This window comes from Capsicum annuum, chromosome 1 (genome assembly GCF_002878395.1).
Source record: "Capsicum annuum cultivar UCD-10X-F1 chromosome 1, UCD10Xv1.1, whole genome shotgun sequence".
NCBI classification, from domain to species: Eukaryota; Viridiplantae; Streptophyta; class Magnoliopsida; order Solanales; family Solanaceae; genus Capsicum; species Capsicum annuum.
The window spans coordinates 199,867,061-199,939,149 of record NC_061111.1 but is presented as its reverse complement, the minus strand read 5'-3'; the positions used below and the strand labels follow the sequence as shown (position 1 = coordinate 199,939,149).

At 36.2% G+C, this 72,089-nt stretch overlaps 1 pseudogene; it reads left to right on the top strand.

Moving 5' to 3' along the window:
* Nucleotides 1-11,433: 11,433 nt before the first annotated feature.
* On the top strand, nt 11,434-36,113 carry LOC107844038 (annotated as a pseudogene).
* The last annotated feature ends 35,976 nt before the right edge of the window (nt 36,114-72,089 follow it).

Genomic DNA, 72,089 nt, shown 5'->3' with positions numbered 1-72,089 from the left:
ATGCACACTTGCTCCCAAACGCGTATAGTCACATGCTTGCTTAACTCAGCCATCTTAATGTCACATAAGTTTGGTTAATGGTCAGAGCGATTTAAAATATTGAGTTTTATAAGTTTAGGGATACGATTGTCAAAGAAATAAGTAGGAGGATTCAGAATATAAATTTATACAAGTACAATGATTCAATAGATCATTTTGCGAATTTTTAATACTACATTTATTTAACTTAATTATTAATTCAGTATATCCTTTCTAATATTACACTTTTTTGAGTTAAAATATAAAATTGGGGTTAAACCTGCAACTAATTCTTTGAATTCAATAGTTATAGATTTGATCTTCAATCATCATTGTTTCTTTCATCAACTTCATATAATATTTATTACAAATCAATATCTTGTTCTCTTGTGATACTACAAATCATCGCCTAAATTTGCTTAGATGGAGTTATGATTACTGGGACTTTTTCTATATTAGGAAGGACAAACTTGCCAAATTGTGTCTAATTTATATTAAGACAATAGTTTAAAATAATTATTACAAAAATATAGAAGTGGCAAACCTAATAACGCAAACCACAAAGTCGTGTGGAGCCACGGGATAGGAATCGCCTCCGACGAAAAATTACATATCTATATATGATTAAAATAATATTTTATGTATATATAATTGACGTTGAATCTCTATATTTACTTCTGAACCACTTGACTCCGCCACTAATCGCGTCGATATTATGAAGCTAAATCTGGGGGAGGTCTTTGAAATTATCGTTTCTTAGAATAAAAAATTGCAATACAATATTATAATTGCAAGCAATCGAATTTAACTGCTACTAATACATTTCAACGGTAAGCTTTGATTTGGAGGAAAAGATGGAGAAGATAATGATGATGAAAAGGAAGACGAAGTTCTGTAAAATTTAATCCATGTCGAGTGTATATTCTAGCCTTAATTTAACAATTTAGCATATTAACATAATTATACATCATGTATACAGTATTTATATTGATAAATTCTCTCTCTCTATATATATATATATATTTATACACCATTTATACAATGTACATATACATTAGATAACTATTTATACAATATCGATACACATTTATCCGCCATTATATAATTATATATACATTAAGTACACATTACATAACTATTTATACAATATTTATATATTACATATACATTATATATACATTACATACCATAAACCAATTTTTTGTTTATCTTTTTTTGGATAAAGGGATGAATTTTTATTTCAGTTAAGTACCATTAGTGAATTTTTTTTTGGAGCCACAAGTTTGGTGAAGGGTGTTCATATTTTCCCTTCCCTTGGGCAAAGAACTGTTTAAAAAATAAAATAAAATAAAGCACTGTTGCACGTGTCAAGGTTCGAACCCAAGTTGTTGATGTGGAAATGCACACTCTTGACCACTAAGCTATGCTTCTCTAGCTTGTCAAGGGTATGCAACAACATGTATATAACCATAAATATTTATATTTAACCTATATACTCGAAAAATTTTTCCAACGAAGGGTGTTCATCTGACCACCCTTCGTCGGCTGTGGCTCCGCCACTGGTTAAGTAGTAGGCAAACAGAGAGAGTTCACAGCAGTAGACAAAAACACACAAGAGTTCACAAGCAACTCAGAGGTTGCAAAACATGAACAAGACAATACAGAAAGATTTCCTAGACTAGCTAAATTATTACAAGCCGCTCTTGACAAAGACTTCCGGTAAGGAGCTTGATGAGAGTCAGCTTCGAGTAGTGACAGAACAACAGTAGGAGGACTAGGCAAAAAGTGCACTTGATTGTTCAGAAGGGCGGTGCCAATCTTACAAAGCCCATCAGCCATCATGTTTGCTTGTCAAAAATTATGGATTAGTGCTAGATTCCCCAGCTTCTTCAAGAGCAACCTGCAAGCGCAAACAATGGAGTTAAACAGAGGACGGGGTGTATCGAAAATGCAAAAAAGATCGGTAGAGTCAACCTCTACGTACAATTAGGGGTTGTATGGAATTTGTTAGAGCCATTTGCAGGCCTTGATGTAAGGCTAACTATTCAGCATGCACCACATTCCTAGCACGTTCAACAGCTCCTAAACTAAATCCGCAATTAGAATGAGAGGTTTACCACCACATTATTGCATGCAAGGGGAGCTCACTCGATTCGCAGATTGGTCTGACTCATAATTCACTTCTGACCCCCCCCTCCCCGAACTGAAAGATCATTTCGAGATCTTTGAACATATTCGAGGTTTCAATGTTACTATTGTAACTTCGGCCAACACACAAGATGAGACTTTACCACCGTGGAGCGGCTTTTTACAAAAAGATGAGGGGGAAACTCAGTAAGATGTCGGAGAAGGGAAATATACTTGACGAGGAATCCTTTCTCGCGAACAAACACAACCCCTACACACACCTAGGAGCACCCCTTCCTGCATATCTATACAAGATCCGAGTAGGCGGGTCGAGGTTTGAATTTGTTCATTTGGAATCTGGGTTCTTCTACTTCATATTTATTTAATATGAATATTTTTCCTTAGGGTTTGAAAAAAAAAGACTGGGGCTTTGTTTAGCTGCCTATGTAGTCTATTCCCTTTGGCTATATAATCGTGCGGTTTCTGGGAATTTAAAACCCGGTTTCCTCCATAAATTCTCCAATCGCATAGGACAGGTAAGGTGAAAAGACAGGATGTATTTCGATGAAATGCTCTGGATTCTAGGAGGAATATAATGAGAAGGACGACAATCGTGTCGTAAGACCTTGTTCCTTTCTACTTGACGTTCTTTATTTTCCTCAGTTTTTACCCCACGAAGCGGTAGCTTGCTTACTTACTTAGTGTTAATTTCTGACCGCACGGAATCTTCATAGCCAATATTCATTTTTGATAGAAGGTGCTGAACCGCACACGGGTCGGGCTTAGAGTGTGTGAAACTCATCACTACCTCGTAAGGGCGTTGAGACCATAGCATGTTACACGAAAGCACCACTTTCTTTGCAGTGTGGTCACACAATTGTCCGCCTAGAAGAGCAACTCGCTCTGTAGTGTTGTCACACAAGATAAGCATGCCCTTCTTACTTAGAATGGGTCGTCGATTCAGCATTAGATAAGGGGGTAAAATCCCCGTTTTTACAATTTACAATAAGTGGTGAAAATCATTTTTTCAATATGAGTATCTTATATCGATAAAATATTTATTTTGAAACCACTTCTATATTAACATAGTGGTTTGAATGGTACTTGGTTCATAAAGAACGATAAAGTAAAGGATAAAAAAAAAAAAGATGCATACTAGCAGTGCATAGTGCTGGAGAAACACCTTATCTCTTATTTGTGCTATGATCATTGATATTGTAAGCTTGTTGAAGAGATGTGCATTCTTTTTCTTTAAAAGAATAATTTTTTTTAAAAAAAAGAAAAGGAACAACTAAAAAATAGTGAATTGAATATATTATGATCTCAATTGTTTTCTTTTGGTAGTTTTAGATTTTGCGTTCACTATTTGAAGATTTTTATTGGCTAAGATGGTAACTTCTTGAGCTCCTTCAATATAATTTTCTTGATTATTTCAATAGAGAATAGCAGAAGAAAGGTATAACTGGAAAGACCTTTTGCTAGCCCAAGATTGTTAACTAAGATCGAAAGATTTAACTAAAGAAGAGAAAGCTATGAAAATAGAATTGGAAGATTCAACTAAAGAAGAGGAAGCTATAAAAACAGAAGGAAGATTTTGAATAAGAGAGTTTGGTTATAGAATAAGACTACTTTATATGTTTTGTATTGGATTTGTTTTTGGATGGTTACAAATGTACAAGACCTTTTCTATTTATATATATACTTGTTCATGGTTCTAGAAAATCTTCTACATACTTTTACAAGAAATATTTAGTGATCTTTATCTTCTACAACTCTAGAATATCTAGATAATTTTACTACTCTAAATAATTCTACAAGATGTTTATTCAAGATACTACACTAAGATATATTCTAAAAAAAAATCTATCATATTCCAAAAAATTATCTTTAACTTTTTTCACAATTTTTGTTGAAAATAAAAATATGATTATATTTATTCTAAACTAAATAATTTATTGTATATATTTGAAATTGTCTCTTATTTATATGGGTGTCTCTCTGGTCGTACTTTCTTTCAAATAATGATAAAATCTATGAAACAAGAGCTTCCCATTTATATAAATACTAGTCTAACTCCACGTGTCTCACACGTGTAATCTTTGATTATTTAAAATCAGATGATTTTATCTATTGCGAAGGATTTTAATGAAGTGAAAAAAGTTCAAATCACTTCTCAAAGGTCCTTCACAGTTTAATATAATAATGAAAACATAACATATATTACCACCAGAAGTTTCAGGTAGTTAATGGATCGTCATTTTTGCGTTTGTCATGCATTAGAGGCTATGTGATACGGGTACGATCACGAGGATACACGTATGTGAGAATGCGTTGGACCCATCCAATAAAACGTCCAAGTGAAGTGTGGAGAAGGCCTTGGATCACACCAAAATCGACCCTAAACTTGCACTCCAAGGGCGCCCTTGGTCGCATTTCATTAAAGAGACCTTTTGGTCATTTTACCTATTATTTGTAATACACTAAAAATAGAATGGTGTAGGATTTTAGTCATTAGTTTTGATGAATATTGAAAGTTGTAGACACTTAGACATTTCTCTCTTGTGAGAAAGGCCCCCTATGGCCAAACATTGTAACTAGGGATTTCAACTTGAGCGTGAAATCACTCGTGTTGGATTCAAGCTTGGAAACGTTGGATGTTTGGGAGATCGAGGTCCCTCTTGTGCCACGTAAGATATAGGTGAATTGTAGTATGTAGTGTTAAGGGTCCAAGAGTGGAATATGCTCTTGGGTTCTTAAGATTATGCCTTCATGTAGTTTATCTTTCTTTCCCTTTGTTTAGTGTAATCTTTTGTTGTTGTTTCTTGTGTCGTTGAAACCGTTGGTTATCATTATTGTAATCCTCTTGTTATTCACGTATTGATGCTGTTTTGGGTGCTATATACATGATTGAATCTTGTATTCTTCTTGTTGGTAGCGAATTCCGAGAGTGGTCTCCAAAAAGGTCTTCGGATCCTTAAGATTAATGGACTGATTTGAAGTGTGTTTCGTGTTCTCCTTGTTTGTCTTGTATCACTATGAGAGACGCGTCGTTTTGGACCATATTTGTAGTACGATTATTAGTATTTTTTCTATATTTAAAATTTTCTCTTGTTTTTCAACTTTTAAAATTTTGATGCTTACTATATTTTTTTATTTTAAAGCTTTCATATTTATTTTTAGATTCTTTCAATCTTCTTAAAAACCAACTTTAGTTGATTCAAAATTATTAAACTAATGAAAAATGTATTAGTTGTCATTAATTCTGATGATTTCTGATAAGGAAAGGTTTTACTATAAATATTTAATTAATTTTCAGCTCTTGAATATTAGAAAAATGGTGAAAAAATATTTTGATCTAAAGCGGAGACTTTTAGTGAAGGGCAAAAAGTTTAAACAATATTTCTAAGGTCCTTCACTCTTTTAATATATCATTATTATTATTATCTTATCAATATATATTATATTATTATTATTATTATTATATTATAGATTATAGGCATAGTTAAAAAGACAATACAGTTGCCCTATGAGAAAAAGGATCATATATATCTATCATGCACCGATAAATCCCTACCCTATGAGAAAAGGATCACATATAGCTCCCATGCACCGATAAATCCCTACCCTATGAGAAGAAGGATCATATATATCTTCCATGCACCGATAAATCCCTACCCTATGAGAAGAAGGATCATATATAGCTCTCATGCACAGATAAATCCCTACCATATGAGAAAAGGATCACATATAGCTCCCATGCACCGATAAATCCCTACCTTGTGAGAAGAAGGATCATATAAATCTCTCATGCACCGATAAATTCCTACCCTATGAGAAAAAGGATCATATATATCTCCCATGCACCGATAAATCCCTACCCTATGAGAAGAAGGATTACATATATCTCCCATGCACCGATAAATCCCTACACTATGATAAGAAGGATCATATATATCTCCCATATTACTCCGATAAATCCCTACCCTGTGAGAAGAAGGATTATATATCTCTCATGCACCGATAAATCCCTACCCTATAAGAAGAAGGATCATATATATCTCTCATGCACCGATAAATCCCTACCCTATGAGAAGAAGGATCATATATATCTCCCATGCTGATCATATAAATCTCCCATGCACTGATAAATCCCTACCCTATGAGAAGAAGGATCATATATATCTCCCATGCTCCAATAAATCTCTACCCTATGAGAAGAAGGATCATATATATCTCCTATGCATCTATAAATCCCTACTTCATCGGGCGATATACATATAATGCCTATATTGTAGGTTAAGTACAAATACAATTGACAGAAACACTCAAACAGATTATATAGAATTAATAGGATATATATCATAGGATACTCATTTTACATACCTTTTACCTAAGTATTCGGTGTTTTTTATCTAAGTATTCGATGTTATAGGAGAAGGACTATTATACAATATGATGTTTAGAATTTTTATTATGATGAAATTGTTAAAGCAGATACACTTTTCCCTATATTCTCTCGTCCATTTCAATTCTCAACCAATGTGGCATCAACAATTCTTATCACAAATTTAGACATTCTCGAATTTAAGTTGAGTTTCTCTTTTGATTTTTGGTTCTATAACTTGATAGTATATATTTGAGTGTTGTTTAATTATGTAATATTCATATAATTTTCTAATTGTTTTTGTTATCCTTCAAATCTGCGAACTTGTGCATGCACCGGTTCATGAAATTATGAATACTTTTAGTATATTTGCTGAGCTTAATCCCACTGAGTGGTTTATCAAAAGCTATGTTGCTCAGGAAAGTGATTGTGCTCATATCGGCTCTTTTAAAGATTACTATTTTTGAAGGATCCGACACATATCTGATGATATTTTTGAAGAATCCGAGTCTATGTCAGATTTATTTGAGGTGTTCTATTTACTTGCCAGCTTTGAGACTAAAATACATGATAAGAGAAAAATATATTTTAAAAATTAAGGCGTCCAAAATATACAATAAGAAAAAATATATGATAAGAGATATTAGGAAAATTAATGATTAAGGAAAAAGATTTAAATTTTTTACACTTCATTAAAAATCTTCGCAATAGACAAAATCACTTAATGTTAAATTATCAAATATTACACGTGCGGTTACACTAGTATGTAGTATAGATATATATCGCTTATGGAAAAGTAAAAATTTTAATCATTACGAGACACATGTGGTTATACTAATATGTAATATAGATATATATCGCTTATGGAAAAGCAAAAATCTTAATCATTAAAGGATTAATCAGTTATGTGATTTTTGTAAAAATCTTAACTAATATAGATTTATTAGTTATGACACTTAAGCAAAAGTTCTTTAATAAGAGTCATTTATGAAAAAGGAATCTTCAGATTTAAATGTATGGAGCAATTTAAGCATTTGATTATTTTTTATTTAACTCAACTAATTTGAGAAAAAAGGAACAGTAAATTTCGTTTGTATATGTATTTCGATAGCAAATTTTACCTAAAATATAAAATACAACTCACTATTTTGTGTAACTTACTATAAAACTCCTAATTATAAATTTAAATTTGCTACTTCTGAAATTTTTCCACGTTCAATAATTCGGCCTTGATATGGCCCATAGGCGTAACAACAATAACTAAATTTAATTTCTATATATTTAGTAGCACGTTCATGTATGTATAAATTACTAGCATAGTGTACGTGCATTACATGTGTGCTTCACGTCAATTAATAAAACTACACAAATGATAAAAAATTGCAGTTGCCTTCAAAATAAATATTGTACTCATTTATTTACGCGCATAATATAATCTGACAAAAAGCAAGTGATTGAATATTCAAATTTTCTCTTGGGAATTCTATACTAATGTATTTAGTATCTCACGCCAGTAACATAATATCTTTTAGAACAATTAATTACATACAATAATAAAATTGATATATTTTTCAAACAAAGCTAAAGATTTTAAAATAACATATGCAATTTATAAACAATCTACGACATCTTAAACTTGTTGTCGACCAAGGAATCTTTCACTTCTTTCTTTCTATTAAGCACAAATAAGGAGAAAAAGACTAAGATTGTGAAATAAAAAAATATGTGTGGACTAGGAATTATAAGAGTCTAATTGTAAGTTGAAATAGTAACTAACATGTTCATCTATGACGAGCCCTTTACTGATAATATTTGAACCTACATCTTTCACATGTTTTTTGGGTGCCTCAAGAGCAACTGATTTTATTTTTCAAAAGTTTTCGACAATGAACAAACACTTGTGAGATGATTTTTTGATTTTTCTCTTACCATATATCGCAGGACTTATCGTTATCGACCAACCCTATCATGCGCATAAAGGAGTTGATTTTTCGTTATTTCTTACACATATTAGAGAAATAGATATTGAACACAAATAGATACAAAATATTAAGGAGGAGCTTTAATCATACTTCCTGTTCACAAAAAGAAAAATATACAATCAATCAAACATGATAAACTACTACACAAACAAAACACAAAATAGATGTAACGAAGAAGAAATGCCCCTAAGTTTCTAGTAAAGTTTGATCAAATTATTATTTATAAAATTATAGAATTTTTTTTTATATAAGATAAAATTCTAACTGATTTAGAAGTATTAAATATTATAATTTTTTTATCTAAATTATACAACTAAACCTAAAAAAATTAAAAATTAAATTAATTGCAAAATTATTTCACAAAAAATTTAAAGGAAACATTTTTACCTTTTTTAACACATATTTTTAACAATGCAAAACCATAGACAAACAAAATCAACGTTTTAACTTTATACACTGATTTTCTTAACAATGCCGAAAATATAAAAAACAAAAACAATCCCTTTTTATCAACCAAGAATAAATAATCGAATTACCTAACATAAAAAATGAAATTAGAGAAATATTCTAACCAACTACAAAATATACCGACATAACCTTGTTTCTATCTAATTCGTCTTCTATATATTTAAGAGGTGTTTCTTAATTATGAAAATTAATTTTCCTAATACCGCTTACCATATAATTTCTTTTATCATATATTTTAGGATTTTTATTTTATTATTAATTAAAAAAATATAATAAAAAAATAAAAAGATGATTTTATCTATTATATAGAGTTTTAATGAAGGGTAAAAAGTTCAATTCATTTTTCTAAGGGTTTTCATACTTTTAATATATTATAGATTATAGATTATAGATTATAGATTATAGATTATAGATATATAATTGTGGTGAAGTATAAGTACTTCTTCATCCATCAGAGGTGTATTCTAATTAGTTGGGTCTGTATCAAAAAGAGTGTTGCAACCCCATACATATTTTGTGTTGCAACCCCATACATATTTTGTTTGCTTACTCCACGTAAAGATTGTATCTACTAACTAATTAATTAATCAAAAAGGGGTGAAAATTATTTTCGTCCGAAGTTTTTCTTAAAAATTAATCTTTCTCCGAACTATCAACAATAATCACCCTCCCTCTTTGTTTCATGCAATGTCTATTTTATCCTTACAATTTTAATTCTATATTTATGTAATATTTTTTTATATTATATGTAATGAATATTTTTTAACATGGATATTTATAGTATTTTATTTAAGTTTATTAACTTTATAAGAAAATTAATACTTTTATAAATTTATCACAAAATTCAATGTTATTTTTTAAGATCGTTATTTTAGTATTATATTTATTAAAGAGTCATTTGGTGTGAGATATAATTATAATAATTCAGAGATAAAGTTCATGATTATTTATCCTGCGTTTAATTAGATGTATTAGGTAGTATCAAAATTATTTTTCGCACCATTTATACCACAGTGATGAGATAAATTATCACACATATATGTTAGTACAACTTATTTTGTAATAACTAACCCCGGAATAACTTGTTTCCAAACAACCCACCCCTAAATGTGTATATATACATATGTATGTACATGCATATGCGTATATTTTCGTATTTTATCACTCTCTTATTAAATTCGTTTCGTATTACTTAACTTTTTGTTGATATAACACAATCCTTAAGAAAATTTACTTAGAGGTATATTTTGCTAAATTAACCTTATTAATAATAATTTGAAACTTTAAATTTGTCCATACTGTTACTTTATATAGTTATTTAACATTAACACTAAATGGTAGAAAAAAATATAATACAATTCTTTTGATTTCACAAATCGAGCAGATAAATTAAAAATTCTATTTTTAGTATGAGGATCAAGTGATAAGAAACGATATTATCTATTGTCTATATCAGTAAATAAGATGTGATTGTCATTAATAGAGTATTTCATATTTTATAATTTATACAAACATTATAATCTTTAAAATTTGACCTTATTTTTATTCGAGAAAAATATCTAGTACCCCCGAACTATGACCAAATTTGCTACGATACACGTCAACTTCGCGGGGGTCCTATTACCCCTTAAACTAATTTTTAGCATATTTTTGTCAATCTTTTTAGCTAACGTGATACCCTTTGTCAATTATTTTAGATGACGTAACACCTTTGATGTGGGCTCCATTTTATGTAATAAATATTTTACTAAAGGCTTATCTCTTTCATTTATTGTTTGTATTTTTTGCATTGAAATATGTTTATAAAATTAGTATTACTTATTATTTTCACTTGTAAAATAAATATTATAGTTTTGATTATTATTAATAAAACTAATTTTCTTATATCATGCTAATGTACTTCATAAAGATCATCATTAGCTTATATACTTAATTAGTATTTCTTTTTTTTTTTCCTTAGAAGATAATGTTTATGATTTTATGAAGATTTTGTTATATGATTTTTTTTTTTTAAATGAAGATAATGTTTATGTTTTTATGCAATGTCCATAAACATTATCATATTACAAGGACAAAATGGACATTGCATGGGATAAAGGGGGAGGTTGATTATTGTTGATGGTTCGGGGGAGGTTGATTTTTAAGACAAACTTCGGGGAAACAATTTTCACCCCTTTACATTAAAATTTCTTATGGCCGAGCTCTGGGTATGAAGAAGTTCTTGGTATTGAGATTAATCACCTGAAAAATCAAACAGATTAATTAATCAGCTGAAAAATTCTTATTTTTCGTATTGAGATTGAATCGAAGAAGATTTGGATTACAATTATAATTTTTCAAAAATCAAATTTTAAAGATTTGGATAAAAAAAAAAAGTTGAAGAAGAAAGAAGAAGAGGGGGGGATGGGGGGGAAGGCTTTTTTTTTTTTTTTTTTAATTTATAAATAAATGAAATATTTTTAGGTGAATCTGACGTGGCGTTGATTTGGCGGCGAGTGTATTACACTCTCCATTATGAGAGTGAAATTACGTTTTTGGATTACATATAATTTACTCGAAAGTTATTTAGGAATAAATAATTACAGGTTAAATTTAATGGATAAAGTAAATTTTTGTAACAAATTCAGAGGGGCTAAATATTTCTTTTCCCAAACCACCAAAAAAAAAAAAAAAAAGAAAAAAAAAATCTCATGGACAAAAGAAACGTGTGTAATCGGGTTGTTGGTAAATGGACGAAGTTTAGCCCCGTAGCTGCAGCCAATAAATATGCAGAGCTAGAGAGTCCTGAAACTCCAAAAGGAAGCTGAAAAATAAGCAGAATGGCTCAAGCCTTTTTTAATAATGGCGGAACCGATCATGTACTGTCCAATTCTCCTCTCATCACTCAATTTTTACCCTTCCACTTGTCATTCTAATCAATTAACTATTCTATTATTTTGATGATTTCCATTTTCCCATATCTTTGTTCATTTTATGCTTGTTCAAATTCAATTGTTGCAACTTTTTTTCCTTATGGTCATCAGGTATTGGTGGAGGAGAGAGGCAGTGTTAGAACATTCATATTAAATAGGCCTAAGTAGTTGAATGCACTTTCTTATCAAATGGTATGCCAACATATGGTATTTACTATGTATGATATTGGACAATCTTACCACTTTATAGAAATATTTTCATCGTTTTTATTATTCTCTTCAGCCATAATTTTACACTTGAAAAACCGACGGAGTAGCTGCATTGTGTCATATTGATGTAACTAAATTGCTGTTCACTTGATGAAAATAAGTGAAACGCATTTGTTTGTCCAGATATCTTGGCTGTTGGAACTTTTGCATGCCAGTGAAGGAGATTCAAATGTGAAGATGATAATATTGAAGGTATGTATGCTCACTAGTAGCAGGATCTTCTGTGATAGTTAACTTGTTGCCTTGATAGCTTAGCTGTGGTTATCTTGTATTTTTGGTATAAACAAATTATAAATGCTGGCAGGCAGTTTGTATTGATTTTTGAGTTGCTTTGTTCAAATTCTAAACTCTCATTTCTTTGAATCATCAATCTGCGATTTTGTTTCTCTTAGTTCTTGGTCATTGTGACTTGTGCTGGAAGCGGAGTTCAATGTAAAGAAAAATATCAGATTTGTCGGAGGAGGTTGGGTTGGGGGAAGGAGGATAATGGTATTCCGGTTAACCTTATAAAAGACAAGTATTTCTCTTCACCATATATACTAGGATTTGTTAGAAAAATGTCTCGACTTCATCACATTTTCTTAGTGCTGGAAATCACTAATGTTGCCCTTTACTGATCCCCAAAGAAAAATTCTTAGATAGAATGGGGACTTTTTACCTCTAATTAGCTGTTAATTTACACTTGACATAGGCACGTGCTTGAACCACTTAATGACATCAGAGAGTCTAGCTAGAGCATCAAGTAGTTAGTTATTTCCTGTAAATGTGAGCACAATAGGTTCGAAAATAGCTGAAAGGAAAAGTATTGGTTTCGTTTCTTGTGTTGAGTTTTATGTTTTAGTTCTCTTTCACAAGCTTTGGTGGTAACAAGTTATAAAACATCTTAACATCAGTCAAGGAACGTTTACTCCTTTTCTTGTTTCAATATTTTCAGGGAAATGGAAGGGCTTTTTGTGCTGGGGGTGATGTAGCCTCAATTGTTCATAATATTCACCAGAGTAGGTAGTCCACTAAATTGGTTATAGCTTGGTAAAGACAATCTTGATTAATTATAGATTATATTCTTAACTGGATCCATGATGGTGAAAATTTTCTTCCATCCTTATTTATGCACTAGATGTTTAATTTTAGACGTCCAAAAATATGTGCGACACACCTCTAAATGCTAACATGAAGAAGTTCCATAAGTTTCAATATTTTGAAGTCATTTCCCAATTCAAATGTATACCATAGGTTCTACACAGTTGTGGTTAGACCAGATATATGTTATGGGACGGACCATTAGTGTAACACCCCGACGTCTTCTTAGCTAAGTTCCGTTCATGGAAAGTCTAAGCATTAAATTCTAAAATGATCTAAATTATTTTTCATGTGGAATTTCCTAGATTTCAATCTTTCATTACGTAAATGACTGAATTAGCTTTCCAACGATATAAGATTCGTCCAAAACGGACCCTCGGTGAAGAAGTTATGAATAATTTAAGGTTTCAGTCGTAAACATCGTCATTTTGGGGTCTAGCGCGTCATGGAGAGGGTCAAATTGAAAATCGTCAAATTCCAGTGGGGCTCCGCGATGGTGGCGCATAGCGGAGGCACCCAATTTCCCACTCGTCGAATTCCAGTGGACCACCGCGATTGTGGCACGTCGCGGTGGTACCCGAAATCGGGTTTTTAAGTTAAAATTTTCATTTCCGTTCAGGATTCATTAAGGGTAAATTTGACTTTCCCCTAGCCTTTAAAACCGTCCAAACAAAGGATTTGGGGTATGTTTGAGCAACTTAACCCTATTTTCATTAAAATCATCAAGAATCCTCTCTAGGATTTCAAACAAGAACTTCAAGAAACCCAAGATTCAATCGTGGGTTTTCAAAATCGATTGAAGATTCGAAATCCCCATATCATAGGTTTCAAGAAGCACCCGCTAATTTTGTAAATAGAGGTACGTGGGGTTGTCCTAAATTTCATGGGCATATTTTCAAAAAGGAATTTACGCAAGACTTTAAATTTATACAAGTATATATATGTTCTTACAAATGGGGGTTTTCAATTGATACAAATAACATGTTTTGATATATGATTTTGAAAGAATTATTGAGATATCCTGGGGTTGTTTGTTTGAATGTATTTAAATGGTTGAATTGTGAACATGTGACCTGAAATTTCAAAAGGGTGCGATGTACATGAGTTGTGAATTTTCTAAATTTCCCATGATAATGTTTATACCCCATATTATACTAGTGTTAAACCATTGAGAGCATGAGTTTTGCAATTGATATGACATTACTCATAAATGATTAAACTTCTTGAATAATTGCATGTTGAGAACCATGGTGTATATGTTTTAATGGTGTGAAAGTCATACATATGTGTATGTGGCAAATGGTATGAGAAGTTGGAAAGTTGATGTGATATTGATTTCTTGCAAGTCGGGTATGACGATACCCTGTAGAGTATGACATGTGATTGATTAAAATGAGTTTAATGCATTGATTTTGTGAGATAGGTGGTTACCCGAAGAAAGCACGAGTCAAATGACTCTACGCTGGAAACCGTGTTTGCCGACTTAGGAACTTGGTACCCTGCTGTGTGATCTTGTGTACCTGATGTTATGTCATCCCAAATTGGGACTATGGTTAGGAACCCTGCTTTGTGATCTTGTGCACTACCATACTTGATTGGGTCGAGATACCCTGCTGTGTGATCTTTTGTGTCTTTTCCTCGCTTATACTCTAATCTCGGTGGCAACCGAGATTTGACAGTTGGTGAAAATGTGAAATTGTAGGGTTTACCACCTAGCTCAAATGTGTTGCATTTTTGTTGAAAAATCATTATACTATGCCCATGTATTTTCGAAATTATTTTGTAATAATGTGCTTTATATCATCTCTCATTTATTTTATATAAAAATCTCTACCTTGTTTTGGATTATTCTGCATACCAGTACTTTGTATTGACCCCCTTCCCTCCCAGGTTCGGAGGCACAGTCTAGGGGTTTAGAAAATCAGTAGATTCTTCAGATAGTTGTGCAGAGACAAGTGGTGAGCCTTCTATATTCTGAAAGTCCTGATGTCTGGCAGTTTATTTATCATTTAATAGTTTTGGGTCTACTGGGGTCCTTGTCCCAGTTTTTAGACAGTTGTTTGTTTTAGTTATGTAGTAGAGATTTCACAGACGGTTATTAAATGCCGATAGATGTTGTGGGACATTATTTCCATTATTGATTTCATTGGACTCATGACTATGTTTTCGTAGTATTGTGAATCTTCCGCATTTATTTTATCATATGAATTATGTACATGATTACCAGATAGATAGGGGTGTTTCGGGCCTTCATGGTTCGGAATGCTTGTCACGGCCAGGGCCCCGGTTCGGGTCGTGACAAACTTGATATCAGAGCACGATTTCATGATCCCAGGGTATCTGCAAAATCACGTCGGGTGGAGTCTTGTTTATGGGTGTATAGTGCGCCACACTTATAAGCAGAAGGCTACTAGGTGTTTAAGAAATGTTTCCCTTCTTTGTGATTTTGTTCGTGCTTCAGAGTCAAGTCTGTTCCTAATCAGTGATCTTTTGTCTTACAGAAATAACAGTCATGCCTCCTCGTCGCAATACTAATTAGAGTGCTCAGAATGATGAAGTCCGTCTCACTTATGGGATGAGGATACGTAACAGAGCTCCCACCCTAGACCTTGTCCCTACTCCGGGAGTCTCTCTAGTCCCGACCAGTTTACCTAGGGCTCCACGACTAATGTTAACCGTCCCCCGACTACTCAGAGGGATATTTCGAATGCTGAATTCAGATAGTCTATTCATATGCTATCACAGTTGGTGGCTAATCAGGCTCAACGATCGAAAGATGTTGGGTCTGCATCAGTGACGTCGGAGGCTACTAGGGTGGGACAGTTCATGAGAATGAACCCACCCAAGTTTATTGGCACCAAGATAGAAGAAGATCCGGAAGAATTCATAGATGAAATGGAGAAAATTTTCAAAGTGATGCATGTGGATCAAATTGAAGGTGTTGAGTTGGCAGCCTACCAGCTGAAGGATGTAGCAAACCAATGGTACAATGAGTGAGAGGATGCAAAGGGTGACAGTGCTGAGCCCACAGTTTGGGATGAGTTTGTAGAAGCTTTCCTTGACAGGTTCTTTCCTCTAGAGATGAGGAAAGCTAAAGTAGAGTAGTTCATGAACCTCAAGCAGGGTAAGACGAGCGTGAAGGAGTACACTTTAAAATTTAATCAGATGGCTCGTTATGCTCCTAAGATGACGAGTAGTATAAGGGCCCGAATGAGAAAGTTTGCTTCCGGCCTTTCAGATGATCTAGTTCTTGAGTGTCAGAGATTTATGTTGAATAAGGAGTTGGACTTTACTAGGCTGACAGTTCACATGCAATAGGTAGAGGAGAAGAAAAAGAAGATTTCTGAATCTAGGGAGAAGGAAAGATAGGCAAAAAGAGCCAAATCTACCGACCAGGGTCACAGTCAGCCTCAAAGAGGTAAGTGGGGAAATAAATGGAAGAAGAAGAAGAATTGGGGTAATGCACAGTCTGCTGCCAGCGCCCCAGCGCCCAGACCACCGGCAGACAGATAATCTTAGAGTTTTAGACTCACCATGGATCCAGAGCCCCAGTTACTCAGTCGTAGGGCAGTGTAGCCCAGCAGCGTTGTACTTATCCGCGGTGTGAGACTTGCGGAAAGAATCACCCAGGAAAGTGTTATTTTGAGGGGAGAAATTGTTATTCTTGTGGCAAGGTGGGTCGTCTTCAGAGAGATTGCCCTTCTGCTAGAGGAAATGCGGGGCGGGGAAGAGGGAGGGGGGTTATGTCCCAAGCGACCTCCATAGCTCCTCCTCCTAAGGGTGCCCTTTCAGCTGCCGGGAGCGGTCGCAACCGATTATATGCTTTGACCAACCGTTAGGAGGCAGAAGTTTCCCCAGACGTTGTCACCGGTATGTTACAAATCTTTTCCCATGATGTTTATGTGTTACTTGACCCTGGGTCTACCTTATCTTATATGACCCCTTATGTGGCTGTTGGTTTTTGGTTGAGCCCGAAGTTATTGTAGAACCCTTTACTGTTTCCACTCCTGTAGGTGATTTTGTTGTTGCTAGAAGGGTGTATAGAAATTATGTTGTGTTTATTCTTAGCCGGGATACTGTGGCAGGCCTTATAGAACTTGGTATGGTAGACTTTGATGCTATTCTTGGGATGGACTGGCTCCATTCGTGTTATGCCACACTTGATTGCAGAACCCGAAAGGTTACTTTTTCTTTCCCGAATGAGTCACCAATTGAGTGGGTAGGAAATTCTGTGGCACCTAGAGGTCACTTTATCTCTTATCTTAGAGCCTGAAAGCTCATCTCCAGAGGTTGTATATACCATCTAATCTGAGTAAAAGATTCCAGGGTTGAAAGTCTTCCTCTTCAGTCAGTCACTGTAGTGAATGAGTTTCCAGAAGTCTTTCCAGATGATCTCCCAAGAATACCACCTGATAGGGAGATAGAGTTTAGTATTGATGTATTACCAGATACCCGCCCCATCTCTATTCTGCCATATAGAATGGCTCCTACAGAACTAAAAGAGTTGAAGAAACAGCTAGCAGATTTTCTAGATAAAGGTTTTATACGCCCCAGTGTGTCACCTTGGGGTGCGCCTATACTCTTCGTGCGAAAGAAAGACAGTTTCCTTTGTATGTGCATAGACTACCGCCAGTTGAATAAGGTCACTATTAAAAATAAATATCCTCTTCCTAGGATTGATGATCTTTTTTACCAGCTTCAGGGTGCTAAGTGTTTTTCAAAAATAGACCTTCATTCGGGCTATGATCAGTCGAAGGTTAGGGAGTCAGACATTCCCAAAACAGTCTTCCGAACTCGATATGGTCACTATGAGTTCTTAGTTATGTCCTTCGGGTTGACTAACGCCCTTGCAACCTTCATGGATCTTATGAATAAGGTATTCTGTCAGTTTCTAGATTTTTTCATCATAGTGTTCATTGACGATATTCTGATTTATTCCAAAAGTGAGGAAGACCATGTCAATCACCTCTGAATTATCCTTCAGACCCTTAAGGATCATTAGTTATATGTTAAGTTCTCCAAATGTGAATTCTGGCTCAATGCTATTGCCTTCTTGGGGCATATTGTATCTAGTGACGGGATTAGAGTGGATCCCCAAAAGATTGAGGCAGTGAGAAAATGGCCCAGACCCAAGACTCCAACCAATATTTGAAGCTTCTTGGGTTTGGCAGGTTATTATAGAAGGTTCGTAGAGAGTTTTTCCTCCATAGCTGCTCCGCTCACCAAATTGACTCAGAAAAAGGTAAAGTTTGTGTGGTCTGACTTGTGTGAAAATAGTTTTGAGAGGTTGAAGGACAAACTAACTACTGCTCCTGTTTTGATTCTTCTCGAGGGGGTAGATAGTTTTGTGGTATACTGTGATGTGTCCCGTATGGGACTTGGTTGTGTTCTAATGCAGCATGGCAAGGTGGTAGCTTATGCGTCCAGGCAATTAAAGGTGCATGATCGAAACTACCCCACTCATGACTTGGAGTTAGCAGCCGTAGTGTTTGGACTTAGAATCTGGAGGCATTATCTCTATGGAGTGCATGTTGATATTTATACTGACCATAAAAGTTTGCAGTATGTTTTTTCGCAGAAAGAATTGAACCTCAGGCAGAGGCGTTGGATGAAGCTTTTGAAAACTATGATATGATCCTGTATTACCATCCGGGCAAGGCAAATGTTGTAGCCAACACTCTCAGCAGGTTATCTATGGGCAACTTTTCTCATGTTAAAGAGGGAAAGAGAGAGATGTTGAAGGATATTCGCCGCCTTGCAAATCTGGGAGTACGACTCTTAGATTCTGAAGATGGAGGGGTGATTGTTCATGAGATAGCTAAGTCATCCCTTTGTGCTGAAGTTAAAGAGAAGCAGGTTGAAGATCCTATCTTGGTGCAAATCAAGAAAGATGTGGGTCAATAAAAGGTAATGTCATTTAAAATTGGTGGTGATGGTATTCTGAGATATCAGGGTAGGTTGTGCGTCCCGAATGTTGATGGACTGGGGGAAAGAATCCTTGATGAAGCACACACTTTGAGGTATGTTGTTCACCCGGGATCTACTAAGATGTACCATAATCTGAAAACTTTGTATTAGTGGAATAACATGAAACGTGATGTAGTTGATTTTGTTTCCAAGTGTTTAAACTGTAAGCAAGTAAAGGTAGAATATTTGAGGCCAGGAGGTACTTCCCAAGAGATATCTCTGCATTTATGAAAGTGGGAGATAGTAAATATAGATTTTATTATAGGACTTCCGAAGTCCCGAAACTAGTATGATTCTATATGGGTAATTGTAGATAGGCTGACCAAGTCAGCGCACTTTCTTCCTGTCAGGAGTAACTATTTAAGAGAGAATTATGCTAAGATGTTCATCACATAAATAGTTCATTTGCATAGGGGACCTATGTCCATTATATCTAACCGAGGTACGCAGTTTTCTTCTCAGTTTTGGAGATTTTTTTAGAGAGGTTTAGGTACCCAAGTGAACCTAAGTACTGCTTTTCACCCCCAAATGGATGGGCAAGAGGAACGCACCATCCAGACCCTTGAGGATATGTTGAGACCTTGTGTGATTGATTTTAAAGGTAATTGGATGGAGCACTTGCCATTGATAGAGTTCGCATATAATAATAGTTTCCATTCTAGTATTAAGATGGCGCCATTTGAGGCATTGTATGGGAGAAGATGTAGGTCACCAATAGGGTGGTATAAAGTGGGTGAGATGCAGATGTTTGGGCTTGATCTTGTTCATTAGGCAATGGAAGATGTGAAGCTTATTATAGAACGACTTAAGACGGCTCAGAGTCGTCAGAAATCCTACGCCGATGTTAGAATGAGAGAGTTAAAGTTTGAGGTCGGAGATTTGGTATTTCTGAAGGTTTCTCCCATGAAGGGAGTTATGCGATTTAGAAAGAAAGGTAAATTGAGTCCTCGCTATAGAGGACCATATCAGATTTTGAGGAGAATAGGTGGTGTTGTGTATGAGTTAGAATTTCTTGCCAGTTTGGGTTCTGTCCATCCGGTATTTCACATATCCATGTTGAAGAAGTGCATTGGAGACCATTCTTTAGTGTTTCCCATAGAAGAGATCAAGGTGACAGCCTTCTTATCATATGAAGAAGAGCCTATTGAAATCCTACATCTTTAGGTTCGAAAGTTGAGAAGTAAACAAATAGTTTCAATTAAGGTGTTGTGGAGAAATCAAAAGGTTGAGGAAGCCACTTGGGAATCAGAAGACGACATAAGAGCAAGATACCCACACCTTTTTGACCCAGTAGATGGCGGAGTTGAAGGTACAAACCTTACCTAAATATTTCTATGCTTTAGTATTCTTGGAATCGTGCTTTTCTATGTTCCGCATCACCATTTGGGGACGAATGATCCCAAGAGGGGATATTGTAACACCCCGACGTCTTCTTAGCTAAGTTCCGTCCATGAAAAGTCTAAGCATTAGCTTCTAGAGTGATCTAAGTTATTTTTCCTGTGGAATTTCCTAGATTTCCACCTTTCATTACGTAAATGACTGAATTAGCTTTCCAACGATATAAGATTCGTCCAAAACGGACCCTCGGTGAAGAATTTATGAATAATTTAAGGTTCCAAACGTAAACATCATCATTTTGGGGTCTAACGCGTTGCGGAGAGGGTCAAATTGACAATCTTCAAATTCTAGTGGGGCTCCGCGATGGTGGCGCGTCGCAGAGGCACCCAATTTCCCATTCGTCGAATTTCAGTGGACTACCGCGATTGTGGCGCATCGCGGTGGTACCCAAAATCGGGTTTTTAAGTTTAAATTTTCAGTTCCGTTCAGGAGTCATTAAGGGTAAATTTAACCCTATTTTCATTAGAATCATCAAGAATCCTCTCTAGGGTTTCAAACAAGAACTTCAAGAAACCCAAGATTCAACTGTAGGTTTTCAAAATCGATTGAAGATTCGAAATCCCCAGATCATAGGCTTCAACAAGCACCCGCTAATTTCGTAAATAGAGGTACGTGGGGTTGTCCTAAATTTCATGGGCATGTTTTCAAAAAGGAATTTACGCAAGACTTTAAATTTATACAAGTATATATATGTTCTTACAAATGGGGGTTTTTAATTAATACAAATAACATGTTTTGATATATGATTTTGAAAAAATTATTGAGATATCATAGAGTTGTTTTTTTGAATGTATTTAAATGGTTGAATTGTGAACATGAGACCTGAAATTTCAAAAGGGTGCAATGTACATGAGTTGTGAATTTTCTAAATTTCCCATGATAATATTTATACCCCATATTATACTAGTGTTAAACCATTGAGAGCATGAGTTTTGCAATTGATATGACATTACTCATAAATGATTAAATTTTTTGAATAATTGCATGTTGAGAACCATGGTGTATGTGTTTTAATGGTGTGAAAGTCATACATATGTGCATGTGGTAAATGGTATGAAAAGTTGGAAAGTTGATGTGATATTGATGACTTGCAAGTCGGGTATGAAGATACCCTGCAGAGTATGACATGTGATTGATTAAAATGAGTTTAATGCATTGATTTTGTGAGATAGGTGGTTACCCGAAGAAAGCACGAGTCAAATGACTCTACACTGAAAATCGTGTTTGCCGACTCGAGAATTTGGTACCCTGCTGTGTGATCTTGTGTACCTGATGTTATGTCATCCCAAATTAGGACTATGGTTAGGAGCCCTGCTTTGTGATCTTGTACACTACCATACTTGATTGGGTCACTGTTGTGTGATCTTATGTGTCTTTCCCTCGCTTATACTCTAATCTTGGCGGCAACCGAGATTTGACAATTGGTGAAAATGTGAAATTGTAGGTTGTACCACCTAGCTCAAATGTGTTGCATTTTTGTTGAAAAATTATTATACTATGCCCATGTATTTTCAAAATCATTTTGCAATAATGTGTTTTATATCAGCTCTCATTTATTTTATATAAAAATCTCTACCTTGTTTTGGATTATTCTGCGTACCAGTACTGTAACGCCTCGATTCACTGAACCGGAATGCTGCATGGTGCTCATGACCCCGAGGGACCACAAGCTAACCTATGACTGATATTTGTACCTGTAAACTGCATAATATCTCATAAAATATGCGGAAACATGAACTGTAAGGCCATAAGGTTCAATACTGATACATATCTGAAAAATATGGTATAACAATACCAAAAAGAAACATAAATACTAAAGTTTGAACATCTAATCTGACATCTAGTCTGAAAGTCTCTAACTGAACTGAATAAGGAGTTGATGGGACATGTCCCCAACTAACTCCAACTACTGAAATAAACTGAAAACTGAAATAGAAATAAAATCATCATGTTCTCGAAGGATGAGAACTCACGTCTAACTCTGACTGCTGATCCTGGAATCTACTGCTAATTTGGAGATAATACTTCTGAACCTATGGTGTAACATAAGAGAAAGCACCATAGCGCAAATACGTCAGTACGTCTGAATGTACTGAGTATACGAGTGAAGTAGGCTAAATGCAAAGGGTTATATGCATGAAAAATACTGACTGATATGAACGTGAGAGTACATACATGCATACGTAACTGTAACTGAACTCGTGGAGATACTGACTACTGAGTCTGAATACTGACAACATGAGTACTAATAATGAGATTCTGAAAGACTGAGTTTACTGATATTGATATGTAAATCACTAATAAGTGATGGATCTGATACTGTATTACTGAATACTGGGAGACTGATACTATATTACTGGTAAAGAAATGATTGTTTCTAGCAATTCGAATTATGAAGAACTGGTCTGATTAACTATATCTGACAGTCCTGAAGCTGAGTACTGATAGCATGAGTTCTGATAACTTTTGTGATTGATAGCATAAGTGACTGTATCTGACAGTCCATAAATCTGAAGGAAACTATCTGAGTTCAATTTTATTTCTGAGTTGACTATATCTAATAGTCCTGATATACTAAAATCTGAAGAACTATCTGAGTTCTTTACTGAGACTGGGTAGCTGTAGCTGACAGTCTTGAAATCTGTAACTGAAACTGTGGGAAGTAGTTATCTAACCGACATGCCCCAAATATGCTATAATAGCTAAGCTGGGGTCCAATCTCTGCCCCGACTAGAGGGGTGTCAATACCGTGCCACTGGTAAAGACAGCTGTGAGAACTCTATACTGGCAGGTACTCAAATGAGAACAATGGAAAACCTAAACTGACGGGTTAATCCACCTCATCAACCCTAGTCTGACGGGTTAAGATGTCTCAACCTACGTTGGCTACGTAGTTCTGGAACATAAGGATAACTGCTAAAAATCATACCCTGAACTGGCAGGTGAGTTCCCATCCTTGGGTTCACTCGGTGCTAACTTCTACTCCCATCTGAAGGACACTGAACTGAATAACTAAGATGAACTGAACTGAACTGATTAGCTGAACTGATACTGATTAACTGAACTGATACTAGTGGTATTGTTTAGCGAAGCTAAACTAAGTTTACTGGATTCCGATGACTGACAGAATGTACTGAGTTTTGAGGACTGGTTGAGAGTACTGAAGTTACTAAGATTGACTGTGAATACTGAGGTTGCTGAGGTTACTAAGCACTGAGATTACTGAGATTACTGGACTACTGAGATTACTGAGATTTTTGAGTTTTCCTGAGTCACATGACTGACTGAATTCTATAGATCATGGCTTGACTGAAAGTATCGTGAAAACATGACATGGATCTAGGCACACAACTATATTTTCCGGGTATAAGTACCCCCAGGACTTGATGGAAGGAAATTGACACAACTTGAATTTCTTGAGTACATGACCATTAATAACAATCCATAATACATGAGTGGGGGATTTCATGAAGTACATGGTCATCATAATATCTATCATGAATAGGAATGCTTATAATCAAGTCATAAATCTCATATTCTAATATCATGGGCATTCCAACAACATATACTATTCATAGCAAGGGCATGGAAACCACTCAAGCGTAAGGGAACGGCAACATGTAATGTTTAGTTCATATTGTAATGATTTAGGGATATTATACTTCATGTATTTATTCAACATCTCAAACATGATAGGAAAAGCATAGATATAATTCGCATACATAATTCATATCTTCATCATCATACATGCTTCATGCCACTACCATAAGAATACATAATTAGCATGGAAATTCATATTGAAGTGTATAGCTAACATGGACTTGTCATGTGAATATCATGGAATCATGTAAATAGGAATTTCTAGCATCCTAGGCATTTTATCAAACACCTTGCATGCATTCTTTAAGGCATAGGTGGATTTTATACTTGCATTATATTAAACAACCCAAAGTTCATGATTTTCAACCAACAACCACATATATTTCATGAAAACATCCTTAGATATAATCTTGAAACTTAAACATCCATCATCAACATGTACATACTCATATCACCACAAAAAGTTTACAAAACAACATTTAAAAGCATGATTCTTGAGCTCTATGAACGAATTGAATCCATAGATGAACACTACGCATACCTTGGAAAGGAGGTTCTTGATGATTGACGGAGGAATTTCCTTGAAATTTGATCTTCAAGCTTGATTGCATAACTCTAGTTGTTTTTCTTCTATGGTTCTCTTGGATGATGAGCTTTGAGATGTTAATAGGATTGTAATGTGTTTAAAAGCTATATATTTCGTAGGGTTAAGTTTAGGGACGTGTAAGGAGTGTTAAAAGACTTAATTACCCTTAAAATAACTCAAAACAGAGTGTTTTTGGCACCTGGAACTGACTTAGGTGGCGCCCAAGTGATTGCCTAAGCTAGGTTGGGCGGCGCTTAACCAATAGCCTATGTTTGGGTTAGGCGGCGCCTAACCAATCGCCTATCCTTACTGTCTCTCACGAAAATGGGCATAACTTTTCGCTCCGGTATTGGATTAAGGTAAAATTAGTATTGTTGGAAAGCTAATTCGATTCTATACAATTTGGTGGGTATAAATCAACCAAAATACCACATTAACATTGAGTTATACTCATTCAAAGATGACCCTTGCAAAATTGAACACCAAAACTTGATGGATTCAAAAACTCTTAGCTTGTATTACCTTAAGTGACTCATATGAACATGCTTAATGCATCATAAGCTATCCTATCACTAGGATATTCATTGTAAGTCATGTACTCAAGTATGAATCATAGGATAGGAGATTTCATACGTAGGAATACTTATTTACTTCCTAGCTTAGAAACATGCAGGGTATTATAAGTACTTTGTATTGATCTCCTTCCCTCTCAAGTTCGGAGGCACAGTCTAGGGGTCCAGAAATCAGTAGATTCTTCAGATAGTTTTGCAGAGACAAGTGGTGAGCCTTCTATATTCCGAAAGGCCTGATGTCTGGCAATTTATTTATCATTTAATATTTTTGGGTCTACTGGGGGCCTGTTAAAGTTGAAATCAAACCAGATTCGATCGTATGAAGTGCAAATAAACCCTAACAAGATATGAGGAAATGAGAGAGATGAAAGAGATTAGAGAGAGAAAGTAGTCGATTGTTATTCCATCTGAAGGTTCGAGAAACCGGGTCCACTATTTTTATATTTTTGATAGTGGACCGGATCATGCTGAATGTATATAGATCATGTAAATCAGGCCCAAAGTAAAATGAAATTTGTAGCATATGAGTAAATATTAGGCCCAAACAGATGCTAAAATGTAACAATATACATCAAACAACATATATATACATTAGTACGTATGGTGTCACTATGTAACTCCAACACCCCCCTCAAGCTGGAAGGTGAGAACACACCAAGCTTGTGAAGAATATGATGATGAGATAGACCAGGAAGTGGCTTCGTGAAGATATCAGCTAACTGGGAAGCAGATGTAACAAAATGAAGAGAGATCAGGCCAGATTGGAAACAATCACGAACATAGTGGCAATCAATCTCGATGTTCTTGGTGCGCTCATAAAAAATTGGATTGCGAGCAATATAGAGAGCTTTCTGACTGTCACAATACACAGGAATAGGTTCAGTAACAACAACATCAAAATTAGCTAACAAACGCACCAACCATGATAATTCAGCTACAACTTTGCGGAGTGCACGATATTTAGCCTCAGCTGAAGAGAGCGAGATGGTGGGCTGTTTCTTACTCTTCTAAGAGACAGGGAAGCCACCCAAAGAGATGAAGTAACCAGAAACTAACCGGCGAGAATCAACACAAATCGCCTAATCAGAATCAGAAAATGTTGATAAGGAGAAGTCCATAGAATTTGTAAACAACAAACCAAGATCCGGAGCATTGAGCAAGTATCGCAAAACATGAAGCCCAGCCATAAGATGGGGAACTTGAGGATCCTGTAAGAAACTAACTCAAATGCTTAACAGCATAAGAAATGTCAGGTCTAGTATGTTGAAGGAAATTCAGCTTGCCAAGAAGGCGCCAAAATGTAGATGGATCAGTAAAGGGGGCATCCATATCAGCAGTAAGCTTCAAAGAAGCATCCAAGGGAGCAAAAACAGGGGAAAAATTTTCACAATGGAACTCACAAGCAAATTAGAAACAAACTTGTGTTGTGTCATAAGATAGCCCTGCGGAAGATGGGAAATCTCAAGTCCCAGAAAATAATGAACAAGGCCAAGATCTTTGATCTTAAATTAGTCATCCAAGAACATTTTCAAGGAATCCAACTCAGTAGTATTATCCCTAGCAAGGAGGATATCATCAACATAAATAGCCAACACAGTAAGGGAATCGCCAACTCACTTGGTAAATAGAGAATAATCATTTTTGCTGGAAATATACCCATGAAGGGATAAAGCTTCAAATAATTTGGAAAACCACTGTCGCGAGGCCTGTTTGAGGCTATAAAGAGATTTTCTCAACTTGCAAACCAAAGCAGCAGAAAGAGGATTAGAAGAAGATAAAGACAAGCCTAGAGAAGGCTTCATATACACCTCTTCATTAAGATCACCATGAAGAAATGAATTCTTGACATCAAGATGATAAACAGTCCAGTTTCTTTTAACAGCAATGGATAAAAGAACCTTGATAGTGGTAAATTTCACAACTGGGGAGAAAGTCTCGGTATAATCAACGCCTTTTTTTTGTGTGTCACCCCTAATAACCAGCCTAGCCTTATATCTTTCCACAGAACCATCAGATTTATGTTTGATCTTGTAAACCCACTTACAAGAAATAGGTTTCTTGTGAGAAAGTAAGGGAACTAAATCCCAAGTGTGATTAGCTTTAAAAGCATGAAATTCTTTAAGCATCGCATCCTGCTAGACAGGATGACAAACAGCTTAATGATAAGTCTGAGGTTCAAGTATGGGGGTTTCTACTGAGGAAACCTTAAAAACAGATGTGCAAATGTAATTAGATAGGGAAGTGGGTGTAGAGTGAGGTCTAGAGCACCTTCTAATAGCAGGAGTAAGAGAAACAAGAGGTGGGGATGGGTTTGGTAAAGTGGGAACATGAGAAAAAGGAATTGAAACTGAGTAAGAGGGAGGAGGAAAGTCTAAATCATGAGAAGAAGGTAAAGGTGAGATATTTGAGGAAGGGGAGTAAGGGAAAAGATGTTCATGAAATATAACATATCTAGAAAAGAAAATTGAATGAGCAGTGAGGATTAACAGTTTGTAACCTTTCTTGCCACATGGGTAGCCTATAAAGACACAAGCTAAAGATCTTGGATGAAACTTTTCGTTATTAATAGTAGGAGGATGGGCATTACATAAGCAGCCAAAAGATTTTAGATGGTCATAAGATGGAGAATGACCATGGAGCTTCTCAAAAGGAGAGATGTTATGTAGAACAGAAGAGGGAAGTCTGTTAATGAGATATGTGGCAGTTAAGACATAATTACCCCAGTATTTAATAGGTAAATTCGATTGAAACAGTAAAGCTCTAGAGGTTTCAAGCAAGTGCTTGTGTTTCCTTTCCACAACACTATTTTGTTGTGGTGTGTGAGGAATTGTGGTTTGGTGAAGGATTCCATTTTCAGAAAAAAAAAAAAAAAGGCAGCTTCAGTACTACTACCCAGTTCATATGCATTATCAGATTTGAATGACTGAACAGAAGCATTAAAGTGAACCTTCACCATGGACACAAAAGCTTTGAGGATGGAAAGAGCATTGCCTTTACAAGAGAGAAGGTGAGTCCAAGTAACTCTACTAAAATCATCAACTAGAGTAATGAAATATCTAAAACCATTATAAGTTCTAGTGTGATAGGGACCCTACATGTCTACATGTACTAATTGAAAAGGCATAGTAGTATGAATAGTAAGGGGAAAAGAAAGTCTTTGTTGTCTTGCTTTAGAACAAATATCACAAAGAAAAGGTTGTTAAGAGGAGATCTTGAAATGTAAGAAATGTAAATGCCTCATTTTCTGAAAAGGCAAGTGACCTAACCTTTGGTGCCAAAATAAGTCCAGTTTATTTTTATTACAAGGAATACCAGCAGTGTTATTACAAGAATTACACACAGAAGAAGTAGAAAATGAAGGTAAATCAAGACATGGCTGTTGAGTGGTACCGGCATGGTAGTAGTATAGTCTATTAGAAGCTTTACCAATTTTCAGTGGCCTCTTCAGAGAAGGGCCCTACAAATGACAAGCAGAATTAGAAAACACTGCTAAACAATGTAGCTGAGTAATGAGTTGGAATATGGAAAGTAGATTAAACTGGAAAGAGGGAACCAAAAGAACATTGGGCGGGATGATGTCATCTCTTAAGGAGAGAGATCCAGTAGACATTGCCTTGACCTTATATCTATTGGGAAAGTGATAAGAAAGTGTACAAGAAGAGGTTGTATGTTATGTAACAAGTGTTTATGTGGAGTCATGTGATGTGAAGCACTTGAATCTAAAATCCAAGAGTTTATACCTAAAGTGGAATATTTGGATACACTGTGAACTTCAGAATTAAAAACAAAACTAATCGACAAACCTGCAAAGTTAGCATGACCAGAAACATCACCAATAACAGATTGATTAAGAACCAAAAGGAAGACCTGAGCTTGTTGAAACAAACTCATTAGATGATTATATTGTTCCTTAGTGAAACCATTAGGTGATTCCTGAGGAGGTGTGACATTAGATGTAGATACATTACTGGAGGTTGAAGGATGCAACATTTGTACACATGATGCAGCTGGTTTCTTGTTCTTTGTAAACTTGAAATCAGCTGGAAACGCATGTAGTTGATAACATGTCTCAATACTGTGCCCAGTTTTCTTGCAATATTTGCACGTCAGGGGTACACTATAATTTTTGGAGTTGCAAAAAACCTTCTGATTATAAGGTTTATGGACATGTGTTAAGACATTAAAGGAAGCTGAATCACTGGAGAAGTGAGGAATTCCAGGTTGGGTTTCCTTTTGACTCTCATTTTGTCGTAGGAGTCCATACACTTTACTAATAGATGGCAAAGGTGTCATCATCAATGTATTACTCCTTACAGTGTTATATGTCTCATTCAGGCCACTAAGAAATTGGAAAAGTTGTTGGTTTTGAATGAACTTGCTTAAGGATCCACAGGTGCATTCAGGACCAACGTATGAGGCATTTAGTTCATCCCAAAGACTCATTTTTGTAAAATAAGCAGAAATAGAAGATGATCCTTGCACTGTGGTATTTATTTCCCTTTGAATATGTATATACCTAGACCCATTTGATTGACCAAATCTATCACTGATATCTTGCCAGACTTCTTTAGCACTAGACAGGCACATCACGCTGATAGCTATCTCTCTAGTCATGGAGTTGATAATCCAAGCCTTGACCATGTGGTCACATCTTTCCCAGAAAGGGAAATAAGGATTATTAGGTTCAGGTCTAGGATATTTGCCAGTTACCATTCCTAATTTGTTTTTGCCAGAAAAGGAAGTGATCACATTGTTCCTCCAAATAGCATAACCAGTTCCATTGAAAACTATAGGAACCAATTGAGAGCTAGGACTCTCAGAAGGATGAACATAGAACGGATGTGAGGGATCCACAGTGAATTCCTCAAAACCACCACTTGTGGTTGAATTAACGCTATTAGTAGTCTGCTGATTTTGCACAGTAGGGTTTTCCATATCGAATAGATCTACAATCAGCCTACGATAGATTGAGCAAGATACGACACTATACCATTCACGATACCCACGATATACAAGTATGAAGTTGAAAAAAATTGAAATCCTCACAATACAGTGGAGATATACAAAACTCAAAACATATTTCCAAAACTCATCTCACGCCTTAGCTAGAATACACTAAACTTCACAATAGATGAACACGGTATGCAGATAAAAGGCGTGAGATTTAGATTCAGTGAAAATACACCAATATGGAAAGAAGTTTCCGGAATTCTTCTTAAACATGAAGAAGTTTAGGTCTTGTTTGTCAAAAATCAGTAAAAGAAACTTCTGCTTCCACAAAACCTAGAAAATTTAGGTCTTGTTCGTCAAAAAACTCCCGAAAAAAAACTTCTGCTTGCACGAAAACTCGAAAACTCCGTGTGAGGGTAATATCGAACGAAAGCTCGCGTTGAGATCTACCGAAAAACCTGCTTTGATACCATGTTAAAGTTGAAATCGAACCAAATTCGATCGTATGAAGTGCAAATAAACCCTAACTAGATATGAGGAAATGAGAGAGACGAAAGAGATTAGAGAGAGAAAGTAGTCGATTGTTATTCCATCTGAAGGTTCGAGAAACCGGGTCCACTATTAATTATATTTTTGATAGTGGACTGGGTCATGCTGAATGTATACAGATCATGTAAATCAGGCCCAAAGTAAAATGACATTTGCAGCATATGAGTAAGTATTAGGCCCAAAACAGATGCTAAAATGTAACAATATACATCAAACAACATATATATATACATTAGTACGTATGGTGTCACTATGTAACTCCAACGGGCCTTGTCCCAATTTTCAGACAGTTGTTTGTTTTAGTCATGTAGTAGAGATTTCGCAGATGGTTATCAGATGCCGATAGATGTTGTGGGACATTATTTCCCATTATTGATTTCATTGGACTCATGACCATGTTTCCGTAGTATTGTGAATCTTCCGCATTTCTTTTATCATATTAATTATGTGCATGATTACCAGATAGATAGGGGTGTTTCGGACCTTCATGGTTCGGAATGCTCGTCACGGCCTGGGCCCCGGTTCGGGTCGTGACAGTTAGCCAATCAAGAACTCAAATATTCAAATGATGAAAGTTTCGTAGATGAGGATTTTGAGGTGGATGTCTTGGCATAATAGGAGAAATAAGATTAAAAATGAAGATAGCGGGACAAGGTAGGAGTGGTTTCCATGGTGGAAAATTTTTTCTAATACCAATATGATCTAAACTTTTCTCCTTGGCACTGATTCTGGCATCCTATGAACAAGAAGGAAAAGAAAGAATTTCTTCTGCCTGATGTTCAACAACGTAGATGCAGGAAACAATAACTAATTACTTTTAACACCTAACAGAGTAAATAATTGTCCTATAGTTAAATTTAGAGCACTCTACAACATTTTATGGGATATGATATTGTTCGATCTGTTTTCTTGTGTCTTATTTGATGTTTATGAGTGAGATTATGACCTTTGATAATGTTTGTGCCACCCAACTATGCTCTATCCGGATGATGTTCTCAAAATTTTGAACAATTAATTTAAGTGCATATAGCTTAAGGACTAAAAACTAGGCAACTACAATTAATTGTTCATTTATTTATTTATGCTTTCAGGTAACTGGAAATGGGGTGCTGATTTTATGCGCGAACAATACACCCTTGACTGTGATTTCAACATATAGTAAACCGCAGGTTAACATAGGTTATGTGTAATTTCAGTATTGTGATACAATTCTCAGAGTTGTAAGTTAATCTTATTTGGACTGCCCCTTGAAGGTTTCCATCCTAAATGGAATTGTCATGGGAGGTGGACTTGGTCTTTCTGTACATGGTAGATTTCGAGTTGCAACAGAGAAGTCGGTATTGCATCTCCTTGAGTAATAGATTCAATTCTTCAATCTAAATATCTTGGTTTCCTTTTAAAATTTGACGTACCACATTAATTGGCATTCACTTGAAATATGTCTCTATTTATTGTGAATGAGGCAATATCTAATATTCATGTGGAATAGTTTTAGAAAAATTAAAAGAAAACCTTACAGACGGTAAATCTTCAAGAGCTTATTTTTTCCTTGGCAAAAAACAATATCTAATACTTTCGACACATTCTGGTATTGCAAACTTCATGTCAACATATTCTCATGTTCATTTTTCCTGTAGGTTTGTGCTATACGTGAAGCAGCTTTGGGAGCCTTTCCTGATGTAGGTGCCTCTTACTTTTATTCGAGGCTTCCAGGATTCTTCGGTAATTCCACTTGTAACATTGTTCAGATTTGTAAAATAATATACTACTAGATATAGTTTATTCAATTTTCAGCATGGAGTTATTTACTTGTCAGTGTTTGAATTTATGTTATCACCTGGTCTAAAGCTTGGCTAGTTTGAGTCTATCTTGTGAACTATAATTACCCCCAGCTATTTGCTTTTAATTCTGCTTCTTCCCTGGTACCTTTAAAACCAAAATTGAAAAGATTCGGAAAAGGAAGATTGGTCCTTCCTCACGAATAGTTACCTATGTTACGATGCATGGAGAAATTTTCAGGTACAAATAGTTAAATACTGTCTTGTTTTTCTTAACTACGTTCTTATATTCTTTGGCAGGGGAATATGCTGGTCTTACTGGTGCTAGGTTGGATGGTGCTGAAATGATTGCTTGTGGTCTAGCAACTCATTTTGTACACTCGGAGGTATTATGATGCATTAATACCCATCACGTTCTGAACATTTGGAATTGCTTCTTTAACAAATGAAGTAGGTCTTCTGTTGCAAATATGTCCATCCTGAATGGTCTATAAAATGACAAAATTGATATTGCCGGACATGTAATAACTAAATTGCCAGTTCACTGTCTGCAGGAAGATATTAGGCATGTGGTGTTAGGACGGTGATCTTATCTGACATATGTTATATACTTATATTGGTCTCATCATCTTCTTGTTTTTTTCTCATTGGAATTTAATTTCCACCACATATCCAAAAAAGAGAAGTCTAATTTCCGCCAATTTTGGCCATGTTTCTCACATTTGGGGGTCTACTTTGAACCAAATGTAGTATAGATCTAAAAAGATTTTGAAGGTCTGTGGTAAATGTTACACCTCCAGTGGACCAGGATGTAAAGTACAAACTGAAATTTCGTTTGGGTGTGGCATCTAATAATTAGTCTCACTTCTTGTTTCTTTTCCCATCTATTAAGTAGTAGAGCTTTGCAGATGCATTATGCAGAGTACAGTATATAAGTTGAAATTCTTTTAGCACGATTGGGAACCCACAATATGAATTTAAATTATTAGGAGAAAAATTATTCAGTTCTTCTAAGTTACCACTGGTCTACTGATATGCTATATGGTCTGTTTTTGTGCTAAAATTTGTATTTATCTGACATGAATAATGGCATAGCATTTCGAATAATCGGTTTATAGACATGGATAGACATCTACACTCTCTGATTGAACTTGAATGCTTTCTTATTCTCCTCCTGTTCACAGAGGTTGCCATTTTTAGAACAAACACTTGCTAAAGTAAATAAGGGTGATCCAGATGTTATTTCTTCCATCATTAGTCTCTTCTCTAACATACCAAAGTTGAAAGCAGAAAGTTCTTATCACAAGCGAGTTCATTCAATATCTCTGTTACGGTATTTGTTTTCGCGCTGATTTATTGGAAGCATACCTTCTAAAGAGAGTTTTTTGAACTTATTAAAGAGCATATTATTGATAGCATATCACATAAATCATCTGTGCTCTTTCGTATTGGTTATTTTGCTGTTGTGTTACTTTTCTTTATGTTGTTCCAAGACTATGTTCACTCTACCTTTATTTGGCCATTAGAAGTTTAAAATGATGGATAGATTTCCAAGGTTTTCATTGACTAGAGGAAAAGATTGTTCAAATAAATACAAAACTAGTAGTCTTCGAAATTTCAGGACCCTTTCTCAACAGTGCACCGGTTTCAGTTCTGCAATTTTTGTGTATGTAGGATGAAGATTATTGATCGCTGTTTCTCTCGAAGAACAATCGAAGAAATTATATCGTCTCTTGTAAGTTTGAGATATGGATAGTTTTTAGATGCATTCTTTTCTGTGGTGACATTTTTTCTTTTACCCCTCGCTAAGAGCTCACACCCTTTTTGCTCCTTTGGTGACTCGAACTCACTACCTTCAGGTTGGAAGAGAGGGGTGCTTACCATCCAAGCAACTCCCTCTTGTCTTTCTGTGGTTAGATTACTTTGTTAAATTTTGATAAAATAAGTTATCAAACTACTGGATGTGAATTTTGCATGACTCATCAATAGGAAAATGAGGCTTTGAACAGTAAGGATGACTGGATCTCTTCAACACTCCAATCCCTGAAGAAAGCATCTCCGACAAGTCTTAAAGTTTCATTGAGATCAGTAAGTCAATCACTACTCGGTTCATTGCTTCTATATGTTTTGGAAGGCAGAGTTTCAGAGGCTGGAAATAGTTTTGGTTAATTATGTGTTGGACAAAATTTACTCCTCCTTCAACTGAAAGTTATGTAATGGAGATACAGATGACGCATGTTATTATTGTTTCCTCATGTACCGGCATGCTTCTTGCTTTGTTAAGTTTAAAATGCCTTTTAAACAGTTATCAGGTGTCAATTCATGGTAGTTAATTTCTGTGATGAAATAGAGGAAGAAAGGACAATGTAAAACTACTTTGTTTTATATTACGCTTCTGGAGAAGTTGGCCAGATCAGCTGTTTGGTTATGATCAGGTCAAGAACTTTACCAAAAGATTGTTAATGAAAAGTGACTGATCCTCAATTCGAAGCACAGTGACTGGTCCTCATACTGGTTCAACCGTTTGTCCTTTACAGATTCACCTCCGTTGGCTTTGTCTCTATCCTTGGGTAATTCAATTGAATTAAAAGGTCTAACTTATCAATAAAATGTTCTTTTCTTTCTTATGCTACTAGCTAATTCGTACAACTTATTAGCAACCCCTCCTCAACTTATTAGCTAATTCATACTCGATTTTATTTTCGCTGCCTCAAAAAGATCAATTGGATTATTTATTTTGGATTTTAAATTAGATACTAGATTAGTATTGCTGTGTTGCAAGTTCTCCACAACCACATTTTTACACAGGCCTCCTAATGCTTTATTTAGCCAGCATTTTAATTGGAGAGTTGTTGAGTATCTGCAGATTGTTAGTATTGGTTTCGTTTTTTTGGTAGTTGCGTTATTCGAGATTATAGGATGGGTTGTCATTTGTTGAGGGGAGAATTTAGCAAGGATTTTTTCGAGGTAAAATATGCTATCTTTCAGCCACTGATTTTACTGCATTACAAGACTGACAATTAACTTTTACTGCAGGGATGCAGAGCCATACTCATCGACAAAGATAGAAATCCTAAGGTGTGTTACATGCATTTGGTCATGGATAATCCTCAACTTGGATATCGAAAGCTTCTCTCATTCTTGTGGACCTTCCGCATGTTTTCAGTGGGAGCCCTCCAGATTGGAACTAATTGGAGATGATGATGTTGAACTTTACTTCTCCAAGATAGATGATGAAGATTGAGAAGACCTAAAGTTGCCTCCAAGATCAAACTTGCCTCCATATGTAATTGCCAGGCTTTAAAATTTGACTCCTTAAGATCTTGCAATGCTCTACAGCATGTTGCCCACTGTTCACTAGATCACTATGAAGGCCTAATAATCATTCAAACTGTATTACATTTATGTATAAATAACATAAATACCAACTGTTATAAATCAAACGGGAGAGTCCAATCCAATCCAAAATATTAGTCTAATAGATGGGAGAACTCATTTGGGTTATAATCCGCTTGAGAACCAACGACATCATTGGTCACGACGGAGCCCAGTTGGTCACGGCTGACACCCCTCTTAGGTCCAGGCCACCACTCCGAGTCGCGGCTCCACGCGTGGATCGATCCTCGTTGGTCACTACTATGCCCAGTTGGTCACGGCTGGCACCCCTCTTGGGTGGGAGCCCAACCCAATCCAAAATATTAGTCTAATAGGTGGGAGAACCCATTTGGGTTATAATTCGCTTGAGAACCAACGACCTCGTTGGTCACTGTTGGCACCCCTCTAGGTCCAGGCCACCACTCTGAGTCGTGGATCGATCTTCATTGGTCACTGCTATGCCCAGTTGGTCACGGCTAGCACCCCTCTTGGGTCCAGGCCACCACTTTGAGTCACGGCCCAACGCGCGGCTCCCCACACATGGGACTCTCAATGAAAACACCAATGTTATAAATCAGACGGGAGAACCCAACCCAAAAGACTAGTTGAATAGATGGAGAACTCATTTGACTTATAATCCGCTTAGCATTTCTTTATTTTTTCAATGTGGAACAATTGGTTCATAATACTAACCCTTTTGGAAGTAATTACACTCTCTCACTTTTTTAATTACTTTACTGTCTCTCCCTATTAATATACATAACATAGCTGACATATACCTAGCATTCTTTGTATATTTTGGAATTTTTGCAATATGTTTAGGAAGTTGGGATTTTTTATAATATTGAAAACATAAGTTGTGTATTTGTGTAATTTTTAGTGGTGAGTGGTACACCAAATAAATGCACATCGCTGCATTGTATGAAATGTCAAAAATCAAGCCCAAGGAGATAAATTACCATACAATACTAGCCAGATAGTCGTGTATCTATATACATCATTCTATTGATTTGAGATGTCGAAACTCAAGCACAAGCGCAGATTGACAATACTAAATAGTACCTTGCTATGAGTTTCTGTATTCAGAGATTATGTATATCGCGATCTTAATTTTAATAAGTGAAACAGAGAGATGATTACTACAGCTTTTGGGAAACCTCTCCAGTTCTCAACCAACTACTCTAGTGAAGCTCAAGCACTCCTTACATTATATAGAATTAATTGGTACCCTCAGCTCTGCACCAAGTGATCAAATTCCCTACTCCGTGGTGAATTAGAGAAATACAGGGAGAACCAAAGTAAAACTAAAGGTGTGCTTCATCGGAGTCCTTTAACAAATAATCCACAAAATTAAATTTTGGGATTCACTAAAGTTTATAATTTGACTGTAGGAAGATCTACATTGCGTCAATATTAATACTTAGTCAAGTACGATTAATTTGTGAAGCCACTTATTTAAGAAGAAGGGTTGATAAAGATAGTCAAGCAAGGTTGATAGGCTTCTAGGTTGATAAGTTTTTGAAGATGAGATGCACATAACATCTTAGATGAATACTACATCGAAATGAGAAAGAAAAGATAATTAGGATAATTAGCAAAAGGTTACTCTGCGCCTTTTAATTAATGAGTCTAATTTGCTATTTATGAATTTTTTTGAAAATTTATCCCCGCGAATTTTATTTGCTTAAATGTGTAATCACTTCTTATTTTTGTTAATTTCACCGTTATATTTGTTTTTTTTTTTTTTCATTTGGATCGGATATGAAGCGTATGTAAAACAAACTGATGATCTAATATTAAAGCCACACCCACTCGATATTTTTGGAATTAAAAAGAAATAAGTTCTAGTTTTTTTTTTATATTCCAGTAAATATAGGTTTGTGAACTAAAATGATAAATATGCACCATTTGTTAGATGGTGGGGTATATATACACCATATTTTTAATGACTACAATATTAGCTCTACATCACAAAATTGAAAGGTAAATTTGTCCTTGTTTCCAACAACTGCATTAACTGATTAATGAACTTGAATATTTTGAAAATAAAAATTACTTCAAGGGTGTGTTTGGTATGAAATAAAATAATTTTTAATTTTCTCATGATTAATTGACTTGAATATTTTGAAAATAATTTATAAATGAACTTATTTTTCTTTCATTTTAAAAAAATGACTTCTCTATATAAAGTAAAATAAATTAAATCCAGAAACTCTTTTTCAACCTCACCACCACCTAATCCACCCAGACCTCATTTTGGGATTTGACCGATATCGAACCGGGATTCCACTCTTGACTTTAACCCCAGCCTCGAGATCCAACCTTAACATAGGACTCGACCTGATACAAGTTAAATGGTCGTCTTAGCTTTCGATGCCATCATTCAAAGTCACTACGTGAAGAATCAAGCTTTGGTCGCATGGAGGGCACGGGATCATACTTGGAGGGGTCATTTTGAGCATACCACTAAACAAACTCGAGTGTGGAAGATTGCTTGGAGCCTTGAAGACTTGAGGACTCTTGGGTTTAGATCCCACTTGTTGGTTCACGATTTTGGTTCCCTTTATTAAGGGCGTTTTGGTCACTTAGCCTTAAGGGCATTTTGGTTTCTTATCCTTGTCCAAGTGACACTCCATAACCGCCTCTTCTCATTAAGGGGTCGTTTGGTAGAGTGTATAAGATCAATGCAAAATACAGTGTATTAGCAATGCTTGCATTAGTAATGCTTGTATTACTTATACTTGTATTAGTTATGCATGTGTTATTTCTTATACATTTTTTGGTTTGATGTATAAGAAATAATACATCTTACATAATTTCTATAAAAGAAATATTTGTCTACAAAAATGCCCTTCTTTGATTTTGTATATTTTTTTGCAACAAAATTTTTTTGTCATCTCAAATATAATTAGTATTATTGAACTAGTATATAGAGGTTTCGGATTAATTGCAAGACCTTCATCTTTGCGCATGAAATATTATGCCAACGGATTAACATAGTCGAAACAAAAATAAAATATAAGACGTAAAATTAAGTAATAGTCTCAATTTTTTTTAATCTTTTTAAAGATCCTCGAAGTAAAGCAAAAATATGCTACAATTATTTAAATCAATTATTCATTGTTATAGATTAAAATTTTGGGAAAAAATATTGTGAAATATTTTGAAAAGATTCACTATTGCAAATTAAAATGACGGAAAAAGGAATGGTGAAATATTTTGAGAGGAAAATTGAGGGGTATTAAGGTCATTTAATAAGTTAATGCATGTATTAAAGACTTTGCATTACTAATACATAGAAAATGAGTGGTATTAGTAATACACACCTTAATACACAATAGAGTGTATAACTAATACTTGCATTAGTTATACATTGACTAAAAATTATACCAAACAAGGTATTTATAATACACATTAATTAATCTATGCATTATTTTTGCCAATACACTCTACCAAACAACCCCTAAGGGCATTGGAGTCATATTGTCTTCTATTATGTAATAAGACTATATATATTATCTTTTAGGTCTTCTCTCTTTAGTTGTTGAATGATGAAACTATGAGACATTGAAAATCATCTCTCTTGAGAGTAGACCACCTTAGTGTAGTTTCTAGTTAGGGCTTGGATTAGCCATTGTAGTTTAGGGCTTGAAAAAGCCAATATTGTTCTTTGCTTGGAAAAGGTGGATCTTGAGGTGAGTTGATTCCCTTGACGGTCACTGTAAGGGTGTGGTGTTATTGTTATATTAATTAGGTTTTTTGGAGTTTAATATACTCTTTAGTTCCTAATCTTTGTAATAATCTATGTCTCACTATTTATCTTTACCTTTCTTGCAATTGTGTTAGTATTTGTATCTTGTAATCGTTTGTTCTTGTTGAATCCGAATCTTGTGTGTGTTGTGTTCATTTTGTTCTTGTTGTATTGTTGTTGTTTTGGTGTTAAAAAACCTTGTAAACTCTTGATACTTGTGTTGTTGTTGTTGGTCGAAACTAGCACTCAAAGGGGTCCTCGGTTGCTCTCAATGTGTAGACTGTTTTGTGTAGTTTTTGTGCCTCCCGTGGTCTTTCTTGTATCATTTGATATCAGAGCCATCATTGATTTCGTTCCCACGAGATCAATCTAGGGCTTGGTAACTTGAAAATACAAAAAAAAAGTGTTAGAAAACTAAAAAATTAAAAAAAAGTAAATCTGTCCATTTTTGTGTCTTGGCCGAAATTGTGTTGTTATAGTTGTCTTGGCCGAGTTTGAGTCTAGATCTAGGTGTATTTTTACTTGTTTTGTTGTTTCTTGTTTTAGATTCTTTCTTCACTAACATCGTTAAGTCAAGATTCAAGTTGAGCTTGAACGATTCTTGTTGGTATTGTTGTTGCGGTTCCAAACTTGAACATTGTTGGTGCGTTTTGGTGTTGTTTCTATGGACTAAAATTTAAAGGTGTGGTTTGAACTCATGTTGTTGGTATTTTGTTGTGGGTTTTAAGTTCGAAAAAGGTGTTGTTGGTTCTTGGAGCTTAACGTGAGACTTGGTATTCAAACTTCTATTGAATGTTCTTGTTGTTCTAGACCAATATTCATGTATAGTTACAAGAAGACTCTTTAATAGTGTTGTTTGATCCAAACCCAAGTAATGGGAAGAGACGCCCTTGTGTTTGTCTTGAAACTAGTCCCCAAAAATCTACCAAAAGGAAAGGGAGACAAAAGATCTACCAAAAAGACTAGTTAGCAAAAGAAAGAAAGACCACTTTCCTAGGTGTCCAAAAGAGTAAAGGTCCACTAACCCTTCAAAAAGGTGTCTTGCCTAAAAGGTGTAAGACAAGTCAAACTTTTTTGAAAGGTGAAAAGGGCTCCAATCTTGTTGTTGTCTTCTCTAAGGGCGGGTAAACCACTTCAAGAACCGAAATTTGAATCAAAATTTCAAAGTTGGGGAAAATAATAACCTTTCAAAAATCTCAACCAATCCTAGACTGCCACATCACCAAATTGCGTACAATACCGAAACTTTTGGCTCAAATCTTGAATTCTTAGTTTCTTGTTGTTTATTCTTAGTTTCATTTTATTGATTGTTACACTAATTGGCAACTAGTTAATACCTACTAAGTTGTAAATTAGTTTTTGAATATGTTTCTTCGTGTTAGCAATATTTGTGTGTTTTTCTCGTTTTTAACTCGTAGTAACTTCTTTGTTTCAAGTTTGTAAGTAAATTTTTTTTTGTGTTTTGAGTCGATTAAACAAGAATCCATTCCGGCTGCCAAGTACAATTGACATCCTATTGAATACCGGAGTATAAGCATCTTTCAATATTCACCGCTCCAATTGTGAGAATCACAAAAGTGAGTGTATACGAGTGTTGGTGAGGAGCTTTTACTACTAATCTTGTTTTTTCATTGTGTAGGTACAAAAGTGATACAAAGAGAACATATCTTCTATAGCTGAGAATTATTGTGACTATAACATGAGAGACTATGATTATAGTGAGGGCTTTTATGGGTACGAAGTTGAGGGAGATTGCGGAGGCTATGAAAATAGCCATGATTAAAACTTGAGCAGATTTGAGAGTTACGGTTTTGAGAGAGAAAATGAGGTGAATGAAGTGCCTAGTGCTTATGGTGAATCTAGAGATGATGTAGGGCCTCGTGATGGATCTTATAATGACGTTGGGGCATGTGAGGAGTCTTACACTTCTCACACCGAACCTAGATTTGGTGTTAGGTATAACCCTTTCGTTCACAAAGCTTATGAGAGCTATGACGAGAGTGCACATGAGGAGTGTGAAGATTCATATTCTCCACCTTATAGTACTTCTTACCAAGGTCGATATAGTATGAATGGTTATACTAGCTCTAGTGGAGGTTGCACAACGAGAAGAAAAGAGTATGCATCTCCAAAACCGAGGGGGACTCATGTGCCTTACAATGTTGATTCGAGAAGGAGTCTACACTCCAGAAAGGTGACCATTTATGGGATACCGAGCTGCCTCGTTGTGTTAAATGATAGGTACTATAGAAACTATAACCTTCTATCCATGGTTGATTACGGGGGGTTATTTTGCGAGCCTTTACTTATTCCATACTTCTTGGACGGGCTTAAGGTTACCGAGAGGGTCAAAGTTGTCTTCTCCCAATATAAATACCATGAGAAGGTATGGTGCGATATTCTTCCCTTGACATATGGTCATGTATGCTTAGGTGTCAATTGGTTTGCACAATATAAAGTTCTAAATGTGCAAATTGGCCTAATATTGCAAGAGACTAATGGGGAAATCGCCTCATGACGTACATTCTGCCCGGGCCGCAAAGAGAAGTGCTCACCTACTCCAATGCAAATGATGATGAGAGACAAAAGATTGAGAGGATTAAGGGTGTGGAAGGTGGTAATCCAAGAGTGACAAAAAAGAGGTTGTGTGGAGCGAAGTGAGAGAATTGCCACCAAACCGAGCTATCATTGTTTGTCCTTCTATTTCTATGGACATTTGTGTAGGTACCGACATGGAAAGTGAAGGAGAGCAATGCCTAAGTGAATTTGCTGCCCAAGCTTGTAGAGGACCTTTACAACACGGCAAAGGAGAGTGGACTCAAGGACTTCAAGGTAAAATAGCTAACTCTTACACTTTTGTGCATGTGAATGATAATTGTGTGGCTAGTCCCCCATTGAGTGTGAGTGGTAGATTACTTACTTGTGTGTCTAATGATTCTTTGCCTTTTATTGATGATGTACATGTTGTGAGTGTGGATACACTAGTTGATCCTATTGATGACCAAATTGACTCTTCTTGTAAGATCAATTTATGTATACCTAGTGTTGAAGCCTATATGTTGAATGAGATTACATCGTCTTGTGTAATTGGTGTTGATCAACCTATTTGTGAAAATTATCCACCACTTGAGTATGCGTGTGATGTGATTAATCAAAATTAAGTAAGTAAAGTATTTGAAAAATTTGGTCAACAAAAGGGGAGTGAACCTGAGAGCAATTCTTGGGACGATCTTGTACTTGAAACCGCTTTGAAACTTGATGTTGATCTCTTAAAGAGTGAGGAACTTGCTTGTTCCAAATCTGCCCGTGGGTTCGATCATGTATTCCTTAGGTATAATGTCTTGTTTGAAAATAACATAAACACTCCTAATGAGCCTAGTGGTGAAAAAGATGGTATAGCTTACCTTGGAGGCTATAACCTATATGTTAACCCACTATGGTGTGACAACATTCCTCCTAAAGATAAAAATATCTTCTTGGTGTTGAGAGTACTCATGGTGATGATTGGAAAACTAGTAGTAAGTACACATATGAGGGAACCTTAGTAGAAATCGACTTGAGTGATACTTTTCTCTACTTTCTATTTGCTTTGGGTGACATGTCTGCTGTTGTAGAGAGTATGTCATTTAGTTTGGGTGGAGACCGCGGAAAAGAAGATTGTTGTCTAGACCCGTGTCTATGGCCACTCTTCACGTTTGACCCCGATGCCAAATATGGAAATGGTGATGTTGGTGCACCCAACTTATTGCTTGGTCTCCATGACAAGCAAAGTGTCACTCTTGGTAAATCCCATAACCAAATCCTTTCTACATCTTTCATTGAGTTTTTAATATTCCCTACAAAGGATCCTTGGTTATACTTCAATTATATGCCACCTTGGTGTGATGATGTTTATTATTGTGCTAACCCTAACCCCATGCCATGAGGATGTCGTGCTTGTTTGTCCTTTCTCTAGTTTTGTAAGGAATAAATTCGAGGTTGAATCTTTTCCAAGAAGGGGAGGATGATACAAGTCAAATGGTCTCCTTATCTTACGATGTTATCATTCAAAGTCACTACATAAAGAATCAAGCTTTGGTCGCATGGAGGGCACGAGATTATACTTGGAGGGGTTTTTTGAGCATGCCACTAAACAAACCCGAGTGTGGAAGATTGCTTGGAGCCTTAAAGACTTGAGGACTCTCGGATTTAGACCCCACTTGTTGGTTCACGATTTTGGTTCCCTTTATTAAGGGAATTTTGGTTACTTAGCCTTAAAGGCATTTTGGTCACTTATCCTTAAGGGCATTTTGGTCACTTATCCTTGTCCAAGTGACACTCCATGGCCGCCCCTCCTCATTAAGGGCATTGGAGTCATTTTGTTTTCCATTATATAATAAGACTATATATAATATCTTTTAGGTCTTCTCTCTTTAGTTGTTGAATAATGAAAATATGAGACATTGAAAATCCTCTCTCTTGAGAGTAGACCACCTTAGTGTAGTTCTTAGTTAGGTCTTGGATTAGCCATTATAGTTTATGGCTTGGAAAAGCCAATATTGTTCTTTTCTTAGAAACGGTGGATCTTGAGGTGAGTTGATTTCATTGGCGGTCACCGTAAGGGTGTGGTGTTGTTGTTACATTAATTAGGGGTTTTTGAGTTCAATATACTCTTTAGTTCCTGATCTTTGTAATAATCTATGTCTCACTATCTATCTTTACCTTTCTTGCAACTATGTTAGTGTTTGTATCTTGTAATCGTTTGTTCTTGTTGAATTCGAATCTTGTGTGCATTATTTTCATCTTGTTCTTGTTGTTTTGTTTCTCTTTTGGTGTTAAAACACCTTGTAAACTCATGATACCTGTGTTGTTGTTGTTGGCCAAAACTAGCACTCAAAAGGGGTCCTTGGCTTGCTCTCAATGTGTGGACTGTTTTGTGTAGTTTTTGTGCCTTCCGTGGTCTTTCTTGTATCACGAACTCAAATCAAGTCCTGACCCTAACTCTGAACTTGACCTTGATCCCTACTCGAGACAAAATTTTGACTTTGATCCAGACTTAAGACCTTGCCTCGACCCCAACTTTGATCAAGACCCCAACTATGGACCCAACCCAAACTCCTACCATCGACTAGGGACTCCACTCCCAACCTTGAAACTCAACCCAACTTGGGACTCGACCTGGAGTTCAAGATCGAACCTCAACCTAGGACCCGGTCCTTAAACTCAATTAGGGAACTAACTCCCAACTCGACCTTGATCCTAACTGGAGACCTAATGCCATCTTAATTCTAACCCAGGACCCCGACCTTGACCTGATCATGACCTAGCATCCAACCCTGTACTGATATCCAATTTTGACCCTGATGACTCGATATTATGATCTCGATCTTGATCCTGACCCCAACCCTAACTGAGACCCAACTTAAGACCCCAAACTCATCTCCTTGTAATTTCTGTTTTCTTCATTCTTTCCAAATTCGTGGTTCGATGTGTGATACCTATGTTACTTAAATATTAAAGGTCTAGATAATTTAGTTTTCTTGACCAAAAAAGTATACTTATTAAACATGAATAAAAAATAGATGTTATTTAAGTTTCCAATTTCGATAAGAAAATGTCAATCTTTTAAAATTTTGGGACCGGATGAATTTACATCAATTAAGTAATTGATATAAAGTGAGACTTTCCATAATTTATACAATATAGAGTTGTATTACCATAAGGGCATACCACCCCCAAGCTTACTTAAAGGCTACATGAACACAACTATCTTTTTTCACTCAAAAGCTATCATCACTCTGACTTTTAAACTTGAGACTTCATATCACTAACTTTGGTATTATATTACTATTCATAGGTCATAACACCCCAATTTATACTACCTCTAGGGTGGAAATACTATTCCAACATTAAGATGCATACCTTCCCCCTTAAGTGAGACGTCTGCAATAAAGTTTTTGAAAGGGACTGAATACACATCATACCTTGGGCTGAAATCATGATTCATAAAGATAGAGGTATACACTTTAATCAATAAACTTTGACACACTAATGGACTCCTTTCAAGTCCCTGTGTAGTTTCACAGCTTTTGATGACTCATCTGGAAAGGACCACATCATTAGGAAGCTAAGCCTTTGCCCTTGTATCACCTCGATAATAAGGTATATCTCACAAAATTAGAGCAAGGAAGAAATTTGGATAACTTTCATATGGACAACACTATTGCACGATCTAGAGTATGAAAGAATGAAAAACATCTCTTAAATGCCCGGTAGCCTCCTGATTATAAGTGTGGTGTACAACACACCCATAGCAAGACTCTACTTGACACGGCTTTGTAGACACTCTGGGACCTTGACCCGTGCTTTGATACCAAGTTTTTCACGACCCGAGGCGAGGCTCAGGCCACAGTGTGCATCTCTAACCACGAAGGGCCGAGATACCCCTTAGCATACCATCATAAGCATAATTCACATGAAAATGAAGCGCGGAAGATATAATGAAGTTCAAGAAAATCTTATAATTAAACTATGTCAATAAAGTTATGACAATATAATAATCAAATCTCGTCTACGAAGCCTCTATTGAAGATTAACTGTCTAGACCAGGACAAGGCCTCCGGCTGGACTATAAACTAAAAGAAATAAACATATGAATAAATGCCTTCCAAAAGATGGATAGTTCACCAACTCAATTATATTTGAAGGTTCTACTAGTATGATGGACCACGGAACCGAGTCTCAAAACCTATATTATGAGACAATGTAGTTGCCCGAGGGCGGTCAATACTTGGAATGTATTGGTACACAGAACAATCCAAAAACAACATATATTTCATACAAAATACCCAAGCGCATTGTGAAAATAACTTAACAAAATAGAGATAAAAACACATGGGCATTATTAATGAGCTTTAAAATATTCTTTTAAAATATTGACTCAACTTTATGCTATTCTGAGCTAGATGGTATCCTTACAAACATAATACCCACAGGTTGTATGAGTCCGCCATTAACTCATCGGCCAATTCCCCAATCCGAGTTTGCTGCGAGGATTAGAGTATCTGCATAATGGTACACAAGATCATAAAGCAGGGTACCATAATGACTAATTAGGAACAATATGATGATGGTACGCAAGATCACAAAATAGGGTACCAAAATCCCTAATTGGAACAACATGATGATGGTATGCAAGATCACAAAGCAGGGTATCATAGTCCTTAGTTGGGACTACATGATGATCCCGTGTCAGCAAAACACAGTTTTCAGCAATGAGTATTTCAACTCGGGCCTTTTTCGGGTAACCATCTAACTCTCATGAAGCTCATTTTTAACCTTTTAAAATAATCATGTTACATGCTTATAAATGTTCATCGCTTGCATTTTAAGGGAATTCCATAATAAATATCGTCATATCTAGACTTACAAGCCATATCATATCATATCATGTCCATAGCTCTTTCTTTCAAAAATATGTTAATGACCACCAAAAGATTTAAACATCACATGAGATTTCTTACTTCAAAAGCACATGAAAACTTATGCAAAAACACTCTTCTTTCAAGACTTTAACATAGGGTGGTCATCTCTTTCATATATCACATGCAATTCTCCATTACAAAAGAAGAACATTAAGAAATAAGAAACACCACATTGAAAACATGTAGAATAACAATGTATTTTTTGATAAAAAGGCATTTAAAACCTAAGCTTATCATCATTTATTAAACAACCCCCCAACACTAGTCAATGAATAAATCTCATGATCAAAAAAATGAGTTTTATAGTTCATACTCTCAAATCCATTTCAAAATTCATAACACATGCACCTGAACATAATTTAAAGTTTATAGAAAACCCCATAGTTAATACATAATTTCATCATTAAAAGGGGTTCATAATTCATGCTCTTTAAACAATTCCAAAATCCATATCATATACATATAAATGCAATTTAGAGTACTGTAAAATATACTATTTAAGATCATGAACGTTAGGATAGTTCTACATACCTTTTTTGATGAACAAAATTTAAAATGTCTTGAATCTAAGCTGTTGAAGTATGAGTTTTGAAAGAAACCCTAACTTTTTTCTCTCTTGAGAGTGGAGAAGAGAAAGAGCATTGAAAACTGACTAGTAATGAATATACAATGCTTATTGAATGATTTAAATCATGGAATGGGGTTTAAGGTGAAGAAAAGACTAAAATACCCCTGAGAAATTTTTTAAAAAATTGCAGGAATTTCTCAGTTGAAAACTAAGTCGACAACTTGTCAACTTAGTCGTCAATCCCTAATTGGATTTGGACACTTTCTGGTTAAGATTGATGACTTAGTTGACAACTTGTCAAATAGTTGAAGGTTTGTCAACTTAGTCGTCACCTTCTCTAAATAATTTTATGTGTTTTCTGGTTAAGGCCGGCGACTAAGTTGACAGCTCGTCACTTAGTTGACAGCTTGTCAACTCAAGTCGTCACCTTCTCTCAGATAGACACCCCCAGGTAAAATGAGCATAACTTTCTACTCCGATATTGGATTAAGGTGAAATCAGATGCATTAGAAAGAAAACTCGAAGACATTTCATTTGGTATATAGTAGGCTACCTAACTCGTTATATTTTAGGAGTAATGGTCATTGGATGTTGACTCAAGTTGAAACTCCCACTAAAACTCAATCGGTAGAAAAGTTCTCAACTCAACTTTGAGTTAGGAGATTTTTATGATCTCAATTCACTTTAAAAGATATTCTCACATAATAGAATTGATCGTTACAACTATTTTGATATAGAATTATTGAATTCGGATCTATACACGTAGGAACAACGATCCGAATTCTAACCCAAAAATTTGAGGTGTTACACCTTTCTAATATCACACTTTTTAAGTAGAATAAAAAGTTGGGGTTGACCTGCAACTAATTCTTTGAATTCAATAGTTATAGATTTGAACTTCAAACATCACTGTCTCTTTCATCAGCTTCATATGATAAGTACAAATCAATATCTTGTTATCTCATGTACTACTACAAAAAGGGTTGTCAAAATAGGTGGGTTCAATCCAACCCAACCCAATTCTTACGGGCTGGAGAATTAAACGAGTTAGGACGGGTCAGCCCTTTTAACTAAAGGGCCTTTAAAATTGCAGCCCAACCCAATCCTAAATGGGACATGGGTTGGGACGAGTTGAGTCTTCAAAAAAAATAAAAGTAACTCAAAATATGACAAATGAAAATATTGTAAGTACTAGACAATCACCAATATTTATGTTGTCACTCTAATATGTCACCTACTAGTTTTTAGCATGTTATAGGCATCTATTTAACAATTTTAGTTGTAATAAGCTCGTGACATTTATTGTAATAAGCAGAGAAAGGATGATTAGCTACAAATTTTATGGGAAAATTCTAATATGGTTAAGATAATAAAAACAAGTATATAGAAAGTATCTACATAAAAGCAACAAGATCATAACAGAAGAGAGTTTAGATTTAAAAGAACAGAATGTTGCATTAAGCAAAGGCAATAAGTACTAAACCATCACTAGTAAAAGCAACTTTTTAAAGTTCACAACTAAAAATAACTTACCATAGAAAATTAAGTGGGAGGTGACAAAAAAGTCTTTAAATTAAAAATGGTGACAACTTTGACAAGCTAAGGTCAAAATTTTATTTAAATTGTGATTAAATTAATTGGGGTTTAAAGTATAATTTTTAAAAACTTTTTAATTTTTTAAAAAGTCCTCCAACTCCAAATTTCAAATTTTAGAGTTTCCCCCCTTTTCTTATCTTTCAATTTTTCTTCTTCTTTTTCTTTCTCCCCCATCTTCTTCTTCTTCTTTTTTTCTCTCTCTAGGTTTTCCTCTTCTTCTATCTTCTCTTTTTCTTTTTCTTTTTCTTTTCATTTCGTTCTTCCTTTTTTAATTTTCATGGACTATTTTTTAAAAAAAAAATTGAAAAGTTTGAAAAGAAACTTTTTTAATTTTTTTTAAAAATGAATGAAGAAATAATTTACTAAATTCAGTAACTACGAGCACTGCTTCAGCAACTACGAGAGTTGTTTCAGCAACTATGATAATTGTTGTAACAACTACTATTAATTGTTGTATTACAACAATTATCGAAGTTGTTGTAGCAATTATCGAAGTTACTGCAGCAACTTCGACTGTTGTTGCAGCAATTACGATACTTACTTAATTTATGAAAAAAGATCTGATTGGAGGAGCCCACGAAAAAGTGATTTTTATGGTAAAAATGGAGGTGGTGGTGCTGGTGATGACGCCAAAGAGGAGGTGGCGGTGGCGGACGGCAACAAAAAGGGTGTGAAGGAGAAATGGTGATGATGGTGTAGGGATCTTTGTGTAAATATGGGATAGGGATCTTTGTGTAAATAATAAAACTTGGGATTTTAAAATTAGTGTCATTAATACTAATCTTAAAATTATCACCTTTACTCAATATTTAAGACTTGTGTCACTCTTTTTAATTTTGAAACTTTTTTGTCACCCTTAATTAATTTGCCCAACTTACCAGTCAAGTCATTTCAAACACACACTAAGAACTTTCAAAAAATTAGCATCAACCAAATAATGGATAAAATATAAATAGCTAGTCAGAAAAGATTGACAAAATATTAATTCCTAACAAATAAATCATCAATTTAAAATTTTTAATAATTATTTTTAATATTTTTGGCCCATGGGCTGTCCTCTAAGGCTAACAGGTTAAAGCTATGAGGTTGATGGGTCAAGTGAAGTTGGACTTATAAGCCTCGTTCCTAAATGGGGTGAAAAAAGTTAGCTCAACCCCACTTAATTTAAAAGTTGGGTTGAACCTACCTCACTGGCCAAATCCATTCTGACAGCTAAACTAAGCAAGTTGCTTCCTCTGTCTCTCCCTCTATATCAAGGAGATAGATAGTAAAAAACGTAATCGTCGCCGAAATTTGCTTAGATGGAGTTGTGATACTAAATTAAAGGCCTTAATGGAAGTTATGATTTACCGAGACTTCTTCTAATTTATATTAAGACAATTGTTTAAAATAATTATTACAAAAAAAAAAAAAAAATAGAAGTGGCAAACCAAATAACGCAAGCCACAAGTCATGTGGAGCCACCTTTAGCTCAAGGGGTTCGAACCCCTTCGATGAAAAATTATATTATTTATATATGATTAAAATTATCTTTTATGTATATATAATTAATGTTAAACTCCCTTCGATTAGTTCGTATATTTACTTCTGAATTTCATCTGGTCATGTCGGTATTATGAAGCTAAATATGGAGATCTTTGAAATTATTTTTTATTAGAATAAAAAATTGCACAAGTAATCTAATTTAACAACAACTAATACATTTCAACTGTAAGCTAGTTAAAATATATATGAAATTATTTATATTCGTTTCCCTCTGGTCGTACCCATTTCATTCAAATGATGATAAAATCTATGAAACGAGAGCTTCCCACTTATATAAATAAAATCCGGCCTTGATATGACCCATAGGCGTAACAATAGTAACTAAATTTAATTCCGATATATTTGATAGCACGTTCAATGTATGTATAATGGTGAAATGTAAGTACTTCTTCACCATCCAGAGGTGTATTCTGATTAGTCGGGTTTTTATTGAAAACAACATTGAAACCCCATATATATTTTGTTTGCTTACTCCATATATAGATATAAAGGTTGTATTTACTCACTAAATTGAAATTTCTCATGGGCAGAAGAAACGTGTGTAATATGGTTGTTGGTAAATGGACGAATTTATCCCCGTGGCTGCAGCTATATAAATTTGCAGTACTCAAAGCTAGTTTAGTCTTGAAATTCCCAAAGAAGCTGGGAATTAAACACAATGATTGAAACCAATCCGGTACAAATCAATGAGATGCAATCACATGTCTAAACGCCTACTTAGTTTAGGTGATTGCTGTTTCTTGATGGATATCTTCTTTATTTTTGGTTGGTCAGGTATTGGTGGAGGAGGTAGGCAGTGTTAGAACATTCATATTAAATAGGCCTAAGCAGTTGAATGCTCTTTCTGCTCAAATGGTATGCCCAACATATGATATTACTGAGTATTATTTTTCTGGGTACTGCTTTGTACTTTCTCCGTTTAAAAAAGAATGATCTACTTTCCTTTTTAGTTCATTTTAAAATGAGTGACCCTTTTCTTTTTTAACAATACTTAAATTTCAGCTTTACACATGGCATGCTTAAGACCACAAGATTGAAGGCTTTTTGGTACATTTGCCACAACTTTAATTTAGGACCATAAGAATTAAAAGTCTTCCTACTTTCTTAAACTCGGTGTCAAGCCAAATTAGGTTATTCTTTTTTAAACGGAGGGAGTATGTTATTCCTAATATAAAGTTCCTAACTTTTTGATTGACTTCATTATTTTCTGCCTTTGCATATTGTTATCGTCTCATATGGAATAGACAACACTTGAATGTTTTATTGTAACTATCAATAATAGAGAAAGAATTCTTGTATCAAGTGTTGTTATATGTTACGTACATGTACCCGTTTACATCTTATATACTCATAACACGTATCACTGTTCTCAAATACCTTAATTCTCTGTTATACTTCCTGTATTTCAAAATAATTATCCCTCTTATTAAAAATATTTATTTCCATTTAGTTGTTTCATTTATGAAATCAAGAGAATTTTATTAGTATGTTCTTCCAAGGTTACTCCTATTATTAAATGACTGCATAAAGTGTATATACTCAGATTTATATTTTCAAAGCATAATTCAACAACAACATACCCAGCGTATTCCCATATAGTGGGGTCTGGGGAGGCTAGAGTGTACGCAAACAATACCACTACCTCAGGTGAAGTAGAGAGGCTATTTCTGATAGACCCTCAGTTCAAGACCTACAACAATATAACAAACATAAAACATATATACATGTAAACTAGTACAGTATGCAAAATTAAACTAACACTTCTAGCCACAGGATAATACAAATAAATTATCTATCCTAAACCAAAGACAACACTCAATACCACGAACAAGAAACATCAGACACAACTCTGTCAAGGATCCTCTACCCTCTACCCTAAACCACCCCCTAATCTCTACCCTAGTCCGCGTCCTCCACACCTTCCTATCAAGGATCATGTCCTCTGTAAGCTGTAACTGTTCCGTACCATGCCTAATCACCTCCTTCTAATATTTCTTTGGCCTACCTCTATCCCGCCTAAAATCATCTATAGCCAGTGTCTCACACCTCCGCACTGGAGCATCAGAGCCCCTCATTATCATGTGACCAAACCATCGTAACCTCACTTCTAACATCTTGTCCTCCACCGAAGCCACTCCCACCTTCTCTTAAATAATCTCATTCCTCACTCTATCTCTCCTGGTATGTCCACACATTCATCGCAGCATCTTTATCTCCGCCACCTTCAACTTTTAGATGTGAGAGTTCTTAACTGGCCAACACTCCGCTTTATACAACATAGTCGGTCGGATTGCCACTCTGTAGAACTTACCTTTAAGCTTCAGGGGTACCTTCTTATCACATAAAACTCCCGAAGCAAGCCTCCATTTCAACCGCCCTGCCCCAATACGATACGTGACATCCTCGTCAATCTCACCATTGCCCTGAATCATAGACCACAGATACTTAAAACTTTCCCTCTTCTGAATGGCCTGAGAGTCCAGATTCACAACCACGTCAGCCTCCTGCGACGACACATCACTAAACTTATACTCTAAGTACTCCGTCTTGGTCCTGCTCAACCGAAATCGTTTAGACTCCAGAGTCTGTCTCCAAATCTCCAACTTATCATTGACTTTTCCTCGAGTCTCATCAATTAGAACCACATCAGCAAATAGCATTCACCAAGGCACCTCCCATTAAATATGTCGAATCAAAACATCTATTACCAAGGTAAATAAAAAAGAGCTAAGAGTCGATCCCTGGTGCAAACCTATCAAAATTAGAAAAGGCTCTGAATCTCCACATACCATCCTCACACGAGTCTTCGCGCCATCATACATGTCCTGAATCGACATAGTGTACGCCACGGGCACCCCTCTAGCCTCCAAGAACCTCCACAAAATCTTCCTGGGTACTCTGTCATATACCTTCTCCAGATTAATAAACAATGTGTAAATCCTTCTTTCTCTCCCAAAACTGCTCCACTAACCTCCTCACAAGGTGAATGGCCTCAATAGTCGAGCGACCAAACATGAAACCAAACTGATTCTCAGAGATAGTCACAATCTTTCTCAGCCACAACTCAACCACCATTTCCCAAACCTTCATAGTATAACTCAACAGCTTAATACCTCTATAGTTGGAACTCTGGATATCTTCATTGTTATTATATAATGGAATCATCTTACTCCACCTCCAAGCTTCAGGCATCCTTGCCACCCTAAAAATGATGTTAAACAACCTTGCCAACTACTCCAAACCTGCCCTGCCAGTGCACTTCCAAAAATCTACCAGAATTTTATCAGGCCCCGTTGCCCTACCCCGACGCATCCTACGAATAGCCTCTTTAACCTCCTCAACCTCGATCCGCCTACAATAACCACAATCGTGATACTCCTCAGATTTCTCTAAGTCCCCCAACACAAAACCTTTGTCCCTCTCGTCGTTCAAAAGTTTATGAAAATAGGACTGCCACATCTTCCTAATAAGGGCGTCCTCAACCAACACAGTACCATCCTCTCCCTTGATACACTTCACTTGGTCAAGGTCACGAACCCTCCATTCTCTGTCCTTGGCAAGCCTAAACAACTTTTTATCCCTGTCTTTCTCCTCTAGAGCCGCATATAAGCTCTCAAAAGCTGCTGACTTAGCCGCTGTTATTGCTAACTTAACCTCTCTTCTAGCTACTTTATATTCCTCCTTATTCATTTGTCTCTCCTCATCATCCTTGCTCTCAACCAACTTGGTTTAAGCCACCTTCTTCAAATCCACCTTCCTCAGCCACCTTTTTCAACTCCACCTTCCTCTTAACCTCGTAGTTTCACCACCAGTCCCCTCGATCATACCAGATCGATCTCTCGACATACCCAACACCTCTCTAGCGGTCTCCCGAATGCAACTGACAATCATCTCCCACATACAATCACATTCCCTCTAGCCTTCCAAGCCCCCTTACTCTTCAACTTCTCCCCCAACTCCAAAACACTAGCCAAAGTCAAGTTACCCCATTTAATCCTGGATGGAGCCTCCACATTTCTCTTCTTTCTGCCCTGATTGATTACCAAGTTCATTACCAACAACCGATGTTAAGTTGAAAGATTCTCGCTAAGTTTGACTTTACACTCCTTACATAGCGCTCTATCACTCTTCCTAAGGAGCAAAAAGTCAATCTGAGTTTTGATCACTGAACTATGAAAAGTAATAAGGTGCTCCTCCTTCTTCGGAAAGCTCGAATTCGCTATCCACAACCCAAAAGTTCAAAAGCATAATTAATAAGACCAATATGATAAGATAAACAACTAATTAATATTTTTTAAAGAGAGTGTCAAGTCAATAAGGATGAACTATTTTTTAAACGGAGGAACCTTTCATTTAAAAATTTATTTGGATTTGTTGATTATTGATTATCTACTTTTAATGATTGCCTTTTCATTAAGGGTGTGTCCGAAATGAAGGAAAATATTTTCTAAAAAATATTTTTTAGGACTAAAAATTTTGAAAAATATTTTTTCTAAAAGAACAAGTACCTTCAAAGTAAGAAAAGTGACTTCCTTAATCAAAGCATAAAATAACCACGCCCATTCCAAAATAAAAAATTCTCTCCCACCCCCTACCCCAACCCCAACCCCACCCCTCATCACGCCTCTCCAAAAAAAAATTTAATTTATATTTTAAAAAGTTTTTAAAAAAATTTCTTACCCAACCCCTACCAACTCCCCCCAACCCAACCCAAAAAGAAAATATATTTTTTAAAATTTATTTTTTTAAATTTTTTTACCCTACCCCCCGCCTCCCCCCCCCCCCCCCCCCCCATTTTTTTTTTTAAAAATATTTTTATAAAACTTTTCCATTTTTAAATTTTTCCTACCCCACCTCCTCCTTTGTCCTGTCACTTCTCATTGTTTTTGTGTTAAATATAAACAAATGCTTTTAAAAATTATTTTACTACTTGCATAACGAACACAAGAAAATAAGTAAGAAGCAAGTTATTTTCCTAGAAAATAAGTAAGAAGCAACTTATTTTCTTAGAAAATATTTTCTTCCATACCGAATACACCCTAAATAATACATTTTCGATTTCATAAATTTTTTCAGCACTTAACAATAAAATTAGATCATGTTTAGATATGTAAAGTTACATTCTTTGCACATATCTACTCGATAAGTATTTTATTTCTCTGATACTAAACTGTATTTATTTAAAATACATACAAAGTGACCAACACAAAAAGTAGGAATATGATCATTTCTATAATCAAGATTAAATTATATTTAATTTTGTGCCACAATCAATCAAGATATTTGTTCAGCGTCATTTTTATTGTGAACTTTGATTAAGAACACTCTATTTGTTTAGCCGAATATATACAACAACAACAACAACAAACCCAAAATATTCCCACATAGTGGGGTCTGGGGAGGGTAAAGTGTACGCAGTCCATACCACTGCTTCCAAAAAAGTAGAGAGACTGTTTTCGATAGACCTCCGGCTCTAGACAAAGGACCGTAACAAAAAAAAAGTCGGAAGTGAGCAACAAGATAAACTAACAGTGATACGACATCCACAAATATAAAGTACAATAACAAACTAAGGACCCCCCTCCTTCAATCCTTAAACTACCAACTAAGCTACACCAAACCCTCCTAGCTATAGACTACAACTCGACCCCACACCTTAGCTTTCTACCTTAATACTTTTCCTCTATACCTTTCTATCGTGGGTCATGTCCTCATTAAGCTATAATTGCTCCATGTCACGTCTAATCACTCCTCTCCGGTACTTCTTCCGTCTACCCCTACCCCGCTTGAAACCTTTTAAGGCCAACCTCTCACACCTACAAACTGGGGCATCCATGCCCCTTCTTATCACATGATCAAACCATCTCAACCTCACTTCCCGCATCTTATCCTCCACCGAAGCCACCCTCACCTTCTCCTGAATAATCTCATTCCTAACCCTGTCTGTTTTCATAAATCCACATATCCAATGCAACATCCTTATTTCTGCCACCTTCAATTTTTGGACGTGAGAATTCTTAACAGGCCAACACTCCACTCCATACAACATTGCCGGCCAAATCGCAACTCTATAGAATTTGCCTTTAAGCTTGGGAGACACGTTCTTATCGTATAAAATTCCTGAGGCGAGCCTCCATTTCATCCAACCTACCCTAATAAGGTGAGAGACATCCTCATCAATCTCTTTATTTCCCTGAATCATAAACCTAAGATACCTAAAACTATCCCTCTTACAAACTACCTGAGAATTCAACTTCATTACCACCTCATTCTCTTGCCTCGAATCACTAAACTTGCACTTCAAGTATTCCATCTTAGTCCTACTCAACCTAAAACCTTTAGATTTCAGGGTTTGTCTCCAAACCTCCAACTTATCATTAATACTTCAACGAGACTTTCAATCAAGACTACATCATCCGTAAAAAGGATACACCAAGGTACTTCTCCTTGGATACTCTGCGTCAATACATCCATCACCACGGTGAATAGAAATAGACTATGAATCGATCCCTGGTGTTACCCTATCAAGATTGAAAAATGCTTGGAATCCCCTCTCACAGTCCTTACCCGAGTCTTCGCCCCCTCATACATGTCCTTTATCGATCGGATGTACACCACTGGGACTCTCCTTGCCTCTAGAAACCTCCAAAGGACCTCCTTAGGAACTTTGTCATACGTTTTTTCCAAATTGATAAACACCATGTGGATATCCCTCTTCCTCTTTCTATACTGCTCTACCAGCCTCCGCACTAGGTGAATTGCCTCAGCGTCAAGTGAACAGGCATAAATCCAAATTGATTTTTTAAAATAGACATAATTTTCCTCAACCTTCTTTCACCACCCTTTCCTAAATCTTCATCGTGTGACTTAGCAACTTAATACCACGGTAGTTATTACAACTTTGAATGTCACCTTTGTTTTTATATAAAGGAATTTTCGTGCTCCATCTCCACACCTCGAACATCTTGGCGGACTTAAAAATATTGTTAAATAGGTCGATTAACCACCTCAACCCTGCCCCTTTAGCAAACTTTTAAAAATTCACCGGGATCTCGTCGGGCCCCTTTGCTCTGCCCCTTTGTATCTTATGAATAGACTCACAGACCTCCTCCACCTTAAAATACCGACAATAGTTAAAATCACGAAACTCCTCGGTGTGCTCCAACTCCCCTAACACACTACCACTGTCCTCCTCATCATTCAAGAACTTATGAAAATATGACTGCCATCTTTTATTAATTAGAACGTCCTCTACCAAAACTCTGTTATTCTCTCCCTTAATGCATTTCACTTGGTCTAAATCCCGGCCCTTATGCTCTCTAGCTTTAGCAAGCCTATATAACCTCTTTTCCCCACCTCTCTCCTCTAAACCCGAATAAAGTTTCTCAAAAACTGCTAACTTAGTCTCCTTCTTAGCTAACTTGTACTCCTCCTTGCTCACCCATTTATTCTCTTCATCTTTACTATAGACACCTAATGTCGTCCCTACCCGATATTATTTTCACCCATTTTTACCATATCCTACTGCGTACCCTACCCCGTATGTTAATTCCTTCGCAAAAAGACAAAAAATAACAAACCAACAACCTACCCTATCAAATGGCAACACCTTACCTCACTACCTAAACTATCCCACCTACCCCACCCCACCTTATGTTACCTCTCTTACCTAGCTTTCTTTATACATTTTACCAATTCCATATAGACAAAGGATTAAAGGAAAAGCAAAAAAACAAAAAAAAAGGGCCCACAGTGAATACTCTTTCATGACCAATTTCAATTCAGTAACAAACTAAAAAGATTCCAAATAAAGGGGCCCCACTACTTAACTTCATATTTATCTAATTCATACACATAGAGGAGGACAGATCCATAACCAAAACAGAGGGGGGCTCACTGGAAAGGCACGAAATTGCCACCTTCATTTCTTGGATCTTCCATCATCAATCACACTCTCAGAATTCTAGACACACATAATCTCACTCACAAAAGCTCACCCTCATAATTCTTACCCTCACGCACTGCACACACATATACCTCTCAATTCTCATTTACACCACCATACGCGGAGAGAAAGGGAGACGTAAGAGCAGAAAAAGACGAACATGAGGGAGATAGTAGAAAAAGGAAAAGAGATCAAAATCAGAAATGGAAAAAGAGAAAGAGAGTGAAGGAGTAAGGAAATCAGCGAGGACAAGTTTTTTCGATGAACCATCATCGGAATCCCAATCGAAAAGCATCGTCGGTCACTCCTTCATCGCACCATCGCCGAAAAGGGGCCAAACCATCATTGTTCAAACCCCAAACCCACCAATACCACCCATATCCCACCAAAAATATCGTTAATCGAGCAAAAATTTTAGTGATTGGTCTCATTCATTCTCAATGGGTCATATCAATGTTATCTCCATCTTTTTTGTTTTGATTTCGGCTAGATTTGGGCTTTGTTTTGCGATGTGGAGTGTTATGAGACTGTTTGGGGTCGAGTTTGGTCGTCGTTGAGGTTTGATTTGAGGATTTCAGATGCGGTTCCATCTCTGTTATATTGAAATCTCCAAGTTGAGGTCCAATTCTATCTCTTCTCATTTTATTTCGTCATATGTGTTGATTTGTGTGAGATATAGTTAAATATTGGGTGATATGAATTTTTTTTGCTCAATTTCGTTGAATAGTTGGTTGTGAATTATTGAAATTAGTAATCTTGAATTTTGTTGAAATTTGGTGTTGAAAAAGGAGTGTGGGGATTAGAGGGTAGGAATTGATAAAATGAATATTTTTTAGTCTTGATTTATAATCATTGGTTATTTGGGAGAAAAATACGAAGGTTAAATGTGATAGTAATATGATTAGGCAACCGATTGGATAGGCAAAAATGTTTAGGTTCGGGTAGGCAAAATTTAGGATTGATGTGTTGTTGAATGCGTCAACTGTTTAAATGTGTGTTGAAAGTTTCTTCTAGTTTTATCGTATTTCATTGAATGTGTTCATTTAGCCGGGGAATGCCCCGTGGTCATCTATATTTATTCACCGGGGAATGCCCCGACGTATTATGTTGGCAGAAGATATTCATGGTGAAGATCCGAGGCACCGTATGGAGCGTAGTTTAGGATTAGTGTAGGTTTACATTTATATACCTTTTTATTTTGGGTTTGTAATAATTGGACTAGACATTAACTTTTGGATTCCTGTTTGTTTTGTTTAAATTGTTGTGTGTCTTATGTGGTTTATACATTCGTAATGTCAAATTAGCCGATATGCACCACCAAGCGACCGTGGTTAAACCACGGGATCAAGGGGTGCCTAACACCTTCCCCTCGATCAACAGAATTTCTTAGAAGAAATCTCTGTTCGCAAACCAGTTTAAAGAGTCAAATCGTTTTGGAAAGGATTTTTCAATGATGACTTGGCACACCCAATTTATGCCAAGTGTCAACTCTGAGTTTTGAAACTAATGAATCCTTTACAAAACAATCATTTTCTTTTGTCACTTAATAATAAAAACCCTTTCGAACTTAAAATGAATCTTTTGGAGTATGAAAAATGGGTGTGACAACTCTGGCAACTATGCTGCGAAACCTTTTCAGAATTCAAGCTTATTTTGACATTATGGGTGTGTAAACATTGTTTGTGTTATCGTTTGTTGTTTATTTTATCATTGTTGAGTGCCTACGTGCTCTTTGTTTACAGTTTTTATCTTATGTGTTACCGCTTTATATCTGACATCATGTGGATAACCCGAGTCATTCTTTCTGCAACAAGTTCTGTAGTTCACGCTGTGTACGCGACCTATATTTGAGTCACCCGTATTTTAGGAGGGGGAGTCGTCGGCTGGTATGGAGTAGGTGGACAGCCAAATCAGCCACTATCGACCATATGTTTTCCCGAACAGCCTTATTAGTAAACCCCAACATAGGTCAGCCTTTAGGTCATGCTTATTTGCATCATATTGAGACCTAGCAGGATCCACTTGGTCCTTTGTAGGAGACTCACCTCTAAAGCATCCCTATGTGCTAAATGTTGCATCTTTGAGGGTAACGTGGTCATTTAACAGACTGATATGGGGGGAAGCATGTGTTAGAAGTAAAGTGTGTGGGCATGAAAAATCAAAAAAAAAAAAAAAGAAAAAAGAGAAAAGGCAAATCGAAAAAAAAGTGTTTGATAGTTTTTTTTTAGAGTTTTTTGTATGGCTTTTGTTCCTCACAATCCAAAAATTCAAAAACATTTTTACCTTTTGAACTCATTTCTCAAAAACAAAAACATCAAAAAGATTTTTCTTTGTCTCGTTTAGCATGCATTCACAATTCAAAAACTTCAAAAAAGATTTTTCATTCATAGGAGTTTTTTATAAAAGAAAAATGCAAAAAAAGATTGTAGAAATTTTATACATTTCATATAACGAAAATACCAAATAGATTTTTCTTTTATAGTTGTTGATGCCATTTTTTTGTGAAGTGTCAAAATAAAAACTCAAAAGATTTTATTAACATGGTTCATCGTCTGCCTTTAGTCGCATCTCTTAAGTCAGGGTCTAGCTTGTTATTTAATCATTAATTATCCAATCTAGACAAACTACGCACCCCTGATTCTCTTCTTTTAGGATGTGAGATATATAGGCTGCCTATTGTTGGTTCGGGGATTGTATTTAAGAAATTCAAAAAGATTTTCTTCACTCTTCACTTAGAGTAGGTGTTTCATATACATCTCTAAAAGAAAACTACAAAAAGATTTTTCTTTAATAGATTCAAGTTCCATTTTCATATGTAATTTAAAACTGAAAACCCAAAAGATTTTCTTTGGTAATCATAGGTTTCACTTTGTATAGGGATGTTTAACCTGAAAAATTCAAAAAGATTTTCGTCAATTCTTTTGACAATTTCTTATTTTGTTTTCTTCATAAAGTTTCAAGAAAAAGAAAAAAAAGAGTTTGATTGGCCATTTTGGCAAGACTTCACGAACTACGCACACCTGATTCTCCTCTCTCGGGAGTGAGATACTTAGGCGCCCTTCTTGGATTCGGTGATCTTTTCAAAAAAGAAAAAAAGAAAAAAAAGGAAAAAGAGGTTTTGAAAAAGTGTTGAACTCTAACATATTTGTTGCCTCTTGTTCAGTTAGTTTAAGGTGGTTGGTTTGTGGCTTCCTAGCTGGTCCTCCATATCACACCAAATTTAAGGAAGGGTTAGTTGTGTCCAACAAGGATATAAAGAGTGGCATCATAGATGAAACAAAGAGTCGGGAAATTGAAAGTTTAAAAGAAGAGAATTTGAGACTGAGACAACAAATGATGAAAATGTACCGAGCTTGGGCCAGTGGGCTGCCGCTACCTCAGTTCCCCACTTTTGACCCTATAAATACCTTGAGTCTTCTACCAAAATCACAAAGTCAGTTTCCAAATATGATTGATGCACCACAGCATGCCTCAGAATCCATTCCACGTCAAATGCACCTCAATACTTCCACCACTCTTTCTTTAGCTCCTCAGTATGAGTCTACCACATTCACATCACCAGATACCATTTGTGCTTTTGTTGCTCAACCTTCTATTAATGCTTCTACTTTGGCTATCAATCCAACGATTGTGCTTCCCCAGTCCACTAGTGAATCCACGTTCAATACTCGTGATGATCATTGTTATAATCTTGAGCCTACAGTTAAGTTAAGTGGACCGCCAAAATTTCTTACTAAGAAGCCTAGCATGCTAGAAGACCTAGAGAAAATGGTTGGGAAAGATAAGAGTGTAGAAAATGATATGAAAAGTTCCTTGGGACTTGTAGGCTATGAAGATGTTTCATATAAAAACTGGGGCATGTTTTCAAGTGTTAACCTTCCTCCAAGCTTTGAGATATCAAAATTTGAGGAGCTTGGTGGACAAAATAATTCTGTGAAACATTTGGGCTGATATTGCAATCATTCAAGGGAAATTGAAAGAAAGAAGAAGGAAAACATATTTGTTGTCGTGCCTGGGCCAAAGCAAGTTTGAGAGGTCCAACTCACCAATGCTATCAGTCTCAATCCTGAGCTTACATATCAAATCCACTTATTCATCTGCAATAAGGTTCCTCTTTTTAAATCCAAGGAGTTCCATTCCACTTTCTCAATATCCTTTGAACAATGCACAATTGTGTACCCATCCGTCTTCTTATCCACAATGGCATGCACCTGTCCCTCAACATCGTCCTCGACCCCCACAAATTTACCAAGGAACCTCTAAATTCAAGTTTCATCCAAGGCCAGAGTTCGCAAAGAGAAGGAAGGAAAAGGATAATTTCACTCCTATTGGGGAGTCCTATGCCAGTTTGTTCCAGAGATTGAAACATAGAGGCATGATTACTCCTCTCCTTAGGTATATACCTGACCCACATTCAAGAAATTTTAATCCTAATGTATGGTATGCATATCATTCTAATGTTCAGGGTTATAGTACTGAAGATTATTGTACTTTGAAAAGAGAAATAGAAAAGATGATTCAAGATAAATTGATTGTAGTGCAAAACATTGGCCCCTCAACCATCCCACAGAGTTCTTCACCAGCACGCGGTACTGGACAATATATGGGAGGCAATGAGTTAAGCATAGAGATCCAGAACTTATTTGTTGAAGGAAATGTGTCTGACAGTGGTGGAAGCTCTAGTCATGCTGATATGCAAATCAGTGGCTAATATGTCAAGCTAAGCAATTGAGAAGTCACCCCTCTCCCTACTAGGAAGAGGTCTGGTAGTTTGTTTTATTTTCTTTTCTGTTATTCAAATTATTTTAGGGTGGTAGTTCGGGATCTATCGTGTTTTGTCCCTTTTATCGTTTATCGTCAAACCTTTTCTATCTTTTATTTCAACTAAATAGAGTGTCTCTTTTTCCTTTGTATTTAAATATATGTTATTTGTTTGTTTTCTTTACATAGTACATTTTATGTTGGCTTTAATGATATGACATGCTGGCGGAATTCTTCGCTAGATCTTAAAATCTAATTTGATCATGAACTTTGAATCAGAGGGCTAAAGTTTGAAAAAGCATGTGAGAAATAGGTAGCATGTTAAGACATTTGGTGACCATGTTGAAACCTTCTTTCAAAATTAAGGCAATTGTTTTGAGAATCACCAGAATAACTTGGTCATCAATTGTAAAGCATGCCTCACTTAGGTCAAACAGTGGATGCGAGATCTTATATCAAGAGAAACAGAAAGAAAATCAAGTCCACGAAATCATGAGTCATTCAATGTAAGAAATGTACAACAAAAGTGGAGTTGTTTGCTAGAAAAGAGCAGAAGAAGTAGTGAGTTGTTTGCTAGAAAAGAGCAGAAGAAGTAGTGACACACAGACTTAGTCAAAGTTAATGTTGTAAAAGATGATGCACATGATCTTTATCTCCAACTTTGAAATTGGATGTGATGTACTTTCATTTTCAAAGATTGATATGACGAAGGCATTTCATTCTGTTATCCAAACGTTGTGTCATCCTTTGTTTATCCCATTTGAGCCTTAGTTTTATTTTCTTTCATACACCTCTTTTGGAATCAATATAGAGTCAACAAAGCTCAAAAGAAAAGGTGTCGAGCAAAACAGTAGAGTCAGAAAAGTTTCAAAAAAAAGAGAAAAAGAAGAGCGTCGAGAAAAATAAAGTCAGAAAAGTCCCAAAGAGAAAAAAAGTCAACAAAAGAAAAAAAATCAGAATCAAGCAAAAGAACAAGCTGCCAGAACTACGCGTGACCTGATTCTCCTCTCTCAGGGATGAGATACGTAGGCTGCCCTACTCTGGGCTCGGTCTAACCAAATAAATAATTTAGAATTGTCCAATCAAAAGAAACTGTGGCATGAGTTAATCCTCATTATTTGAGTCGATTGCAAAATTTATAAGTCCTACCCCACCTCAGGTGTCATTTGTCCTCATGCTATCCTTTCTTCCTAACCCTATCCAAAAGCCAAGTTACAATCAAAGAAAGACCTTCAGATCAATCTTTGAGAATGTTAAGGCTAAGCATGCAATGGATGTGATGATGCATTTTAGGAACTACTTGTCTTCCTCAGCATAAGGAATTAGGAGAGAAATAAAAATGAGAAAGTCTCGGTGAAAACTCTTACGAGAATCGTAAGACGATTGTAAGCTGAGAAAGATAAAAATGAGAGTTTTATGGGTGAAAACCCTCACGGGCACTGTAAGACGGTAGTGAGTTGAGACAAATAAAAATAAGAGAGTCTCATTAGTGAAAAACCCTCACAGACACCATAAGGCAATGGTGACCTGAGAAAAGGAAAATGAGAGAGGCTCGTTGTCAAAAACTGTTCAAGGCGTTACTAGCCAAATGTGGTCTTAAATGCAATTGATCTAAGGAAGCAACTCAATTTCGAGGTCATTAACAATAATTGGTAGAAATTTTGAATGGAAAGATCAGGCAGCTTAATCCAAAATGCATGGCATAATCATTAGAGTTGACTATCATTTCTAGATAAATTTTTCATTTCGTTGTTTCAAATGGGGACATTCATTGTATTTTCTTTCTTCTCTTTATTTTTATTTTTATTTTATTAAGTAAATTGTCCAAATAAAATCATTGTTATTTTTTCTCTTTTCTGTGAGTCGAGTCCGTGTCAAAACAAGAGAGAAAATTTTTTAAAACTAGCTACCATCTTCTTTAATTGCACAAATCAAGACAAAGCTAACATATGAAAGAGACATGATTGTGAGCCAAAATAAGGCATGCAAAAAGTTTTGTCAGCTGATAAGTCTGGGAACTCATGGAGATACCAAGGTTCAAAGGGTTTATCTGAGGACCATGGCAAAGCAGAGATACTGTGTTTGTTTCAGAGTCACCCTTAATAAATCGGAGTTTGGTCAATGAAGCAGCAAGTCAATGACATAGGCTAATAGTTGGAAGCAAGGTTAAATGTGACAAAGGCAAGAGCGATCGTCGTGAAAGCTAAAGCCACAAACCAACCACCATGTTTTAAACTCACAAGTTTTCTTTGATGAAACAGGAAACATATTACCTTCAAAGTAAGGACTTCAGAGTATAAATATCAAGGGCTGCAATGCCTCACTTTTACAAATGCAGGAAGCAATGTTGCTGCACAGGTTTGATAGTCAAATTATGGTAAAATTCATCATCTTATATCCCCCGGAGACACACTTTCTTGTCCAGGGGTTTCAGTTTTCATTTGTTGGGTGATACACTTCTTAAATTGAACCTTCACGCCTAGAAGACGTACCTTCTAGTCAAGTCATTCCCTTTGACCCCTAGAAGATGTACCTTTTGGTCGAGTCATTCTCCTTAACCCCTAGAAGACGTACCTTTTAGTTGAGTCATTCGCCTTGACCCTTAGAAGACATACCTTTTAGTCGAGTCGTTCCCTTTGATTCCTATAAGATGTACCTTTTAGTTGAGTCATTCCCTTTGATTCCTATAAGACATACCTTTTAGTTGAGTCATTCCTCTTGATTCCTATAAGACGTACCTTTTAGTCGAGTCATCCATCCTTCTTGATTCCTATAAGACGTACCTTTTAATCGAGTTTTTCCTTTGATTCCTATAAGACGTACCTTTTAGTCAAGTCATCTCTTTTGATTCCTATAAGACGTACCTTTTAGTCGAGTCAACTCCCTTGATTCCTATAAGACATACTTTTTAGTCAAGTCGTTCCTTTGATTCCTATAAGACGTACTTTTTAGTCGAGTCATTCCCCTTGACCCCTAGAAGATGTATCTTTTAGTTGAGTCATTTCTTTGATTCCTAGAAAACGTACCTTTTAGTCGAGTCATCCCCCTTGATTCCTATAAGACGTACCTTTTAGTCGAGTTTTTCCTTTAATTCCCATAAGACGTACCTTTTAGTCGAGTCATTCCCCTTGACCCCTAGAAGATGTACCTTTTAGTTGAGTCGTTCCTTTGATTCCTAGAAGACGAACCTTTTAGTCGAGTCATCCCCCTTGATTCCTATAAGGCATACCTTTTAGTCGAGTCATCCCCCTTGATTCTTAAAAGACGAACCTTTTAGTCGAGTCATCCCCTTTGATTCCTCTAAGACGTACCTTTTCATCGATTCAACTCCCTTGATTCCTATAAGACGTACCTTTTAGTCGAGTCATTCCCCTTGATTTCTATAAGACGTACCTTTTAGTCGAGTCATCTCCCTTGATTCCTATGAGATGTACCTTTTAGTCGAGTCATTCCCTTTGATTCCTATAAGACATACCTTTTAGTCGAGTCATCTCCCTTGATTTCTATAAGAAGTACCTTTCAGTCAAGTCATCTCCCTTTGATTCCTATAAGATGTACCTTTTAGTCGAGTCATTCCCCTTGACCCCTAGAAGACGTACCTTTTAGTCGAGTCATTTCCTTGGATTCCTATAAGACGTACCTTATAGTCGAGTCATTCTCCTTGATTCCTACAATGATATGACTTTCATAAAAGTCCTTTGATGATAAACTGGAGCAAAATTTAATTCTTGTTTTTGGAACTTTACTTTTCTGGCAAACGAAATTTCTCTTTTTGATAATTTTTGTTTGGGATAATCTTCTTTCCAATTTTGATGTGATTTCAGGAGCCTGCCCAAAGCACAGGGAGAATAAATGAAAAACCAAGCAACAAGGTGAAGAAATTAAAAGTTAAACAGATTGAAAAATAGTAAGTGAGGAACCCTCCTGGAGAACAAGGTGAAGAAATTGAAAGCATAGCAACAAATTGGTCAAGAACCCGCCTGGATAATAGGGTGTAGAAATTGAAAAGTATAGCAACAAGTTGATGAAATAGCAAGTCAGGAACCCGCCTGGAGAATAGGGTGTAGAAATTGAAAGGCAAGCAACAAATTGAAGAAATTGCAAGTTAGGAGCCCGCCTGAAGAATAGGGTGATGAAACTCAAGTCAAGAGTCCAAAATAAGCTACGTAGATAGGTTTTTGTAATTTCATTTATGTTTTTAACTTGTAATTTTTATTTTGATACAATGACAGAGTCATGGATCGGAACCTCGATGGAACCTCACTCGACTCTCCAACTCGGTATAGCCCTTCTCCTTCCTTTGGAAGTACCTGTGATGGGTTTCTTTCATAACTTGGGTAGGTAGGATGTCCTAAGTCTAGACCTGTTTTCCCTCCTTCCTCTTGCTTTGTGCTTTTGAATAAAGGTCGAGACAAAATTCTGTCTTATTGTCTACTTCTTTGTCTGAAAATACTTTGTGTTTACATTCAAAGGGGGCATGATGTAGACGCCTAATTTCGTCCCTCCCCGATATTATTTTCATCCATTTTTACCTTATCCTACTACGTACCCTACCCCGTATGATAATCCCTTCGCAAAAAGACGAAAAATAACAAACCAACAACCTACCCTATCAAATGGGAACACCTCACCTCACTATCTACACTGCCCCACCTACCCCACCCCACCTCACGTGACCTCCCTTACCTAGATTTCTTTATACATTTTACCAATTCCATATACATAAAGGAATAAAGGAAAAACAAGAAAACAAAAAAAAGAGGTCTCACAGTGAGTACTCTTCCCTGACCAATTCCAATTTAGTAACAAACTAAAAAGATTCCAAATAAATGGGCCCCACCACTTAACTTCATATTTCTCCAATTCATACACATAGAGGAGGACAAATCCATAACCAAAACAGAGGGGGCCTCACTTGAAAGGCACGAAATTGCCACCTCTATTTCTGGGACCTTCCATCATCTCATACATTAAGAATTCTAGACACACATAATCTCACTCATAAAAGCTCACCCTCACAATTCTTACCCTTACGCACTGCACACACATATACCTCTCAATTCTCATATACACCACCATACGCGAAGAGAAAGAAAGACATGAGAGAAGTAAGAAATGAATCTGAGGGAGATAGTATAAAAGAGAAAAGAGATCAAAATCAGAAACAATGAAAGAGAGAGAGTGAAGGAGTGAGAAAATCGGCGAGGGGAAGTTTTTCTAACGAACCATCATCGGAATCTCAATCGGAAAGCATCGCCGGTCACTCCTTCATTGCACCATCGCCGAAAAGGCCCCAAACCATCGTTGTCCGAACCCCGAACCCACCAACACCACTCAAATCCCACCGAAAATATCATTAATCGGGCAAAAATTTTCAGTGGTTGGTCTCATTCTTTCTTAATGGGTCATATTAATGTTATCTTTGTCTTTTTTGTTTTGATTCGGGATTTATTTTGCGATGTCGAGTGGTATGATACTGTTTGGGGTTGAGTTTGGTCGTCGTTGAGGTTCGATTCGAGGATTTCAGACGTGGTTCTATCTTCGTTATATTGAAATATCCAAGTTGAGGTCCAATTCTATCTCTTCTTATTTTATTTCGTCACATGTATTGATTTGTGTGAGATGTGGTTAAATATTGGGTGATATGAATTTGTTTTGCTCAATTTCGTTGAATAGATGGTTGTGAATTATTGAAATTAGTAATCTTGAATTTTGTTGAAATTTGGTGTTGAAAAAGCAATGTGGGGATTGGAGGGTAGGAATTGATAAAATAAATGTTGTTTAGTCTTGATTTATTGTCGTTGGTTATTTGGGAGCAAAATACGAAGGTTAAATGTGATAGTATCATGATTAGGCAACCGATTGGATAGGCAAAAATGTTTAGATTCGGGTAGGCAAAATTTAGGAGTGAAGTGTTGTTGAATGCGTCAAATGTTTAAATATGTGTTGAAAGTTTCTTCTAGTTTTATCGTATTTCATTGAATGTGTTCATTTAGCCGGGGAATTCCCTGTGGTCATTTGTATTTATTCACTGGGGAATGCCCCGATATATTATGTTGGCGGAAGATGTTCGTGGTCAAGATTCGAGGCACCGGATGGAGAGTAGTTTAGGATTAGGGTAGGTTTACATTTATGTACCTTTTTATTTTGGGTTTGTAATAATTGGACTGGACATTAACTTTTGGATTCTCGTTTGTTTTGTTTAAATCGTTGTGTGTCTTATGTGGTTTATACATTCGTAATGTTAGATTAGCTGATATGCTCTACCAAGCGACCGTGATTGAACCACGGGATCGAGGGGTTCCTAACACCCTCCCCTCGGTCAACAGAATTCCTTAGTCGGAATCTCTCTTCGCAAACCAGTTTAAAGAGTCAAACCATTTTGAAAGGGATTTTCCAAAGGTGACTTGGCACACCCGACTTATGCCAAGTGGCGACTCTGAGTTTTGAAACTAATGAATCCTTTTCGAAACAATCATTTTCTATTGTCACTTAATAATAAAAAACTTTTCAAACTTAAAACGAATCTTTTAGAGTACGAAAAAGGGGTGTGACATTTACTCTCAACCAACTTAACCTATGCCGCCTTCTTCGTCTCCACCTTTTCCTTAACTTGTTCATTCCACCACCAGTCCCCGTGATGTCAGCCAGACCAGCCCTTCGATATACCCAAAACCTCTCTAGCAGTCTCCTTGATGCAACCTGCGGCCCTATCCCACGTACTGTCCACGTCCACTCTGTACTCCCACGCCTCTATCCCCTCCAACTTTGCCCCTATATCCAAAGCACTGGTCGGAGTTAGGCCACCCCACCTAACTCTAGACCGAACCTCCCCACCCTTCCTCTTCTTGCCTTTCTTAATATCTAAATCTATCACCAGAAGTCTATGTTGGGTCGCAAGATTCTCATTCGGAAAAACCTTACAATCCTTACACAAAACTCTATCCCCCTTCCTAAGCAGTAAAAAGTCAATCTGGGTCTTAGCTAACCTACTCCGAAAAGTAACCAGGTGCTTCTCTTTCTTCGAAAAGCTGGAATTCACAACCACCAACCCAAAGGCCCTCGAAAAATTCAAAAGAGCAGCTCCCTCCTTATTTCTAACCCCAAAACCAAAGTCTCCATGCACATCATTATACCCTAACGAGAAAGACCCGATATGCCCATTGAAGTCCCCTCCTATGAAAATCTTCTCCGAGCTAGGCACGCCTCATACCACGTCATTCAAAATCTCCTCTTCTCCTCCTCGTCCAGGCCCACCTTAGGCGCGTACGCACTATAGACGCACAACGAAAACCCCTCAATGACAAACTTAATAGTCATCACCCTATCACTAAACCTATTAACTTCCACTACCTGCCCCCTAAGCTCTTCGTCCACTAAGATACCTACTCTATTCATGCGTCTCTCACTACCTAAGTACTACAACTTGTACTCATCCACATCTCTAGCCTTAGAACCTACCCATTTGGTCTCCTGAACACACGTAATATTGATCCTTCTCTTCTTGAGAATTTTTACCAGCTCTATCGACTTAGTCTAAAAGGTCCCTATATTCCACGACCCTACCCTCAACTTATCATCTCTCGAGTCCCCCTCTCCTAACACCACACCCTCCGCATCTCAAATTTAACCCAACACCTGGCCCCGACCCCACCCCTAGCACCCTAGGACATGACTTTAAGCCGAATATATGATTTTTTTAATTTTTTAATAAAATCAAATAAATAATTTTGTTGTAATAAATACTAAATCTAAAACGCATGATTAATAGTATATATCCCAACAATCTCCTGCTTAGGTTTTTAACCATAACAATTGTTAGAATATACCATATCTAAACTCATAGTTAAAAGTATATACCCCAATAATCTCCCACTTAGACTTTTAACTATAACAATCGTTAGAATGATCATAACTAAACTCATAATTATATAGGGGTGTCAAATAGGCGGGTTGGGTTGAGATTGAAGATATTAAATAAGTTGAATTTGATATTGGGTTGGGTCGTAACCCACTCAACTTTACTTCGGGTTCAAATAGATTGGGTTGATATCGGGTTCGGTCATGACCCGCTTAGTCCAAAAAAATTAACGTATTGATATTTATCCTTGTAAACCCAACTTAAGAAAATAAATTTCAATGGGCCTGAAAACTTTGATGGGTGAGTAGGGAGTGGGGGTGGGATGGGGGTGAGGTAAGAGTTTTTTTAGAAAAATAAGAATAACTTTTTGGAAAGTGGTATGCCATAGGGGGAGGGGGTTAGGGGGTGATGGCGGTTGGGGTAAGATTTTTATTTTTTAAAAAAGATATTTAAAAAAAAATTGTGGGGTGTGGGGTGCGGGGGACAGGGAAGGGATGGGAGTTGAGGTAAAAAAATAATTTTAAAAAAAGAAAGTTAATTTAAGAAAAAAATTGGGGAGATGGGGTATGTCGTATAGGGGAGG